The sequence below is a fragment of the Hylobates moloch genome, unplaced genomic scaffold (genome assembly GCF_009828535.3).
Source record: "Hylobates moloch isolate HMO894 unplaced genomic scaffold, HMol_V3 SCAFFOLD_12, whole genome shotgun sequence".
In the NCBI taxonomy this organism is placed as follows: Eukaryota; Metazoa; Chordata; class Mammalia; order Primates; family Hylobatidae; genus Hylobates; species Hylobates moloch.
Genome location: NW_026652287.1, coordinates 68,322,336 through 68,394,424, shown reverse-complemented (window position 1 = coordinate 68,394,424; position 72,089 = coordinate 68,322,336). Strand labels below are relative to the sequence as shown.

The window sequence follows — 72,089 nt, the reverse complement described above, 5'->3', positions numbered from 1 at the left end:
GTGAAATGATGATCCATTTACTGAGATGGGAAACAATGAGACGGAAGCAGGTGTCGGTGTGTGTGAGGGGGAGGAGACAGTAATGGAAATCAAAAGTTCCATTTTGGATATAAGAAGGCCAACTAAGAATTTCACACCTGAACGAGGATTTCTAGTCGGGAGCTTAGGGGAAGAGGACAGGCAGGGAGATTTTATCTGGCGGATTATCAGCATAGAGAGGATGTAGAGGAGATGGTCTCAGGAGTGACATGTAGATGGCCAGGAGGTCTGAGGACAGAGGTTGAGCCCTCCAATATGGATTGGTTGGGAAGAGGAGAAGGATGCAATATGGGAGAATAAAGTAGCAGCCAGTGGACTAGGAAGAAAACTAGGAAAGAATGCAGTGATTGGAAGCCAAGGGCAGAGGGTAGTTCAAGAGAAAGGAAGTGCTCTTTCTCTCTGTGTACACAGAAACACTCACATGCATATATACATACGCACACACATATTTTTATGTGAGACTATGTCCATTTTTATATAAATGTAGGGCTTTTCATTTATTATGGTGACTTTTTTATCCCCTTAAAAACCTTCCAAAAGATTATTATGAATGGCTTTAAAGTAGTCTATACTTGTAGATGTAACCTTAGAAGGAACAACCTTGTATATACATTTTATGTTTCTTTAAATTCTTGAAGTGGAATTACTGTGGATATGAAAACCTTTAAGGCTTTTGATATCTGTTGTCAAATTGCCTTTCAGAGAGGTTGTACCAAGGTTGTACACTCCACCAGCAGTCAACTGAAACCAAGCATTTGGCAAGCATTATTAGCATTAAAATTATATATATGTGTGTGTGTGTGTATATATATATATAAAATTTTTAAATATATGTATAAAGATAATTGCACACACACATATACACATATATATGGATATATATGTGTCTATATATGCCTGTGTATGTATATGTGTGTGTGCAATGCTATCTAGTTTTCTCCACTTGCATGACTTGATTACTGGAGGTTGAACAAGTTTCAACATAAGGCTTCTTGTGTGCGGTCTGAGTGGTGAGCAAGTTGATCTGGCACCCACACCCCCTTAAGTATGAAAAAAAATGAGTGTAAACATCCCCCAAGTCAGCCATTCAGGGCATGAGGGCTGCGGAGGAGGAGGAAAGCTGGTTCTGAGCTAGTTTCTCAGTGGGGGTGGAGTAGATCTTTGTCAGCAGTGAAGGAGCCGGTGTGGTTCCCACAGCTCGCAGTGCCTCCTCCCTTCCCGGCCCGACTTCCTGTGGGCCCAGCCTGGGAAAGGGCGTGGTCACCGAGAGGCTGAAGCAGCCCTCCTCACTGCCCCAGCCCCGATGTGATAGGTGGTGAAGTCTCTATTGCCCTGTGAACCGCAGCCCACATTGCCCAACTCAGCAACAAACACGAGCCATGGGGCCCAGGCCGACTGCCCCACATACAGTGTCCTTTCCTGCCTGGGTGGAGCCTTCTCGGTCTGAGAGGCTGGGCCTCTGCAGACAGACCTTCGGAATCCTCCCTACGGCCTGGCTGGGCCTCTGTCCAGCTGAAGCGGAAAGACCCGGTGTGCTGTGAAACTGCAGCAGGGCAGCATCCTTCTGTTGGTCTGCGGCGTCGCAAGGGGCGATTGCACCACGTTGTTAGGCTGTGGATGTGGAAATCGACAATACTGAGGCGATAGAAATCTTAAAAGAATGTATGGGACATAAAGATAGGCCAAAAATGGGGATTGTGGCAATCTTGTATGTAATATTTCTCATTTCATAACTGTGCCAGTTGCAATGTAACTCAAAGGAAAAAAGAAAGCACCACAACCCTTTGCTTTCTGGGTAGCACAGACACCTGTAATATTTTCTGTGGGCGCCAAGGACGAATTCCTGAGAGAGTGCAATTAGCACAGGCCCAGAGGCCTCAAGTCCAAAGGAAAGGATTCTGTGAGAAGTTAAAACTGCAAGAAGAAAATTTTTCAAAAGAAATGGCGCTGATAATTGAGTTTCTTCAGATGTTTTTCTTTTTGTATTTATAAATATTTCCATTGTAAAGCATTCAATTAGTGAAGAATGGTGTAAAGTAAAAGCTAGTCTTCTCTCACTCCCTCAAACCTCACTCCCACTTGCTAACAGTTTGGTATGTGTTTTCCAGTGCTTTTATTATGCAATTATGAACATTTATATAACAGTATAGTACGTAGCCCATGTATAGTCTGTTTATCAAGCTGCTAGCATACAGTTAGTGTTCAATAATATATACCCACACATATAATTTGAAAACTGAAAATGAGATTAAACTATGCAAATTCTGCAACTTGTTTTAAGTTTTATTTAAATGTAATTTCTCTTTGTCTTTTTGGCAGGCAGTTTAGTTTCATCTTTGCTTTATAAAGACAAAAAATCAAAAACTTTTTCCAGCCAAGGACTACCAGGTAGATGAATTTATTCGACTGTTATTTGTTGCATGCCAATGATGCATCAGGCATTGCTCAAGGAGCTGGGAATGAATGAAATAACAGTCCTCACCCTCATGGAACTGACATTTTGGTGGAGGGAAGCAGGCAATAAACATGTTTAATAAGTAGATTGTCAGATGTTGATAGCAGAGCAGATAACAGAGCATGTTGGGGATGGTTAGGGAAGGTCTCCCTGAAAAAGTGACACTTGAGCCAAGGTCTGGAGACGGAAAGGGTAATGCCACATGGATATCTGAGGAAGGGCGTGTCAGGGAAAACAAACAGAATGTACAAGAGCCCTGAGGAGGGAGGTGCCTTCCTCAGAAACAGTAAAGAGGCAATGTGGCTGGGTAATGGTGAGAGAAGGGAGGACAGATGGGGTGGTTGGAAAGGACTGGTGGGGCCTTGCAGGCGATTTGGAGGTCCTGGGCTTTTACTCTGAGGGGGATAGCCTGTTCCTGGGGGCCTCATGATGTGACGCGTGTTGTCACATGAGCACCCCGGCTGCTGTGGAGAGTAGACTCTCTCAGGCAAGGGCAGAGGTAAGGATGCCAACTGGGAGGCCACGGTGGCAATGAAACAGGGGAGTGACGGTGAACATTGGGCTGGGGTGTTGGCAGTACAGGTGGGGACGCTGTTGGATTCTGGGTACACTTACAAGGTAGAGACAATAGGATTTGCTGATGGATCAGATGTGGGATATGAGACAAAGTGCAAAGTCAAAGATGACTGTGAGGACCTAGCAACGCATGGAGTGTTCCTGATGAGAGCTTTATTCATTAGTCAGTGCAAGAAACAAACAACACGAGAGTATGGATGACAACAGACATCAGAACATGGAGATCTGGAGGGCCATTGTAGACCCTCTTTTCCTCTCCTCTTGCCTCCACAATATCATGCGCTATGCCACATGTGTGTCTCCTCCATACCAGCACCTCTCAGTCCTGACCCTTAGAAACCCCCAATGGGAGAGGAGTACAAACTAGGAATCCCAGCTGTCTGGGCCAGAGCTCATGGGGCGCATTACAAGCATGGCACTACATTAATACCTTGTACTAACAAAATCCATGTTAATGCCAGATTCTACTCCAAAACATCTATATGTTCATTTTAATATATTCATTACCTATAATTAAGTAAAATTGTTGGTCTTGTATGATGGGCCACTGACATACACCAAGAATCCCTGAGAAGATATAAGGCTTGGAGATGTTTGGCCCATGCCTTTCCTATTGTATGCCCAGGAATACTGCCTCCCAAGAAAAGCCCACTTATTCATGGGTTGGCTGGTCCCTGAAGCACCTCTGCACTTCCAGGACCATGCTGTATACCTGTGCTGAGATGAGCAGGTAACCAGATCAGGCACAACACCAAATGGCCGTCTCACCAGCTTGGGCTCTTCCATCTCTGCACTGTAATACAGGCACTTTCTTACAAATGGAAATAGATTTTTCTTCCTTCCTTTTACCTTATAACATTCTACTCATCCTTGGGTTTTTAACCCGTTAAAAGCTTTTCTCAAATTTCACATCCTGTTCATGATGCCTTATGTTACCACTCAAAGTGATAACTTGTTTCAATTAATCCTTAGAGCACTTATTTTCTATGAGGAGCGTGGTATATATTGGGAAGACAAAGCTTGATTCAAAAGAGCAGGGCCTTGGAATCAGACTTACTTTAGTTTAAATGCAGGCCCTGCCATGATCATCTGTGTGATTTTAGGCAAATTTCTTCACCTCCAAGTCTATAAAATGGAGTTCAAAGTGGAACTGGAAGGATGATTAAGTGAAATGGACATGTGAAGCACCTAGCACAGTGCACAGCCATTTGATAAATATTATTGCCTCTTCCTCCCTAACCTCTTAATTTGGTATTTTTAGTATTCTACTTGTATGTTTCCGTGTTTTGAATGTTTATGTGTTTTAGTTCTCTAGACAATAAACTCTTAGAGTTTAGAAACCACATTTTATATTTCTTGACATCCCTGAAACATCCATCACAGTACCTTGAATGTGGGAGATGATTTATAAATGTTTGCTGATTGATTTATGGATTTTTTTTGACAAGTTTAAACCTGAAGGACATACTACTCTCTGGAGTTGAGAACATAGCAGTGAGCCTCAAAGAAGAAAATGAGCCTCAGTGTTCACGGAGGAAGGTCATTGCTTAGCACCTTGGGGAGACATGCAGCTGATGGATGAGGAGGATGCTGGATGGCTATGCTGAGTTGGCTTTAGACTCTGCTCACCAGCTTTGGAAATGGTTATCCAGACAGATGACAATATCCTGATAACCCCTCCACGACCAAATTCTTTAGCAAAGCAGTTCAACAGGCCATCACCGTGGCATGTGGACTGACGGGTTCCACAGCTGTTATTATGTGCTTACAAGGGAAATTAGGAGTAATTAATGGACTGGGATCAATAACAGTATTATATAGAAGTGAATGATTTAATCTTCTAAGTGAAGAGGTAAGCACAAAGATTTCACATCATTAAAATAGATGTGAATCAGCATAGCAGGTTTGAAGAAACTACTCCATTTTTTGTTGTATATAAAAGTTTAAATTTTTAACTTCTATTTACTTGTTGAAAAGGTAATGCATGCATAAGGTAACTTGAACAGTTCAAAGTAGTATTAAATAATTGCTCCCCAGAGACAATCACTATTGCTAGTGTATTGAGTGTTCTTCCAGAGGTGCCCTATGTATTTGTGTGTGTGTATGTGTGTGTGTCCCTTAACTGGAAGTAGTTTCGAGAATCCAAGAACTTCCTGTTGGTCTGCTATATCTGTTTGGTTCATCCATATATGTCTGGTTGTTACCCCAGAGGCCAGCCCATACAGCCCAAAATTTATGGTCAATAATTATATATTGATTGAGTAGATCTATTTTAGTCAGTGACTGATCTAACCTGTTTTAGCAGTTTTTAGAAAATGATTGGCATTTGCTTGATACATCTTTATTGTGAATTAACAAGACATACAATTTGACATGTCTAGATAATAGAGCATCTTAATGAATTCTAATGTATTGGTACAATAATTTTAAACCACTGGTGCAGAAGCTGCCTCTCTGAGTATTCTTCACTGACTGGAGGGAGGTCTTTGGAAAATATGTGCCATCTGAGTTTAAATAAGAATGGGTTAAGAAACAAAAAAAGAAGATTAAAAATATGTCAGAATACACATGCAAATTGGTGCAGTTATTGAAATTGGCTAGTTGGGAGGCTATATGTTTTAAAAATTGCCTCCTTAAGTTTACAAGCCACATATTACTGTGGCTGCTGCCACTTCTACTATTATTGCTGTTGCCACCACTAACATTATTACTATTTATTTGGCATCCGCCCCTATACAGTACTGTGTATACTTACTTACCATGTATACTTACAGTACCATGTAAGTATTTTATATGCATTATGTCATTTAATCTCATAGCAACATTATCAGGTAGGTATTATTATCATCTGCATTTTATGGATGAGAGAACCAAGGCAAATAATGATTTCATAACTTGCTTATGTTCACAGAGCTAATAAAATGGGGGAAGAGGGATTGTGGCCCAGTGTGATACTACAGCACATACTTCTGAGTCATGTTTCATTTCTGACCAAAAATGGAAAATTCTTATTGATCATCCTTTCTGTTTGCCAAATTTAGCTCCAAATGACTTTTTCAAAATTTTGTATTTTTTATTGAGATGGGGTCCCGCTATATTGCCCAGGCTGGTGTTGAACTTCTGGCTTCAAGCAATCCTTCCACTTCAGCCTCCCAAAGTGCTGGGATTATAGGTGTAAGCCACTGCGCTAGGCCAGTGACTTTTTTTTTTTTTTTTCGTGGAGATAGGGTCTCGCTATGTTGCCAAGGCTGATCTTGAACTCCTGGCTCCAAGCAATCTCCTGCCTTTACCTCCCATAGTGTTGGGATTAAAGGGGTGAGCCACTACACCCAGCCAACTTTTGACTCTTTCAACAAATGAAATCCACTTTCAAAAAGAATGCTGTTGTGTTAGCACTGGCTTTTCAAAAGATATGTGTCAATTTTAAAAGAGGAGTTTCCAAAATGGTTTGCATTATTAAAATGGGTGAATACTTTGAAAGGGATAACAGCTCATTTGTGTGTCTATACGTGTGTGTTTGCTTAAAAAAAATCTGCCCTTGTATTTATTGTCACATCTCATATATTTAATTTATTTAAATATAGGAGAATACAGGGAATTTCCTGTTAGAGTTACATAGTTGGAAAATACCAAATTGTCTGTATTTCTTCACATTTCATCACTAGGCATCCAGATGGTCCTAGGCAAATCGATGAATTATGCAAAATGTGTCTTGCCACATCCCTTTCTTTCGACACTTCCCTTTAATTATTTCTCCATCTACACTCTCCTCTCCTCATTCAAAAATGCCAGGAGCTTGGTGACCCTCTGCAGCCATATGCAGAGTCCTCAAGTTCAAGGCCCTACCCTGTCCTGTCCTTTCTGGGTACTCCTTTCATGTGCTCTAAAATCATTCCTCTCTTTAGCCATTCAACTAAAATTTTGTTCTTGCAGAATAACCAATAACATGTAACGTTCCGGAGAAAAGACAGCAGAGAAAACTAATCCACATTAAGGTGCAAATGACTAACAGCTCTAGCTTAATATAGAGATCCTGACAGTAGCACTGATATTTAGAAAGAGAAGATTATTAGGTCAAAAGGAGCATATTCTTTCTGGCCTGGGTCCCATTCTTGTCCTTTCTCGACCATAATAGATCCTGTGTGGGGAATTTCTTGTCCTATTTCAGCTCATGCAAATCTTGTATCTATGGTTGTACATTATTCTTTGATGACCTACTTCTGCTTTTAGGATATGATAGGGGGCACTTGTTTATTTTGGTTGGGAAAGGAGGAGATTGTTATAGGCACTGATAGGGGCATGGGGGCCGTGTTTCCCAAGGGGATTTCAGGATGTGTCCATGAGAAACACGTTTAATATATTACTTGGGAAAGGAGTGTTTGTTATTGTTACAGTGGTTTTGCTTGATGATTTTTGTTTTTAACAGTGAGAAACTGAAAATCTTCTATGATCATCTCGTTGCCTCTAACAGTGCTTTTGACTTATAGAGTGTGTGTGATTCCCTGATATACCAACTTTTCTGCCAGTTTCAAAGTTTAATAGTATTTGGGGCATGCCACCTAGTGGTGATAGCTTTTGGTTTATTGCTCATTGGAGGAGAATAAATCAAAACCCTAGTAAATCAGTCTCCTAGACTTGAAAGCCACATGGGAGGCCATCTAGGTCATCCGTTAGCTTTTGCGTAAGCAGGCAAGTAAATCACCCTTTCTGTGGATCTGAGACAGAAAAAAGCAGGGCATCTAAAGCCTCCTGGGCTCAGAAATCCTCCGGCTCCCGGTTCCCCCAGTGAACTTTGAATGTTTGTGGTCTGCAGGGCTGAGACGCGACCCTGTATCTCCGTAGGCATTTTGGCAATCCCAGCAACAAACGCTTGGAAGACAAGGCTCCTCTGACTCTGAGCCCTGACTTACCTCGTCCTCGCTCTGACCTCTTTTCTCCCTCTCCCTTCCCCCACTCTTGGCTTCTCCTTACCCTCTCCACACTCCCCGCTGCTTTTAGTGCCTTCCTTGCATTGTCACGCTTGATGGACCTACCATACAATACTTTTTTTTTTTTTTTGCCATCGCTCCTTTTAAAATTTCTATTTTAATTTTCTGTCCCTAAATAGAAAAGGATAAATGCTTAGTACAGAAAAGTTTGGTAAAAACCCTTTGTGTGTGTGTGTGTGTGTGTGTGTGTGTGTGTGTGTATGTATGTGTTGAGTGTTTTTTAAAAAACAAAAATAATATAAAATACTATTCACTTAGTAATATAGATCATGAGCATTTTCCCCATGTTAATAATGTTCTTCTACTCTAGGATTTTAGTAACTGCATCACAGGATATACCAGAATTTACTTAATTACTGTTAAATTCTAGGAAAGTGAGAATGATAGGAAATATTTTTAATTCACAGTCACGTTCAGTTCACACTTTATTGAACATCGATTGTGTGTTATGCTCCTGTATAAGCCATTTTTACATTCATAAGTACTTTTAACTTTCATAAGATCTCTATAAAGGCCAGGAGCAGTGGCTCACTGCTCATTACTCCCAAAGTAATCCCAAAGTGCTTTGGGAGGCCAAGGCAGGCGGATCACCTGAGGTTGGGAGTTCAAGACCAGCCTGACTAACATGGAAAAACCCCCGTCTCTACTAAAAATACAAAATTAGCCAAGTGTGTTGGCGCATGCCTGTAATTCCGGCTACTTGGGAGGCTGAGGCAGGAGAATCGCTTGAACCTGGGAGGCAGAGGTTGCGGTGAGCTGAAATCGTGCCATTGCACTGCAGCCTGGCCAATGAGTGAAACTCGTCTCAAAAAAAAAATTTTTTTTCTATGAGGTGGGCATTGTGATGCCATTTTACAGAAGAAACTTGAAGATCTGAGAAGCAGCTTACCCAAGATCACATGGTTTGGAAGGAGGAAACACAATAAAATTTTGTTCTCTGGATTTATAGTCCCTCAGCCACTTCCTGAGGTCCCAATAGATACTGAATGTGAACATAGCTTTTCTGAGCATTCTTGCTCTTTGTCTTCAAGATGGGAACAGAGAGAGACCCCTGAAAGGAGATTAGTATTAAAAGGCTTTAGAGTCAAGTTGGGGATTGCAAAATAGGGTGTGAGAAAGTGGAAGGAGAGCTACCTAGATAGGGACGCCTGCGTTTTCATAGCCTCAGGAATAACTCTTGCTAAATCCTCTGTATACATTATCCAATTTTGTCCTCACAGCAACCCTGGGAAATACATACAAATATAATTTTACTTTATAGATGGAGAAAACTAGATCAGAGAAGTAGTTGGTCTAAGGTCACTTTGCTGGCAGGTGGCAGAGGCAGGATTAGAACCCAGCTTGTCCGATTCCAAAACTTCTTCAACTGTAATATGAATTTCCTCTCCAGGTTAATGAGTGTCCTTATCATTCTAAGAATGAGTAGTAATAAGAATTTTATAGTGATATAGTCATAGGCCCCACCCCTTGTTTTGAGGGTGTGTTTGAAGGGGGGTTATGGAGCAGATGAATGAAGTAGGGGGAAGGGAGAGGGAAGAAGAGTAAAGTGAAACAAAGCCCAGAAAAAAAATTAAAAAGCCTGAAAGAATGCCAGTTGCAATAAAAGCAACCCATGGGGAAGACAGACAGGTGATCTTTGATGCAAAACATTTGGAAAACAATGCTCAGCTGTTGAAAAGGTTGAAATTTCTGTTTTCTCATGTTTTATAAGTAAAGAAGAAATCTAAGAACACTTGTTAGAAAGTTTTTTTCTCCAGTGGTCCAATGTACATTTCCCAAAAATGGTTAGCTCAAAAAACTCATCATATTACTTAGCATAAGCACCAGTGAAATAGTCTTTATGTCAATTATCCCACAAGTTTATAGTGCAGGGTGAGAGATTAGCAGCAATATACTTTTTCAGGCATTGCGGCCATTTCAATTGCTTCTGATTTTTTGATCTCTAAAATAGGTAATACTCCCTAATTCATAGGTGTTGTGAAAATTAATGAGTAAATACTAAGAGCTTTGAGAGGGATTTAAAAGGGAGATGTTAGTGTATGCTATTATTATATCCTCATTTCTATTCTGGAGTCGTAATGCTGTGATAGTGACACTGTCATCATCACCATGGAAACCCATGATATATGTCACTTTTTTATCTGGGGCCTTTCTCCATCAACCAGGCAGTTCCAGATGCTGCCACAAAAATGCTTAGCTCCCTTTTCTGATCATCTTTAAGTTCCCTCACTGGTTTGTAAATGCCTTTACTACTAAGCTTTTCCTTGAATATGTCCCTGTCCGTTCACCTACATCTTTCTTCTCTTTTATTGTCCTGTACTCATTCCTGTGATTCTGGACACATAGCTTTCCATTCATTTGTTCTTTTTTACCTTGCTCTTCCTTTCCTCCTGTGTGTGGGAATAATCTTTGTTGATTCAACAAGTTGTTCTTTATCCCTATTAATGTCTACATGGAGAAGCCAAGGCAACTTAATGTTATCAACTTTATTACTGAAGTTTCAACATCTATGTAGTGTTTTGCTTCAGTTATTAAGAAGTTGGCTGGACACAGTGGCTCCCACCTATAATCCCAACACTTTGGGAGGCCTAGGCAGGAGGACCACTTGAGGCCAGGAGCTCAAGACCAGCCTGGGCAACATAGCAACACCCTGTCTCACAATTTTTTTTTTTTTTTTAAATCAGCTGGGCAAGGCAGTGCATGCCTGTAGTCCTAGCTACTTGAGAGGCTCAAGTGGGAGGGTCACTTGAGCTCATGATTTTGAGGATACAGTGAGCTATGATTGTCACTGCACTCCAGCCTGGGTGACAGAGGAAGACTGTCAAAAAAGAAAGAAAGAAGAAAGAAAGAAAGAAAGAAAGAGAAAAGCAAGCAAGCAAGAAGCCACCATAAGTAGATTGCTCTAATCCCTGAGGATGAGTGAAATCAAATCAATAACACTAGTTACCCATCTACGGGGCATCAAGTGGATATTATACCAGGTTGTTTCTGGTAGTTAACAGTTTGTAAATGAATTCGATCAGATTTTTAAAACTCTGATATTCTTCATTCTTTTGAGAGATATTTGGCACATAAAGACAAGATATCTTTATTACAACACTTAATCTGAAGAAATGAAGCATATTAATTCTCTAATGAAAATTTTTAATAAGTTTTCCATGTTACCAAGTAGTGTTCAGTTATCAAAAGAACATAATGAGATCTGACGCTGTGTAACAGAAAGCAGTACTAACTTGCCTAGAAGAGAACATTCAGACATTTGCTTACAGCTGTCAGTGGTCATTTCTGCAGTGTTGAATTGTCTCTCCCTTTTCCTCCCCTACTTTTGAGTCACTTAAAATGAAAAATGGGAAAAAAAAGCATGCTCTGATTTAATGGTTTCCCCATCCTTCAAATGCTCTCCTTTTAAACATTTTCTCTGACGTTAGTTTCTGTTTCCTAGCAGGAGGCTAAGTGTTTAAGCTCCTGACATATTCCCGCCGAGTGGCTGTGAGTGTGAGAAGCAGTACTGTAGGAGTGACTGGTTAAGCCTCTTGGATAGGGAGAAAGAACTGGGACCGTGGCTGTGAAGTGGGTACCCTGGGTACAAGTATCCCTGTCTTTAGAATCTGCGTACCTAGTGTGGCTCTAACTCCAGTTAAGAGCCCAGTTAAAGTGGGCCTGGATGTCTCACGAAGTCCTGGATGGCCCCCAGTTCATAGGGCCCAGTACTCAAGGTGCCAGCTTTACTTAGCTTCTGATCTGGGCTGGATGTGAAGGTCCCTGGGCTGATTTCTGACTCTGGCTCACCTCCCGATGCTTATATGCCCCTCCCTGCCCTTGCCAAATGATCTGCCTCTCCCTGCAAGTTCTCACACCAAATACAAACCTGAAGATGAAATAAGCCATTGCTGTGCTCTGTTGAACCCCAGACTATGCAGGCGGCAGATGACTGATGCCAGCCAAGCTAAAGCCTCACTTCATTCTTGTGATTTTGTGGGCACAAAGGAACTTGAATGAGTTGAATCTAAAGTTAAAACTAAACCAGAGGACAGTAAGCCATTTGCTCAGCAGTCTCTATAGCAATCGCTCTTATAGAATAAGGGACAGGGGAATGACAGTGGCCCCCATGGCTCCCAGTGGCTCATGCTTCTTCAGCATTTCCTACATTTCCCTTCCATCTTCCTCACTGGAATGACACTTGCAACCCTCCAAGCCAGGCACTATATTAAGTGCTGTACATACAGTACTTCACTGCATACATACAGTAATACTATTATTATTGTGTTATTATTATTATTGTGTTTTTGCAGATGATGAAACAGAGGTCCTAAAAGCATTTTGTAGCTCTGGTGCTCAGCTCAGGACTTAATGTATATCAAGGGCTTGATAGTGTTTATTAAACTGGAATTTGACCAATTCTAAGGAGTTAGTCTTACTGTGATAAAAACTCTGGACCTGGGGACAAGGCAAGTGCTTTTTTTTTTGAGACGAAGTCTTGCTCTGTTGCCCAGACTGGAGAGCAGTGGCATGATCTCAGCTCACTTCAACTTCCGCCTCCCAGGTTCAAGCCATTCTCCTGTCTCAGCCTCCCGAGTAGCTGGGACTACAGGTGCATGCCACCACATCTGGCTAATTTTTGTATTTTTTTTGTTTTTTGTTTTTTTTTTTGAGATGGAGTCTCTCTCTGTCACCCAGGCTGGAGTGCAGTGGCACAGTCTTGGCTCACTGCAACCTCCACCTTCTGGGTTCAAGCAATTCTTCTGCTTCAGCCTCCCGAGAAGCTGGGACTACAGGCATGCGCCACCCTGCCTGGCTAACTTCTGTATTTTTAGTAGAGACGGAGTTTCACCATACTGGCCAGGCTGGTCTCAAACTCTTGACCTCAGGTGATCCACCTGCCTTAGCCTCCCAAAGTGCTGGGATTACAGGTGCAAACCACTGCGCCTGGCCAGCAAGTGTCTTCTTTAAGAATATGGAGATATTGACTTATCATCATTAGTCTCTAGGATTTCTGTGGGGGCTACTTTTCTGTCTTTGATTCCACAATTGGGTCAGTCTTCCTGGTTGACTATATAGCTGCTTGACTATAAAGCGGTTGAAAAAATTCCCTGTGATTACTTGATTATGCTCAGATTTGTTAGATTCTATTTTAGTAGAATATGTTGATATGAATTTGCCAACATGTTGATAGGTATAACTTGTAAAGAGGGCTGTCTGGTCCAATATTGGCTTAAAGCAGGGAAGAGGGTTTCTTTACTGCAGGGCTTCCTTGCACCTTTAATATGTTAATATGCATCTCTTAAAGGGGGAATAAATATTTCATCAATTCTAAGTAGCACTTCCCTCTGTACTTTATTATCTCTGAAGTAGGATGCTTCTTACAGTCAGTGGTATCTTATAGCAGTTGTTGGTCAGGCAGCAGTTTTGCCGTGGTTGTCATTGCCTGGGTACATGCGATGTTGGCCATAGCTATTTCTGTTGTCACATCAACTGAGTTAAGTATATTCCTAGCACAGCATACAATGATGTTTCATTGCTCTTTAAAGTATCTTCATAAAGATCACATCATGAATTGGTATTGAAATGAAAAGTTACCAAATATGTCAAAAGGTATGGAAACAGAGCAGTCGGGTGTATATAAGATGTTAGAGCAGTGGAAGCTCATCATTGTAGGTTAACTACATGTTTTAGTCTATTTGAGCTGCCATAACAAAATGCCACAGACCGAGTAGCTTACAAGCAACAGAAATTTATTTCTCGGAGTTCTGGAGGCTAGAATATCCAGGGTGAAGGCACTGGCAGATTCAGAGTCTGGTAAGGGGACACACTTTCTGGTTCATGGATGGTGATTTCTCACCATGTCTTCTCATGGTGGAAGCGTCAATGAGATTCTTTCAGGCCTTTTTGCTGTTGTCGTTAAAGTGAAAGCAAGTTTATCAGGAAAGTAAAGAAACAAAAGAATGGCTACTCTATAGGCAGAGTAGCCACATGGGCTGCTTATAGTTATTTCTCGATTATATGCTAAACAAAGGGTGGGTTATCATGAGTTTCCTAGGAAAAGGGTGGGCAATTCCCTGAACTGAGAGTTCCTGTTCCTCCCCTTTTTAGGCCATACAGGGTAACTTCCTGACATTGCCATGGCATTTGTAAACTGTCATGGCACTGGTGGAGTGTCTTTCAGCTTGCTAATGCATTATAATTAGCATATAATGAGCAGTGAGGATGACTAGGGGTCACTTCCATCCCCATCTTGGTTTCAGTGGATTTTGGCCAGCTTCTTTTCCTCATCCTGTTTTATCAGCAGGGTCTTTGTGACCTGTATCTTGTGCCAACCTCCCATCTCATCCTGTGACTAAGAATGTCTAATCTCCTGGGAATGGAGCCAAGTCGGTCTCATCCTTATTTTACCCAGCTCCTATTCAAGATGGAGTTGCTCTGGTTCAAATGCCTCTGACATATTTTCCCCTCCCTTTTTACAAGGGGACCCTTAATCCTAACGGTTACAGAGGGATGAAGAGTCACCTTCTGTAACTTCTTCAGGCTGAATAGGGGCTGAATACTCCGGTCTCAGGCATTTTTTTAAGGGCACTAATCCCACTCATAAGGGCTCTGTCCTCAGGACCTAATCACCTCCCAAAGGCCCCACCTCCTATTACCATCACCTTGGGGGTTAGGATTTCAATGTGTGAATTTTAGGAGGACACAAACATTTAGCCCACAGCACTACAGTTCCTTACTTCTTGCAAAGCAATAACCAAATGCTTGATAGAACTTAAGAAAGGAAGATACCCAGTAGCTAGAGCTATATTTTGTTACCAAGGTAGGTGCACAAGGAGTGGCTACCACTCACCAAGGGAGAAACACAACTGAAACCAGGAAAATCGCCAAATCCCTGGGGAAAGCATTGTGTCCTAGTTTAATTGGCATTGCTTTTTCTTTCCTAGTGGTATGCAATCAATAACTTTGTAGATTTGATGACATATGTTAGTGTAAGCATTTTCAATCTTACTTGACCACAGGCTCTTGCTTCCCTAGAAACATCTCTTGAAACTACTGTTCTGTAGAATTGAATAATGATAATATTTAATACTTACAATTAGCCAGTCACTATTTACATTTTTCACCTATATTAACTAAATTAATTCTCACTACCATCTCATGAAATAGGCACTATTGGCTGGGCGCAGTGGTTCACGCCTGTAATCCCAGCACTTTGGGAGACTGAGGCAGGTGGATCACCTGAGGTCGGGAGTTCGAGACCAGCCTGACCAACATGGAGAAACCCCATCTCTACTAAAAATACAAAAAAAAAATTAGCCAGGCATGGTGGTGCATGCCTGTAATCTCAGCTACTCGGGAGGCTGAGGCAGGAGAATTGCTTGAACCTGGGAGGCAGAGGTTGTGGTGAGCCGAGATTGTGCCATTGCACTCCAGCCTGGGCAACAAGATGGAGCGAAACTCCATCTCAAAAAGACAAAAACAAAAACAAAAAACAAACAAAAAGAAATAGGCACTATTATTTTCCTCATGTTGCAGATGAGGAAACTGAGGCACATGGACATTAAGTAACTTGCCTAAACTCACACAGCTAGTGTAGTAAAGTGAGGATTCAAACCCAGGCAGATTGTGTGTTCTTTAGCAGTAGGGCCCATAGTTTGGAAAACGCTATTCTAGCCACAGACTAGGGAGGAGAATGCTGCAAATCCAACTCATAGTTAAAAAATGAATAAGTGGCACAACCACCACTGCTTCTTAAAATAGTCAGCAGGAATCTACAGGGAAATAAAAAGATTGTCGTGCTCTTTGTTTATATTGTGAATGTGTTGTTACCTTTTGTATATGCCTTGTTCATTCCCTCCAGGTTGTGAACATTAAGAAAGAAAGTCACTGTCAGTGCGACACTGAAGTAGTACAAGTTTAACCTGAAGAAAATACCAGGATAAGCCGGATAAATATCAGCACCAATGTAGGCCAGATCTGAATGCCCTGAAACGATCCATTACCTTACAGGTTGCTGCTGCAGTGAAAGGGAAGCTGTTGCTCTTTTTTGCCCCCGCAAAGTTGGGGGGGAGCACTTATAGAAACTAGACCACTTTGTGCCACTCTTCCCATCTTTCGAATTGCTACTGTTTGTGAGATAAATTTCAATGAACCAGATGGACTTGCTGAGAGAGGTACCAATCTTCTATTAGCTCAGTCCCTAGGGAAGAGGCAGGTGACAGAAGGAGTTAGGCAGAAAAATAAACCAGAGAACAAAAGATGGTGTCATTGCTTGGAGCCGTGGTGATGTTCAGGTGCCAGGGGCTCAAGTTTCCCGGGCAGCTGAGCTGGGAAGAAGATTTTGCTTACTCCATCTTAAGAGGTTTCAAACTCTGCAGCATGGTGTCTCCACATGCGGGTTGCTTCTGAAGATTTGTTTGGTCTCCCTGAGATATGTCTGGCCCTGTACAAGCTGCTAATGAAAACAACACTAGTGCCTAATGGTAATTTAAGGAAATTATACTCTTCTGGAGACAAAATGCTGTTCAGTTGCTATGTATCTGTGCCAACTGGGTAAGAAAGGACCGGTGAAATGCTTCATTACACCTTGGTTCCAGGCTGTTTTTTGGGGCAAATGCTTTGGCATTTGTGGATTCCAGAAGGATTGTAATGATTAGACATAGACCAAGGTTTAACTTGAATATTAACTTTATTTTTTTATTTAAATTTTAAAACCTGCACCAAGCTGAATTGGGTATTAACTTTTAGGAGAGAGAACACACAGGTGTTAGACCAGTTGTATAGGATCTTTCATGTTCTTCACCCAAGGTGGATAAAAGATATGGATTTAACCTTAATACATGAACTGTAGCCCCAAATGAATCAGATGGAGATGGCTATCTTCATGGCAGCTGGCTAAATGGCAGCTATTGAAATAAAAACAAAAGCAAAATGGCTATTCCAGGGCTGAGAGACAGTTAACAAATGGAAAGTTCCAGTGTGTTGAAATAAGTCATCTTTGTATACAATAGCCACTCCAAACATATATTATGGTACAAGCCAAGTGGTAATACAATTCTGACAAGGTTCATTACACTTAGTTTATAAATTAAGCTTCTGGGCTTAAGCCTCAGAGACACTCTTTGTTCTGGGAAGCTGCAAACTATGAGGCACTTGATAAGAAACCGCTAGAAGGAATCCAGCTGTTAGCCATTATCATGTTTCTTTTGAGCATACTGTACATGGTATGCATAGGTACAGAGAGAGTATCTGAGGAGATTAAAAACCATGGTTACATTAATGCACATCTATCTCAGGGGAACTGCACTGACTTTTCTCTCACAATGTAGGGATGCTTCCTGCAGTTTCTCTTCTTAATCTGGCAGGCTGCCTTTGGAATCTGTAGCGCCTTGAGTCACTTTCAGCGGGCTTGGAGGATAGAAGCCACTAAAGCAGAATAGATGCTAGGGCAAGACAGCTAATAATCCACTTAAATGTCAGTCAAGGTTGTGTGCGACAGCTGAAACATCCTCTCACGCAAATATTTTGCTGGATGTAGGATGACATGTAGGTAACTCCCTGTTCAGAGTCCTGTTAATTATCTTTGATACAATTAAAATCTGAAGTCTTTCACCCATATGGAAATCATCTGAGCTTAGGAAAAAAATATATTTGAATACCAATGAGGTGGTATAAAACATTCATTATATAACAAGTTTTCTTAATTCCTTTTCATTTTAAAAATGCCTACTACTGTAGGCAAGCATAACCATTTTAATAATTTTTTAGTCAGATTTGCAAAATCTCCATGTGGCAATCAGAGCAGAAGAGCTGGTCTCTCACCGGGTAGAGTTTTCTGAGGTAACAGGCCACTGGTTTTCTCTTCTCAAACTAAAAGCCAAGAGGTACAACTTCCTAATTAGGTCAGAGGAAAATGACTGATCAGTCCAACTCTATGACTTGCCACCTCAGTCTGGAGATGGGCTGTAGTCTTTCCTTCACACAAGGGAGGTGACGAGTGTTGGGGCAAGAGCCCAGCATTTGGGGCTGTTGCCTTGAGTGTTAGGGTGTTGGCTGCTCAGCCAGACATCAAGGGATCACCCAGACCCTTCGCACTCCCTTCTGAGGAGGGACAGGACCTGGAGCTCAGGTAGGTGAAGACTAGCTGCTGTTTTGGGGGATATTTGACTGACTTCAAACAGATGCAAGCTAATATAGCACTACATTATTTGTGAACAGCCAGAACTGTTCCTTTGTAACAAGGCAAAGAAAGTGCGGCTTTCAGAGCACACCACATAACACTTGTCCCTTTTCGGGATAGGGCAGTTAGGTAGTTGCCAATTTACAGGGATACTTATTTCATAACGGACTGATGGTTGGGCCTGAGTGAGCTCTCAAAGCAGTCCTATTGACCTCACCTAAAAATGGGGACGGGGGACCAGTTCTTTTTAGGTTTCTTCAGTGATTCATTTAGAATCAGATAAATAAAAAATGACAAACTGCATCTTAAAAAATGTGACTCCTGGCTGGGCGTGGTGGCTCACCCCTGTAATCCCAGCACTTTGGGAGGTTGAGGTGGGCAGACGACTTAAGGCCAGGAGTTCAAGACCAGCCTGGCCAATATAGCGAAACCCCATCTCTACTAAAAACACAAAATTAGCTGGGCATGGTGGTGGGCACCTGTAATCCTAGCTACTTGGGCATCTGAGGCATGAGAATCATCGACCCAGGAGGCAGAGGTTGCAGTGAGCTGAGATTGTGCCACTGCACTCCAGCCTGGGCAGCAGAGTGAGACTATCTCAGAAAGATTAAAAAAAAAAAAAAAGTGACTCCTACTTATTCCTTCCCTTCACAACTCAGAAGTACTGAAATTTTGTATTACTGAAGTGAGGGTGAGGTTTTGGATTTCTCTTCCTTGGGTCTTCAGTGTATTTTTTACAGTATAATCTTCTTAGATTGTATTTTTGCATTCCTTTACATATCTCCATATGTGAAGATTACACTGAGTCAGTGATCAATCATGGGCAAGTTACTTAGCCTCTCTGTGTCTCAGTTTTCTCAGTTGTAAAATGAGGATAATAATATTTCTACTATTTCTAATACAGAATTATTGTAAGGATTAAACAAATGAATATATGTAAAGCCCCTTGGCATATAGTATAGTGTGTATTATTAGCAGTATTTTTATATTTTATCAATTTATGAGTCTTTTCTATGGATTCATGGCTTTTCCAGGTGTGGAGTAGGGAAGGGTGGGGCAGGGACACTGAACTTTAGAAAACAGATTTTATAATCTAATACATGCAAAAAATGACTTACATTTTGAAACTATATGGAATAATATGCCACAATGTGTCATCGGTGTCCAATGTTGGTATCAGGTGCTATAGTAATAGGAAGAATGAGGTCAAGTAATAGAAGAATGTGCATCTCAGTGAGGAAGCTGAGATTGAGCCGGGCTGAATAACAAGTAGATTGAGATTGGTAGAGAAGAGTGAGGAGGGTAATTTAGGTGAGAACAAAATGCAAGAAGCAGAGACCAGAAACAATGTGACGTGGTCTTGGTGCAGTAGGGAGACAGGGCAGGCAAAGTGGAAGGAAATAAGGTTGTACAGAGTGGAGCCATATTGTGGAAGTTCTAGAAAGTGCTCTCTAGCTGAAGGATTCTGCAATTGATGGGAATGGAAACTGGGAATACTGAACATTTCTGAGTGAAGAAAAGAACAATATTTGGGATCTAAAGAAGATTTCCATTATTGGGGCTGAAGAGCTGAGTCCACGGAGACTCACAAAGAGGCTGTAGCTCTGGCTGCCTTGGTGTGAGGAGCTGGGGCTGTACTGAGGCATAGCAGAGGGCAAAATAGGAAAGCAAAAGATTTAAGTGACACATCAAAGGCAAAATTAGTAAGAAAATTAGCAAGACCTGGCCAGGCACGGTGGCTCATGCCTGTAATCCCAGGAGGCTGCAGCGGGTGGATCATGAGGTCAGGAGTTTGAGACCAGCCTGGCCAATGTGGTGAAACCCTGTCTCTACTAAAGATACAAAAAATTAGCTGGGCGTGGTGGTGTGCACCTGTAATCCCAGCTACTCGGGAGGCTGAGGCAGGAGAATTGTGCCATTGCACTAGCCTGGGTGACAGGGTGAGACTCCATCTCAAAAAAACAAAAAAATAAAAAAAAAAAAGGAAAATTAGCAAGATCTGCCTGTTAACTGACTGAATAAAGAAACTGAAGTAAAAGGCAAGTCAGAGATTATTACAAATGTTCAATGATGTGGATCTGAGAAATACAGACACCATGGAGAAACAGGAGGACAATTGATTAAAGGGAGAGAGAAACAAATGAGGAGTGTGGTGTTGTATAAATTGAGTTGGTGGTGAAAGTGTGATGTCCAATAATGACAACTAACCTTTATTATTTACTATGTGCCAGACACTGGGTGTTTTACACAGGTAAATGTATTTTATCCTTTATTTTATCCTCAAGGAAACTGTTTGAGACAGATACTCTTATTATCTCAATTTTATGAAGGATGAGAAGTTAAAGATGACCCCAAGTTTATACAGTTAAATTGGGATTTAAACCCAAGCCATCTGAATCCTGTGCTTATTCTAGACCATCACTTTGCTTAACTACCTCTCAGGAAGTCCAAGCTCTGACAGGAAGTCAAGACTGAACATTATGGTTGAGAGTCATCAGTGCAGAGGTGTTCACTGCAGTTATGGGGATGGATGAGCTTTCTGAGGGAGGAAGCACGCAGACAGGACAGCAGGTGACCAAGGATGAATCCCAGGGGAGGCCTACAATGAGAAGTCAACACAGGGAAGGGTGCAGAGGCCCACAGAGTGTGAAGGACACTGGAGAACAGCCCAAAGGCTTGGCCTTCAAAGGACTGGTTTGGTGATGGGTTTGAAGATGGAAGTCAGGGTTAAGAAGTGAAAGCTCAGGCTGGGCGTGGTGGCTCATGCCTATAATCCCAGCACTTTGGGAGGCCGAGGGAGGCAGATCACTTGAGGTCAGGAGTTCAAGACCAGCCTGGCCACATACAGAAACCTTGTCTTCACTAAAAATAAAAACAATTAGCCAGGTGTGGTGGCATGTGCCTGTAATCCCAGCTACTCGGGAGGCTGAGGTGGGAGAATTGCCTGAACCTAGGAGGCAGAGGTTGCCGTGAGCTGAGTTAGCACCACTGCATTCCAGCCTGGGCAACAGAGTGAGACTCCGTCTCAATATTTAAAAAAAAACAACAAAAAAAGTGAAAGCTCTATCCATGATTGGAGGGGGAAGCGACAAAGTTTAGTCAGGGAAATGAAGAAGAAAGAGCAGAATGGCCAAATGAAGGGTTTGCTTGTCTTCCCTTTACCTCCCCTGCAACACACACAAAATAAGAGGGACCTATGCCCCAAGAATATAGAGGAAAGAGGGAGGATGTAATGTGGAAAAGGAAGGGTGCACACGTGAAAGAAAAAATCCTGCAGGCGCCGTAAAAGGAGAGAATCGACAGCTTTTACTCTAGCTGTGAGAAAAGGACTACTGCATTGTTAATGTTGGAAATGAGCCTTAAAATCAGGTCACTCGTGTGGCCCTTGAGATAGATACACTATATTGAGGAGGATAAACCTGAATATGCAATTTCTCCGCCAATTTATTTATTTAGCAAAGAAATACATGTGGCATCTCCACTTGTCATTTAGGCATCTCAAAATCAATAAATCCAAAATAACCCTTAACTTCTCACCTTGCAACTGGTTCCTCTGTTTCCCCCTCCATCCTCCTAGTTGTTTAGGTTAACTTTTATCTTTCTCTCACGCATAATATTTAATTAATCAGCAAGACTTCTCTACTCTGCTTTAAGATCTATCAATAATAGGATCACTTCTTCACTGATACTACCTTACTCTTAGCCACTGGTAATATTTGCCTGGACTGGGAGGGTCTACCTGCTCCCATCCTTGTCCTGTTGCTATCTATTTTCTTCACAGATGCAAGGGCAGTTATTTTAACAATGTAAATTGTACTGTGACACTATGATGTTCAGAACTTTGCAATGGATTTCCGTGTCTCGGAATAAAATCCAAAGTTCTAGCCACAGCCTCCAAGGTCATCACCTACAATTACCCCCAGAGCTTCCTCTGCTCCAGCCACATTAACTTTCTTGTTCTTGTCTCAGGATTTTTGCATGTGCTGTTCCTTATACAACAGCATATGGAACAGATTCATTCATTCAACAAATGTTTGTTGAGTACCAAGTATGCTCCAGGTCGTTGGGATACGTCAGTAAACAAGGTGGACAAAGAACCTTGCCCTTGCTGGGCTTACATTCCTAGCATACTTGCATCTCTTACCCCCTCTGCTCAGATGTCACTTATCAGAGAGGTCTTTAACTGTACGCTTTCAAACAGTGATTCCTGCCCCACACCCCCTCAACACATATTCCTTTATGCAGGTTTATTTTACTTAATAATTCCTATCATCATCTGACACATGATATAATTCTTTCTTTCTTTCTTACCTGTCTCCCTCCAGTAGAATGCAAGCTCCATAGCAGGGACTTTCCTGTTTTAGTGTCTGCCATAGTTCTAGAACTGCATCTAGCACATAAAAGGTGCATTCACATATTTACAGAATGAATTAATGCATGTGCAGGGTGGGCACTTTTAATTTGGAAACTCATGTCAACAATTCTGGGAAGATTTCTTGCATTGTTTCTTTAGTAATTTCCTTCTCTTCATTTTTTTTTTTCTGGTTTTCTCTTTTCTCAAACAGAGGTGTTATGATGTCATATTCTGGGTCTTCCTGATGACTGTTGACTTTTATTGTCTTTTAATTGATTGTTTTCTTTTTGTTCTAGTTTCCAAGAGATTTCCTCAGCTTTATTTTCTAACTCTTACACACCATTTAAAAATTCTCCTATAATATTTTTAGTTTCTAAGAGTCCTTTTATGTTCTCTCATTGTTTCTATTACATTGGTATGATCATTTTATTTACAAGCTGGACTGAATAGGGGAAAGAGTTTATTATTTCCCATTTCTCCCTGCTAAATCTCATTCCTGGATGCAATCTCGTCTAGGTTCCAAACTTCTTCAGTTACTCCTAGTTAGGAAATAAAAAAATCCTTAGGTTACTTTTAGTCACAAGAACAGCCTCCTTTTCATGATTTTTAAAGTTCTCATGAAGCATAAAACTCTGATCTGGTTCCCTTTTCCCTTCTTCCTGTCTTCCTACCTTCCCAACCATGTGCCTAGTTAGGGCTTGGATATCCGTGTTTGGTGAGATGCGTAATTGACATTTCTACTTCTCTGCTTCTCCTTCTACTACTCTCTGCTTTCTAGATGCTATTTCTGACATTTTCAGAGCTAGGCTCCGAAGAACAGAGGATTAATGAAAAAAGGCCTTTTGTGGCTTGTGCAGTTTGTAATCCGATGATTTCCTCTGAGGTGGCAGGTGCACAATTGCTGGCTCTTTCCCTTGAGGGATGTGTTTGGAGGCCTACCCAGTGAGGACCTCTGACTGCAGCTCCCTTTTTGTGGGCAGGGCTGCACTTCAGGGACAACACTGATCTCACTCGCAACGCCTGAACTTCTGGCAATCCACGGTTGGGTCACATTTCCCCTTCAGGGAATACTGTTAGGTAGGATGAACATGACTCCAGGTTGGTCCTCTCCATCTGTCTAGCTTGGCCCATGAGAGCGCATACATTCTTGCCCTGTTATGCATATTGCTCCTAATGCACCCTCCTGTCTTCATTCTGCTGTTAAACCAACTCCAGCTGCAAACTTTCCCCATTGCATTTCCCCCAATTAGATAATAGCCACTCCATCTCACAAAGTCTAGGGAGCACATAAGAAGTTCTCCAAATAGTCCCCTTAAAGCTCTTTACATTCAATTTGAAGTTTAAGAACGCATACCCTTTCCTCCCTCCAAAAGTACATTCAAGGAAGCATTGTGTAGGGCACAGTACTTGGAAGAGACTGGAGAATGGAGGACTGTAGATATTAATTTTTCTTCGACCAGAGGAGGAAAAAGGACTTTCTAATAATGCAGCCATGTAAGCTGCCTAACAGTTCACCTGCTACTGAGGGCAGCAGAAATGTCCCAGCTCTGGCTCCAGAGTAGGAATGCATCCCTGACATGTTGCTTTACTCCCAAGATCTATATCTCTTATCCACAATGTTCTAGAATAGTCAAAATATATGCCTCTGGTAGTCACAGAGACAGGGACATAATATTAGAAGAAATATTGTGACAATTAATAGTACTTATATAGATTTTGAAGGACTGTTAGAGAAGAGTTGTTAAGGTAGGATCATGAGCATCAGACCGACCTGGGTTTGACTTTTAGCTCTGTCACTGATTAGCATGTGACCTCAGGCAAGTTATTAAACATCTCAGAATTTTATCTGCCAAAAAATATTAACAGTAACACCTACATCCTACATAGTAGAGTTGTCCATATGCCAGACAGCCTGTTGGTCACTCCACACCATCAGTGCCATGCCTGTCCAAGGCTGGGAACTACCTTTCCCAGAATCTCCTTTCTTACGTAATTCTGGGTTGGAGGTAGTCAATGAGACTTTGAGTTTGCGACTTGTGCAAGACTTGGTAGGCAGAAGTGAGGGGAGACCATTGTTTTCAGGGTAAATCTTGCTGAGGTTTATCAGACAGGGTCACCAGATGTGGGAGTCCATAGTCCTTTCTATGAGCTCTCGCTCTGTAGTGATGGCAGGATTCTCAGTCTTCACCCATCAGCTCCCTACCCATACTCCAGGCTTTAGGCTGAAGTCATCAGCAACTTCTTTATCCAGTCTTTGGGCTGTCACTGTCTCGACTTTCACTACTTTACCTTTTCTCACATCTGGGCAAGCTTGCATTTCTATATGAAGCCCCTTATGCCTGTACAACCTATAGTGGCTCTGATTTCCTGACTGAAACATTATGGTACAGCACGGACAATCTAAAGACATGTAGCAAGGACTTAATCAATCGTAGCCAATACTAATAATAATCAGAAAAAGTATTGTTTAGAATAATTTGAGACTAAGAGATGACTGAAGTGAAACTATGTGAGTTCCATTGTTTAGGAACAGCAAAGATGAGGAAGGATACAAAAGGAGACATTCTTCATAGCCCAATGACAAGAACTGCTCCCATTTCTGTAACACTTTTCAATTCACAAAGTGTTTGCACATTGGCTTTCCCTGTAGTTGCAGAGTTTAGCTTTCCAGTCAATGAATTGATCACATGCTGTATGACACGTACGGTTGTTACTGTGCTGCATGGTAATTAGGCATAAGTGGTAGTAGCTGGTTGATAAATGACTGCAATTGGAATTAATTTTAGGGAGCCAAATTTTTTTTTTTTGGTTCACAAATACGGACAATTTTCCTTCATATCGTGTTTTATAGTCTCATAGATAAAAAGACAAGTCTGCACAGCTCCTCAGATCCAGTTCCTTTTTTCTTGCTCTCTTCTAGGGCTGGGGTTTCTCTATACCCAATTCCCATCCTTCCTTTGGCTATGGATGTCATAAGCAGATGTCCTGTTGGCTCCTGGATCTGGCTTTCCTCATTGTTTGAATGGCACCAATGTTACCAGAATGTCTGGAAGCACAGGGCTGTGGATGATCCGCCCCAGGAGCAAAGCATAACCACTTTGCCACAAAGCAAGGAAGGGGAGACCAGTCTAGGGAAGGGAAAGGAGGAGATGCAGATCCAGTGTTTTGTCTCTGAGAGTTTTGAACCAGAAGTAGGCTGGAAAGCTTATGAAAAAGATGAAGGATTCTTTTTAGGATCCTGGCAGTAGGAGGAGTCAGTTCTTTGCTAAGGCAGGAACTGGACAGGATAAGGCAATGTTCCATCTGGGACTCTACACTGTGGCAAAAGGAACTCATGCTGACAGGTACTCTCCTTCACTCCTGAAGGTTTGAAGACTAAGAGTCTAACAGCTGCATTGAAACTAGCTCCCAATAGGACCAGAGTTTTTTTTTGTGTGTAAGCCTTCAAGTATGTGCTGCTTGTGAGGTACACTGACTGCCTCAACAGTAACATGCTTTCAGTGATGCACTGTCCATATTCCACTTCAAAGAAGGATGTGTTGCCGCTCCTACTCGGAGTGCTTTCTGCTGTCAGCCCCTTTAGAGGTTGCCTCCACGGCAGACAGCCACCTTTTCCAAGGTTACAGCCTTCCTAAGGAGGCTCATTTTGGCCCAAGGCAGGACACCTCTGACAAATCATTTTAGTTCATGATTTCTCATGAGGCTGGCTGAGGCTGTCAGGCCTGCCTTGCAGTTTGACTTCTCCTTCTACCCAGTTCTACTCTGTTGGCCTCCCTTCCACAGGTGTTGATCTCAGGAACACTCACTAATAGACATTCAGCACGTTAAACTTCATCTCCGAGTCTATTCCAGAGAACCCCGTCTGCAACAGACTACTCTCCATAACTTCAATATTTGTTAATATTTCTATTTTACAGTTGTCCCCTCTGCCATTCTCTTTGACCTCACTGGTTTATAACTGTTATACCTGTTTTATTCATTTACTGTCATTTCATGAAGTTTTTTTTTTTTTTTTTTTTTGAGACAGAGTCTCGCTCTGTCGCCCAGGCTGGAGTGCAGTGGCACGACCTCAGCTCACGGCAAGCTCTGCCTCCTGGGTTCACGCCATTCTCCTGCCTCAGCCTCCCGAGTAGCTGGGACTACAGGAGCCCGCCACCTCGCTCGGCTAATTTTTTTGTATTTTTACTAGAGACGGGGTTTCACCGTGTTAGCCAGGATGGTCTCGATCTCGTGACCTCGTGATCCACCCACCTCAGCCTCCCAAAGAGCTGGGATTACAGGTGTGAGCCACCATGCCCGGCCCATTTCATGAAGTTTTAAGAGGAAATTGAGATGAATGCATGTGTTTGCCCTGGCATTCAGTTACTGTCATTTTACCTAGTTTTAAGAGGGAATCAAGATGCACGCATGTGTCTGACCTGGCATTGTATCGGTCAGAGTTAAATTGCAGATAATATAATTTATTCTAGCTATTCAAAACAGAAAGGGTATTTTCAGGGTATTCAGTAGTGAGGAAGACCTATTGCAATACTAGTCTACCAGTTCTTCATTCTTCCTTTACAACATGACTCTGCCACTCCTTCCATGAAGGGGTTGAGTCTATTTCCCTAGCCCTTGAATCTGGGATGGCCTTTTAATCTGCTTTGGCTAACAGAATGTGGTAGAGGTGATGGTACGCTGTTTCGAAGCCAAGTCCTCAAGAGGCTTCACATACTTTGGAATCCTTTGGAATCCTCCTTACTTTGGATCCCTTTTGGAATCTTTCCTTTTCCATGAGAACAATCCAGGCTAGCCTGCTATAAGATGAGAGCCCACGTGGAACGATGAGGAGTTGTCCTAGCTGAAGCCGTTTGAGACCAGCCAATTTCTAGCTAACCCATCAGCTGGCCACAAATCCACAAGCAGGCTTAGTAGGATTAGCCAAGCTCAACCTACATCAGCAGAACTGGCCAACTGACCCAGAGATTCATAAGCAATAATAAATGGTTATTATTTTAAGTTGCTGCATTTGAGAGTGTTTGTTATACAGCATTATTGTGGCAACCGACAATTGATACAAGTGGCTTAAAGAATCATTACGAGAGCTGAAGAAGTAGACTCTAGGGCCACATCACAGAACAGACTCACTAAAGGAGCCTACAGTCAGGAAGTCATGGAACCAAGAGTCTGCCTGCTAAGTTGAGACGCCTTTGCCACAAGCTCCGACTTCACCTCTGCTATGACCAGGAAGCTGCTGGTAGAGCTGCCAACTCCAGAACCATGCTGCTGTTGCTGCTACTATCATGATTTACACCAATGCAAACCTGTGCTCTGCTTTTTTCCCATCTAACTCAGTTTATGCAAGTGCTTCTGATCAGCAGAATGTAAATTATACCCACACTTCAGTTGCAAAGGGGTCTAAGGTCAAAGGGATTTTTAGTTTTCCAGCTTCTGCAGTAGGAGAAGGAGGTTGGCATGAATTTGGAATGAGTCAGTCTCAGCATCATCACAGCTTGATTAACTAACATACGTATGATTCCTGAAACTTATTTCATAGATAGTGCTTAATGATACTAAAACAACATATTTATATGTGCAGTATTTTACATTTGGACATATCATGCTACACTGTGAACCATCATTCATTCAATTAATAGAAGTTGAGAGGTTGAAGGATGAATTGAATAACATGATACTAAGATTTTATGAACTAATTGCTACAGCAAAATACATGTAAAAATCTTTTTTTTTTTAATTTGAGATGGGGTCTCGCTCTGTTGTCGAGGCTGGAGTGCAGTGGTGCAATCTCAGCTCACTGCAATCTCCACCTCCCGGGTTTAAGCAATTCTCCTGCCTCAGCCTCCTGAGTAGCTGGGATTATGGGTGTGCGCCACCACACCCAGATAATTTTTGTATTTTTAGTAGAGATGGGGTTTCATCATGTTGGCCAGGCTGGTCTACAACTCCTGACCTCGTGATCTGCCTGCTTCGGCCTCCCAAAGTGCTGGGATTACAGGCATGAGCCACCGTGCCAGGCCATAAAAATCTCTTAAGGGAATCAACAATTATAAGCCACAAAGGAGAGGAAACTGACTTTATGTTCTGAAAAATTTTTGGTCCCTTATTGATACTTCAGATACCATTATCAGTAGAAAGACTGACGATTTCAGAAAGAATAATAGTAGCAATCTGGACTTAATCTGCAGTTATTTTAATTATTTATTTATTTATTTGAGATGGAGTCTTGCTCTGTCACCCAGGCTGGAGTACAGTGGTGCAATCTTGGCACACTGCAACCTCTGCCTCCTGGGTTCAAGCGGTTCTTCTGCCTCAGCCTCCTGAGTAGCTGAAACTTACAGGCGTGTGCCACCATGCCCGGCTAATTTTTGTATTTTTAATACAGAAGGGGTTTCACCATATTGGCCAGGCTGGTCTCAAACTCCTGACCTTGTGATCCGCCTGCCTCAGCCTCCCAAAGTGCTGGGATTACAGGTGCGTATACATTATCCGTGATAAAAGAAATACTTCAAAATTTATTTTGGCATAAAGGTAGAGATTTACAAGATTCTTAGAAAGGCTGATCTGACTTTAAGACACAGAATCCGATTTGATGAGATGACAGAATTCATGCTTTCAATTCAGCAATTAGCAGTTCTAGAAAATACCTGCATCCCTGTGAGGACTTTTCAAAGAGATTGTGATTTAGGACAATAAATAATCAATGAAGAAAAGGTAAGGAAATTCTTAGAACAGAATCATACAGCGAAGGTATTAAAATGAAAGAAATTTTGTGCCCCAAATGTATTCCCTGGACCTTGTTCAGCTGCAGTACAACATGATTATTATGACATGTGAGGCTTGCCAGTGGTTTATGCCTTACTGAGAATTACTTCACTCAGCCGTGGCCTTGTATGGTGAGGAGTCCTTTTGGCTCACCAAAAAGAGGAAAAAAAAAAAAGTCCTGTTGTCAAGAGAACCTGGAGTCCCTCCAGAAGGTGCCCCACTGATTCAAAAGCCAGACACTCCCTTGTCAACAAAGGCATCTCATGGCTAAAAGTCTGGAGGGCAAATTGCACTTGGCTCATTGCTCAGTCTTAATCATAGACCCTATTTATTTGATTCTTACTGACATTAATGTGAAGTATCAGCAATTTTGCTTCTCAGACAGAATCCATGGATTTAATTTTGTCATTTTTTTTTAGTTGTGCAATCAGAAATTCATTCATAGGAGGAACAATCAGTTAATACCTATGGAAAAATGCAAAATAAAGCGGTTGTCAGACTGATTGCTTTTTGGCAAAGGCTGAGCTCAAGATTTACCAATGAAAGCCCAATTAAGTGTGACCTGTGAGAATGTTAACAGAGCTAAAGAGCATTACTAAGCCCAAAGACTGGCATTTCAGTTACCTGGTAAGGTATTTCAGAGAAAATTACATATATGTAAACACAAGGCTGTGTATCACTATATTGATAAAACAGTAGCTTCTAAAACAGCTTTACTGATTTCTGAAGCAAGAAGAAAAAAAAAAAAGACAACAGAAAGCAAGTAATTTACCTCTTTGGGAACCGATCTTGAGCAATGTTAGTTGAATCTTCTCAAGGAACATCTGGCTTGGATTCAGCTACCCAGGGCAGAACAAAAAAAGTGAAAGGCCTCTAGATCAGGTGTTTCCCAGGATGGAATTTAAATTCAGCTCCTTTATCCTGCCTGCTCTTTAATCGTCTATCTTAGATCAAACTTTCTGGCTCCAGGTTTAAAAGCATCTTTAGAATACCAAGGTGCTCACATTTAGCCCCTTTCTCACTTTCTCCTTTCTTTTTATTTTCTGTGTTCTTTGTCTACGTATTGATCCCCCATTAGAAGATTATAATTATATTTCAAGACAGGGGCTATGCCTTATTCATCTTTGTACCATCCTTCTTCAACCCTCATCTGATGTGTTTGCTTATATACACTTTTCTTTTGTTAAATAAAAATAAATACAGTTAGAGGCAAATACAAATTCTCCACTGTTTCAACTGCTACTGAGAAAATGATAGGAGATTATTAATTTGTGAAGTGGTCAACTTCCTTTTTTAATAGAATGAGTAGTAGATGAGGATATTTTATATTTCAAGTGCAAATAAAATTTGCTTCAAAGGATTTTGATACGTTTTTGTCTCTAAAAGGAGCGACAGCCTCATCGTGATGTATATGTCAAGATAAATCTAGAAAGGGCCAACGCAAAGAGTTATTTTATTTAAGGAGAATAGCCTCAGTGGTAACTATCAATACCTTAAAGTTTCCATATCTTACCAGTAAACTGAATAAAATGCTCTTTTCTTTACAGCTGCCGCTAATGGAGTTGGACTCATGAGTGAGGGAGAAAGTGCCTGTGAATGACATCATTATACGACATCACAGGACAGTTTTTTCTTTCTTTTATTCACTTGTCTTTCTTTTATCTCAACTGATGGTATACCATAAACAGTCTTCTAAGCCTTGCTTTTTTTTCTTTGAGAGTCTTCTATGTTAGCTCATAAAGAGGTGCTTCTTGCTTGTTAGGGGTTGCATGGAAGTGTGCAAGTTAATAAGCTGTTGCATGTCAGTTCCAGTCTCACCCTTCAGACTCTGCAAATCACATGGCCAGCTCCCTGTTACGTTTGCCAAGAAAGGAGGCTAGGGGAAGACTGGGATGCTCTGTTTTGCTTGCTGTTCCTCCCCACAGCACCTGAACAGTGATCTTCTTCCCCACAGTGGCAGTTCATTGCAGTCTCCAGCTTTCCTCTTTTCCAGGCGTTCCCAGAAGCAGTCTCGTTTTGTCCCCTCAGAGGCACCCCACCAGTGGGGCAGTGGCCCTTTCTCAGTGGTCTGACCAACTCAGGAGGCCTCTCCTGCGAACCTCCACATTCTAGTAACCTCAACATTTTCCTTTTGTTCTCTCAGCCTTACAGTATGAGCTGCTTCCTGGAGTTCCTCTTCTTTATCCTTTTGGCTTTAAGTTCTCCAATAGCTAATGAACCAATAGCTTATATTAAGTTCTCTTTGTTGAAATGCCTAGTGTAGGGTCTGTTTTCCTAGCTGGACCTAACATATCCATGCAGGATCAGAAGGCCCAAAGGAGCAGAACAGCCTGCGCTACTCTTTGGATTTGGATGAACCATAATGTATTTGACTAGTTCTCTCTAAATGGACATTTAGGTTGTTTTCAACCTTTTGTAACTAGAAACAGTACATTAAACAACCTTAAATGAATATTTTTTCACATATGTGTGAGTCTGTCTATAAGATACATTTATAGAAGGGGAACTACTGGATCAAATTGCCTAAATGCCCTTCATAGAGGTTGTGCTCACGGGCAATACACAGAAATCTATTCCTATGAGAAACAGAGAAATCAACAAAGGGAAGAGTGAGCCAGGTGTGATACCACTGTCCCAGTAAGAGGGCCTTAGCTAGTGGAAGAGAGAAGCACAGCATGAGATCTGTCACTTGAGGAATTACTTTTTGGCTTAGACTCCATGGTCTTCATTTTGAGCCCTTTGGCGATGAGAAAGGCCAAAATACAAATGAAAAGAAGGCTCTCTAAGACATAGTGTTACTCATTTCAAAGGGGGTAACGCAAAAAGGAGAGGTGCTTTGCCATAGATTACCACCAATGCCAGTCAGTTTGAGGAGTGGCTGTGCCCAGTTGCTGTGCCCAGTGGAGACTCAGTACCAAGCTAAAGTGGCTATAATAGCCAGCAGCAAGAGTGACACCTACAGATGCATGGCTATTGGAACAAGCGGCAGTGCTGCCCGGCATATGCTATGTGGTTGCTGTGAGCACATGTGAAATACCTCCTAGGGACTTCTCAAAACATGGGTGGAACTTTGTAGGGTACTGGGTACTATTTCCTGCAGTAGCAGAGAAGATAAGAGCTGGTAAAACACAGGCTACAAAACTCATTTACTAAGGTAGTCACTTTTTTTTTTTCCATTTCTATATCTTTGCCTCTTAAACTTGGGTAGGCTTTTGTTTAACAATAGCAAAGTAAAATCTTCTTCCTTAAGTCTTTATGATACTTCTTTAGCAAGCCTGGGATGTGACTGTGTTATTTTTACCATCTGCTGTTTGGTTTTCCTGTCATTTACTCCCTGCTCAGCAGAGCTCTTCTGCAGTGATCATTGCCCTTGTTTAGCAGGCAGGCTCCATTCTACACACTTGCTTTTGCTGATTTCACCTTAGCATTTTGTGGTAACAAAGCTGTGTGCGCAACCAAAGTTGTGCCTTTCTTACTCTGTAAGATGGACTGCCTTCCTGCAGATGACTTTTGTTTTATGTTCCACTCCGTCTTGTTTGTGCCATTCTTAATTTACACGACAGAGATGCTGTCATCACCAATTAACATTAATCAAGGGCCCCCTGGATGCATGGCTGCATTGGGACTAATTTAATATGCTCTTTGTTCCAGATATCAGGTGGCTTCTTCAAATGAATTTTTAAGTATCTCAGTGATGATGAAGAAGAACAGACACATTAATCAGGATTCAGGAAGACAGCTTTTGCGGAAAATGCTTAAAGGGAAGCATCAAGGATTGGTGTTGATATTTGAAAGTTTAAGAGAGGTATACTTTTATTCAGTCAACACATGACAAATGTAAAAGGCACTCATTTGTTGTTCCTGAAAGAAGCTTGGCAGCATTCCATTCAGACATCTGCCCTTTCATCGTCCCACTTTTTACTTATTGCAGTCCTTTCAGTCTGAATATTTCCTCCTGAGGCATTTTCTGCCCTCAGAAATGACTCCCTCTTCCCAGATCCTGTAGCCCTTTTTATTGACGCCTTTCATTTAGAAATTTAGCACATGTCACATTACACCATTATTGAATAAATAGATGTATGTCCTTCCCAAGTACATCAGAGAACCAACCGGACAATTTCTTTCTTTCCCAATTCGCAGAATCAGCAGTATTCTGTCAAGAAACATTTATCGACGATGATGGCAATAGTCGATTAAAATCAGATGAAGTTTTATTTTTAAAAAAAGGTTGAGAGGAGAGACAAGGCTGAAGGTTTGGAAGTTGAGACTCAAAACCATCTTTAATAAACGTTTACTCATCTAAGGGCTGTACGTACATCATTTTGGGGAGGGTAGAGATTGAGGGAGGAAGAACATCACTGGAGGAAGAGACAGCAGTTTGTCTTTCGAGTTTCAATAAAGTTTCAAAAATCCTGCCTAAGTTATATTTTTTTTTTGGCCTTTCCCTTCTGATGTGACAATAAACTGTAATGCGGCTGTCGTTTGTGCGAACCGATATTCAGCAGAATAGATCTGAGCACTTTCAGAAAAAGAAGCGTTCGGTTCTGTCATAGATTTCAGAATGAAGAACACGCTTTCACCTTTGATGCTGTCAAGCACCTGGGCCAGCGAGGCTGGCGGCTGGCGAATTCACCAGCAAGCAGACGCATTGCTGCGCAGGACCCCGCGAACCAGGGTCCGCTCCACCCAACCCAGGAAGGCACCCCGGGGTCCCGCCCAGCCCGCTTCCGGGAGCCTTATTGGCCGGCCTTCCGCCCGCCATCTCTACCAGCCCCAGGGATTTGGCACGGGAGGTAGGTGGCTCCCTTTCGGCCACTCATTGGTCAAATCCTAATGGAGGTACGGCACTCTGCGAGTCTCTATTGGTCCCTAGGCTCCAAAATGGGCGGGGAAAAAACAGACCGACAGGGCTCTAGGAGGGAAGCGCGGAGTGCGCCGGCGCGTAGTCGGGGACGCCGGGCCGAGGCTTTGCTAGGGAACTGACTGTTATCGCCCCGCCCCGTCGGAGCTTTTTGTTCTGTTAACTGTCGGAGTGGCGGGGGTTCTGGCGCCGGGCGACATGCCGGTGCGCTTCAAGGTGAGGCTGGGGTCCCCGGGCCGGAATGTGGCTGGGGAGAGCCACGGCGGGGGAGATGTGGAGCGCCGAGGTCAAGCTGCTTTTCTGCGCTGCAGCCCTCTGCTCGGCGGAAGCTGCCAGCCCCAGGGCCTGCTCGAGGGGCCCCCAGAATCTGCCCGCCGCCTGTTAACCTAGTTCCCTCTCCGCTCACTCACATTTGCAGGTTGCCGTGTGTCGAAGAGTCAGATGGTGCGAGACAGATTTACTTAGGGGGACTCGAGGAGTGGAGATGGGAGGAGGTCCCTTTGCGAAGAGAACTAAAGGCGACTTCAGATGGGGACAACTGTGGCCCATTTAGCTTAGCATTTAACCCCCCATTACCTTTAACACTTTAGTGTATGTGGCTTTTAAAGGCTTGAGAAATGGGTTCTTAGTAAAGACAGCGTATAAAGAAATACACATTTTTCATCATTGTGCATTCTTAGGGTATGTTAAAAGTTCCAGGTAGCTGGTAGCTGTCAGGGACTAGCACCCTGCAATTTAACAGGTGGCCACAGCGTCCCACATCTCCTGACTCATTTATCTTAAAGGCGTGTATTCAGAATGGAAGGGGAGTTTGCCTTTTGTTGACTTTATCAAATAGCAAAAGGTCCTAGGCATAGTACATAATATTGTGTACTCGGTGAAAACCTGGGATAAATCTAGAATGATGAGAATTTAGATTGTCGCGAGTTATCCGACAAGAACTCATGCTTTGGAATCAGATAATCAGTGAAAGGGTAACCTCTGAGCCTGGAATTCCTGGTAGCATCTGCCTCAAGTGGTGTTGTGGATTAAAGGATATAACACGTGTGAACTGCCTAGCACAGGGCTGGGTGAATATTAGCTCTTATTAAGGAGCTCGTCTGTGTTTAATTTTCAGTCTTAAGTCTCTTTTGAGAGGTTCAGAAATTATTTTTCACTGATGTCTGCTTTAAAACATCATTCATTAATTGGACTGTACTCAAAGTGTACTTTGCATTACAGGGGCTGAGTGAATACCAGAGGAACTTCCTGTGGAAAAAGTCTTATTTGTCAGAGTCTTGTAATTCCTCTGTGGGGCGAAAGTACCCATGGGCTGGACTTAGATCAGATCAATTAGGTAAGTTGAGCAGGCTAATAGCCGTTCTAACCTGAGCTAAGTTTATAACTTGGGCCAAGCCGTTATAACTTGGGCTAAGTAAACCTTGGGCTAAGTTTACCAAATGATACATTAAAAGTTCAGTTGGCCTGGTTGATTTATTCATTTATTAATCAAATATTTATTGAAGGTTTACTATGAGCCAGGACTATTCCCAGCACCTAGTGTGGCAGTCCAGGTTTCACTAATGGAGGCCTCCATCACAACTGTTTCGGTACTGACTGAGTGGTTAAGTTAAATATTAAAAGCTGAAAAAAGCCAGTGCCCTTACACAAAGGCTAGGATGTCACAAAAGCCCATCAAGAGTATTGCCTAGGCCTTTCCTGGGCCGTAAAGCATGACAAAATAAGGAATTCTTAACAGGATCCATTTAGGATTAAACAGGTTTTACTGGGGGTCTGCAGAAACTCCCCAGGCCTCCACAAACAAATTTATTGGTGGTCTGAAGGAACTCCTCAAACCTCCGTGATTCAACAGGAGACAAGATAAGGGTAATCAGCCCAGCACCTAGACCCATTTAGATTAAGTAAATTTACTGATGCTCCAGAAGAAGGTCTTCAGGACTCAGACCTTATAGATTAAAAGAAGTTAATCACTTATATCCTTAGATGAATGCACACTTACACGTAGACATATAGCTTAGAAGGTATATAAGCTCTGAAAAACTTTGTAATTTGGGGTTCGTCTGGCGATAATTTGCAGGCCTTCTCCCCGTAACTGGTTATAGAAATAAAAACTCTCTTTCTCCCTAGTTCATCTGCATCTCGTTACTGGCCGAGAGAAATAGCAGCCCGACCCTCAGTTTGGTCTGGGAACACTAGGGATATAGCCCTGAACCAAAGTCCCTTAACTGTGGAGAGAAACAGTAAGCAATTCACTCAATAATTAAGGGAATTTCAGGTTTTTATATAAAATTGTAGGGAAGTGTGATAACATGCGGGAGGGGTGGATTGGAGGGAAAATGATTTAGATTAGATGGTTGGGAAAGGCTCTTTTTGAGGAGGTGATATTTGAGCTGAGACCTGAAAGCTGAGGGGACAGTGCTGGGGAAGAGTGCTCCCAAGGTCTTGAGAAATGGAAGCTTAGGGAGATGAGGTCGCTGCCCCAGCTTTACAGCTAGTAAGTGGCAGAACCATGATTTGAAATCAAGTCTGTTTTGTGCAAAGCATGTAATTTCAGAGGTCATGTTCTTGTTATCACACATGCCTCCTCCCTGTGTCCCAGGGAAGTCAGAGTCCTGGGCCAGAGTTTCCCAGAGGGTGATAGAACAGAAGGGAGACAGACTGACCTCATTATACCTGCTTGTTTAATTCTTCCTTACTAGTATATTAGATCTCTGAGAGTAGGGCTCTGTCTTATTCACCACCTTGTTCCTACCCGGTACCTAACACAGGCCTTGGAACATTCTATTGCTTCTTGAAACTAATTTTTGAATGAATGAATAAGCCTAAATTTGAATCCACAATAGCTGTGCGATGTTGGGCAAATTGAGCTTGTTTCACCAAGTGAGATTTTAGGAAGCCTGTTGCATAGGATTGCTGGGAGGGTTTAAATGAGATATTGCCTATTAAGGGCCTGGTTTGAGTACACAGATCAGTGCTTAGTGCCCCACATATGATGTGTGGGAGTATGGCATGTAAGTCACATAAATGTTAGATGTTTGAAGCCAGGAAAAGACTTATGGGTAGGGTACCAAGCCTGGGAAGTTAGTAAGACGAGGAGGTATTTTAAGAATTAGGTTTAGAGAACAAAGGGAAGAGTGGGCAAGAGTGAGTGTCTCTTTTAGGGTTCCTCTGAAGCATCATGATCTGACCCAGCGCCAGACTTCAGAGACTGGGTGTCCCTGCTTCTCTGGCAGGGTGCTAGGAAAATCCCTCTGCTGATAATCCTCTTTTTACAAATGACCAGAAATTCCACATGTTTGAGCCTCCATTAGATTAAGAATCCAAATAAATCTCTGTTTAAGCACAGATATCCCACCCTGCTGAGCGCCTACAGGGCTATTATGACACTGGAAAATTCATTAAACTGGGTAGTTGTCCAATAACATTTCAGCTTAGATCAGCTGCATTTGAGGGGAAGGTGATGAAATGAGACCATGAGAGCAAAGCCACCTTAGAGCATGGTGTATAATGAAGGAAGTAATGGACTAGGGGAGGAAGTTAGTGGGGAATTTTAGGTCATGGGGAGGGACTGAGCAAGAATTCCAGAATGCTCAGAATGGGAGGTGGGAGGTTAGCAAAAAACAACAGCAGTGTTACCCAGGATGGCTGTCCCTTCTTTTAGAGTAGTGTATTTTTACCTTGGGGATTTGCTGGTGCTGGGAGACAACGGCAGATCACTTGAGAATCTTCTTTATTTTGCTCTTCTACCAAAAACCTGCCTCTGTGTTAAAGCAGAGAGGAGTGTAATTGGTGATCTTCAAGCTTTTTTGCTTTTATACTTCCTAGAAAAATTTAGAAAAACATTGTGCCTCGTCACACATTTCTAAATTGCTATTTTTATAATAAATTTTTATGAATAGTTTTGAATGATAGAATTTCTGGTATATTGCATAGTGCTTATATATTTTACATATATTTTGTAAAAACTCTGGAACTGCCAATTTAGCCCATTCAATTTATGGAAAATGTTTATCATACAATTGGCAAAGTCAGTATTCATTGGCAAACCAACGGGCCAAATTAGAATTATTTTCTGTGAGAAAAAGTCTGTTTATTTTTAATTAAGGTGAATGTGTTATATGCATATGTACATTTCACATGACATCCCTCTCATATCTGAATTTTAATTCTAAGAAGGTGGATGGAAAATCCATGGAGCTATATGAAATAAGATGCTGTTGCTTTGTTATTTCTAATCTCTGCCTGCTTTGCTTTGCTGTCAAATATTATCCCTCAGGGATATGCTTTCTTGAATTGTCCCTTTGTTTGGCTCCCTACCCCTGAGGTTTTGTTCTACCTTGGGGGGATGCACTGGAGTAAGTTTCAGGCTGGTTAAGAGGTGTGTCTTTCTTCTGTAAAGTGGGAAAAGGGAGATTATGAAAGGGGCGGTGGGAAATGGAACTGCAGATGGCAGATGCAGCTCTCAGGCAGATAGATCAGCATCAGGCAAGAGAGCACATACGGAGTTGAGGATCTGGAAAATGATTCCCTTAAGCTGTCCACTTCTGTTTACCCTCCTGAAACATCTTTGTGTGCCTCCAGACAGATATCCATCCAGTGTGAAGACCTGTGGTCTAGGGAAGCCTTTTAAAAGGATAAGGATCCGGGGTGACATGGCCAAGACATCTACAACAGAGGCTAAGGAGCCCTGGGTTTTACCTCATGCCCAATTTTCTTTCCACCTTCCCTTTCCATTCTGGTCTTAATCTCCCTTCTCCACCCTGCAACCGTCTTAAAGAATGGCCCTAAACTAGGGCAGTCTCTCAGTGGCTGTCATTCTGCAGAGCTGCTCTTACCTCCATAGAAGGTTAAGTTTTTGGACATTTGCTTTCCATACAGAAATATAGAGAAATTGTATCTTAGCTGTTGTTAAAAGGGTTTATTCTTTTTTAATTCTCAGGAAATCAAGGCAGATGTAGAACCAAGATCCAGCACAGTGACATCTCATCCCTTCTCATCTTGGTCTGCTCCACATAAGAGAAGCTTTGTGAAAAGTTCCAAATTTTGACAGTACCAGGGCCCATTGTTCTGTTAAGTAGCACAGGAAAGTAATTAGAAACGAGGCAGCATGTACTACTGCCTGGCCTGCCAGGTCTATCACGTTGCAATTCTAGTGACTTTTGTTAGGATAACTGGAACATTTTGTGACCCCACCCCCCGATTTTTAATTGTTTGTTATGGTCAAATTTTTAATGCTTTTCAAAGCAAAATTAAATATTTTATGTTGAAAAGCTGTACTTTTAAAATCCTATAATCTGAAGGATATTGTGTGTATATATAGGTACATATATCTGAACTAAAGTTTAAATTTCATTTCTCCTCCACAAGTGTTCTTAAAAGTTGTCTTTGTAACTTTTTGCTTTAGTAGCTACTATTTTTGTGTACTGTGTTTTGTAGGGATCACAAAAGAGCCAAGTTTTATTTCAAAAAGAAGAGTCCCTTACCATGACCCACAGATTTCAAAATCTCTGGAGTGGAATGGAGCTATCTCAGAGAGCAATGTGGTTGGGTCACCAGAACCAGAAGCCCTGGAAACACCAAAATCACAAGAAGCAGAACAAAAGGATGTTACTCAAGAAAGAGTTCACTCACTAGAAGCTTCCAGGGTTCCCAAAAGAACCAGATCTCACTCTGCAGACTCCAGAGCTGAAGGGGCTTCAGATGTGGAAAATAATGAGGGTGTAACAAACCATACACCAGTTAATGAAAATGTGGAACTGGAACATTCTACCAAGGTTCTTTCAGAAAATGTAGATAATGGGGTAGGCATATTCACTGCATTTCTTTTCAAAAGCATAGAATTCTTTGTTGGTTTCGTCGTCATTTCTGTAATATTACTTTTTGTGTTTCAGAATTTTCCATTGTTGTTTTCTTGTCTAATGTGTATAAGAATAGTTGATAACAGGCTGTTGACTTTAGTTATTGTGAATTAGTTCTATTCTGACTACTCGCTATTTTGTAGTAGTTACATATGATATCTGTTTATTAGATGGACCTCCTGCGTCTGGATTTTATTCATCATATATTAGCACCTGAGTCCTAAGGGAGAGATCAAGTTGAGACAGAGAAGGGAGGTAGGCCCTTACTTCTGGCAGGGTGCTGAGCTGACTTCTACCTAGCCCCTTTTCAGTTTCTTATCGTGTACAAGAAGACAAACAGAAACTCAATTGATGAAATGCAAAAGGAAGGAGAGCTCTGACTGTCTCTCAGAGATCTTGCATTTCTGCTCTCTTATGTCACAGCTGGCCTGCAGCAGGTCCCTGTGAGCACATAAGCAGAGGCTGCAGGAACTTGCGTGGGGATCTCAATGCCTTCCACATTTCTTTCTCCATTCTCTTCCACTGCTCTGCTCTGGTTCATGTCCACCACTGACTGGGACCCTGAAGAGGCATTTCAGAGTGTTGGAGAAGAATCTGTAGCTTGTTGAAAAAGCTGGGAGTGAAAGGGAGCAGGGAAGGTGATGTGTGAGTCTGGCAGGCAGGAGAAGGGGTGTTCATAGAAGCAGTGTGCAGATGAGGCAAAGTGCTGGGACTTTTTGGTAATAGATTTAATTATGAATGATTAGTAGGAAAGGACTGAGAGTATTTTATTTTTCCTAGGATGCCTAATAGTCCTTTGATAGAAAGGAATTCTAAATAGTTTGACAGTTGAAAAAAGATACTATTTGTAAGTTGAAGAAAGTTTGTTGTACCACAATGCGCATGTAGTTAATTTTGTACTGTAGATTTAACATTTTGTTAAGAGGATAGATTTTGTGTTATGCATTTTTTACCACAATTTTTAAAAAGTTTGAATAGAAATTTTTAATGTCTTTGAGTGGATTTTTTTTTTTGAACAGTTGGATAGACTTCTGCGTAAGAAAGCTGGATTGACTGTTGTTCCTTCATATAATGCCTTGAGAAATTCTGAATATCAAAGGCAGTTTGTTTGGAAGACTTCTAAAGAAACTGCTCCAGCTTTTGCAGCCAATCAGGTAGTTTAATGGATGTAATACATTTCTGAGTACCATTATCTTACCTAGTAATGTAGATTTACATAGAATTAAGAGTTGAAAGAAATTAAGTACTTAAGTAGCCTGGAGGTAGGTTCTAGAAAACCAAAATGAGAGTTTTGCTAAAATCATCCTTTTACTTATGATTTATGGTAGTAATATTATACTGTCCTAGGCTTCTGATGATCATTGTTGCCAGATGCAGCACATATACTAAATATGAGACAGGGTAATGAAAACTTGGGGAACTGGTAAGTTTTTGCATGCTACAAGATTTTTTTACTTATTAAAAAATTATTAAATTGATTTTATTCTAAAATGTTGTATTTTGTTGACTAATATATTGCATGTTTCCTGTATTCTAAGAAAGGCATAACTGCTTTGAGTATTTAATAAATACAAAATATGTTGACAGTAACACAAGATACATAATTTGGTCCTTGTATCAGACATATAGTAATAGGCATTGTCAGTATAACTATATTTGTAAAATTCAAAAGCTGTAATGATGTGGTATTAGATTTCATTATACGCCTGCACAATTTTAGTATTGAGATACCATTACTAATAGATAGTCTGTTGTTTTACTACCTTCACCCTTTAGGCAGTTCTTAGGCTTTAAACTCTCATTTATGTTCTTAACAGTACTTCTAGGCATAGACAGGAAATACCTCCACTTGGAATATCCCCAGAGACCTGTAATGGCTTAGTCTGTTTTTTCTTCTGGTCTTTGTGTTTTTCTTTATACATACACACACTTTCACACACCCTCACATTCATTTTCTCTTGTACGTCAACATTCACTTGCGTATAGCCCTAAGAACTGACAGGATAGTTAGATTCAGCAAGACAATGACATCCAGTCATCTTACGTTAAGATAAAAAAACACCAGTGATCCTATAAATTGTGGCAGCTTTGGGCTTAATTATTATTCAATTTTTAAAATACCTTTGAAATTTATATGACATTTTAAGAACCTGTGAAGTAACAAAGTGATAAATACCCTTTATTAGCCTAGTAAATAGGATCAGTACTTCTTTTGCTTGCCTACAGGTTTTTTTGGAGATTAAGCGTACCTAAAACATTACTTACAACCTGAAAATTGTAATTATTCAGTTTTTTATAGAGTATTTGACCTTTAAAATAGAGCTGATTCAAATCAAAGCCCTATCATGAAATAGGGCTTTTACATGTCAGTGAAAGCGTTGTGTAGAAACATTACTTTTATAAGAGAAATCACTAGCAATATATTCACCAGTAGTTTTACTGCTTTCTTTAATAAGTGTTTCACATACTTTTTTTAGAAGGAAATGCTCATGGTTAGTTCAAAGCATATTGAATTCAGAGTCTATGGATTGAAGAGCTTTGAGGCAGCTTTCAATGCTTGTTGATAGGAAACCTCTAAAAAGGTTGTTCATTTCTATTTTATCAGACACCTGCTTTCTGAAAGGATGTCTTATATTAATATGTAAAGGAGTCAGAACAGTTTTTGGCAGGAAAGTCCTTGAGGTTATATTGTACTAAAAAAGATAAACTGTTTAGATCTGATCTGTATGAAGATGTACTATTCAGCATTACAAAGCAGTGATATAACTTGTTTGAGTTCCCTATCTTTTCCATTTGCTTTCCTTGTCATCAGTGGTAATATGTCGTGAAATAGAAACCATATTATGAAGTAGTAAGGATAAAAGGAAATATTTAACGATAGAAGTGTAGTAATTGCTCAGAACATTTTCTTTGCCTTAATAAAATAAAGCTGAAAATAAGCCAAGGGAAGAAAAGCTAAACAGATTGAATATATTGGGTATTCAAAACTGTCAAGAATTTTCTATTAAGGCAGGAAGAAAAAAAATCATGTCAGGGAGGAAGAAAAAAACCTGTAGAACTGACAACAGAGTTGCCTTAAAGCTAATGTCTATGTCATATGAAAATATGCCAATGTTTATTTTGGTTATAAGCTGTATTTTGGTTACAAAACTATTATTCAAAACATAGTAATGAGTATATAAAGTTGACCTTTGGATGTTAATAATATATATGAAATGAAATTAAAATTATATATAACTTTGCTATTTTTTTGTCCTGCAATTCAACTTTATGGTTTGTTAAGTAGTTGAAGACCAAAGTTCTGCATATTTAGTCAACAAAACTAAACTAAAATAATTTTTGTTTTAAGGTTTTCCACAATAAAAGCCAGTTTGTTCCACCATTCAAAGGTAACACAATCATCCATGAAACTGAATACAAAAGAAATTTCAAGGGTTTATCTCCAGTGAAAGAACCAAAATTAAGAAATGATTTGAGAGAAAACAGAAATCTTGAAACAGTATCTCCTGAAAAGAAGGTATTCATCAACTTTTAACCTTACAAAACAAAATCCCCATTATTTTAGATTCTCCACATTTTCATTTACTTACTACCACCTGGGAGTTTTTGGTTTTCACTACTTCATTAATTCATTTGTTCATCAAATGTTCATTGAGCCAGCTACTAGGAGCAGACACGGGTTGGTACTGAGAATACAAGGCTGGCAAATAGCCCCAAGCAGCTCTTGGGCTAGTGGGGAGACAGACATAAAATGATACAGCATGATGAGTACTTAACAATATAGGAGGTAAGTCTAATAAGTTTAATATCAAAGTCAAGTAAGTTTAATATCAAATGATGATTTACAGTAACCTCCAAGGGTAACAGTAGTGATAGAAATACTTACTTTAAGTTATGGAAATGAAACACATACATACTCACATGTATTTTATTTTTATTTATTTTTTCCGAGACAGAGTCTCGGTCTGTCGCCCAGGCTGGAGTGCAGTGGCATGATCTCGGCTCACTGCAACCTCTGCCTCTGGGTTCAAGCAATTCTCCTGCCTCAGCCTCCTGAGTAGCTGGGACTACAGGTGCATGCCACCATGCCTGGCTAATTTTTGTATTTTTAGTAGAGACGGGGTTTCACTATGTTGGCCAGGCTGGTCTCAAACTACTAGCCTCAGGTGATCCGCCCACCTTGGCCTCCCAAAGTGCTGGGATTACAGGCATGAGCCACCACACCCGGCCATCACATGTATTTTAAACCAAAGCTTTAGCATGCCAAATTATAGCCCGTATAATTCACATGATTTACCTCAGAATATACAAACAACTGCTTCTGTGTGATGTTACAGCCATTTAATTTGCAGAATCAGGCTAACATGATTATAAATTACAGGTAATTGGGGTATAAATACTATTTTTGAATCTCCTGGAATGTTGATACCTGATACTTTATGGGTCCTAAAAATAGTATGTAACTACAAGTAAATATGACTAAAAGTAAAATGATTTATACACACACACATATATTAGGCCTGTGATATTATTGGAGAAAAAAAGGATTGTTATTCAGTAAAGCGATTTGGTAATTAATTCATCAGGATCTTATGTTTAATTACTGTAACGCAATTGTAAATTTAGAATATCAAATTCAGTATGTGATAACATTATTTAAATATGTGTTCGTTAACTTAAAAATTTTCTTCCTTAGCCAGAGATCTAGAATCTTTATTGTTAGAAAATGAAACTATATCCTCAGCTAAACTTCAAAAATAACTAACCAAATATACTAAAAACTTCAAAACTTCTTTGTTGATTTCTTATGATTTTTGTTTTCTTTAGTATCTAAAGCTTCTAAAAATAGAAATGTCATTAAATATTCAAGTCTAACTTTATAACATGCATGTTGTCACTTTAATGTGTAACATCTTAAGCATAAAAAGCTTAAATTATTTCCATTTCAGAGTAATAAAATAGACGATTCTTTAAAATTGGAAGCAGAGATGGAATTAAAAGACTTACACCAGCCTAAAAAGAAGCTTACTCCTTGGAAACATCAAAGGCTTGGGTATGTATTTTAATAGGAAAATATGGTATTTCAATGATTACCATGGTGAAATATTTACTTTCATTTCATTTCTATTAGGAAGGTGAATTCCGAATATAGAGCAAAATTTCTGAGCCCAGCTCAGTATTTATATAAAGCTGGGGCTTGGACACATGTGAAGGGAAACATGCCAAATCAGGTGAGTGTACGTGAGCTCAATAAGCCTACATGTTCTTTCAGCCTCTGTTAACACTTTAATTTCACAATGAGTTCCTTTTGGTAATAGAGACCACAATTTAAAGAAGTATGATACAAATAGCACTAATAGTACCAGGAACTTATGTGTTAGGATGTAAATTGTCATTTTTTTTTGTTAATGCCACTGGCTCTTCAGAAATTAATATTTATTGAGGTCTTTTAAGTTAAAGCTTTTTACCATCAAACATTTGATTGTGTTAGTAGATTCAATTGATAGAATTGTATCATTATAGATTTGATTATTTCATAACCTCCAGACCTCCATTCTCTCAACTGAAGATTAATTTTCAAGATTAAATAATTTATCTGATAGTGATGCCTATTGTCAATGTGTGCTATTACAGTTTGTAGGCAAAAGAAAGGTGAAGTTTGTGTTGTTAGAGGTGTGAGCTACAGTTTTTGGGTACTCTAACATGGGAGAAACTCTGGGGATCTGAAGATAGGTTTGAAGGGAAGGGTAATTCTAGAGTTGAGAATTGTTACTTTAGTACTAGCTTCTTATACTCAAAGGATAGAGAATGGAACCTTTTTGTTATTGTATTAATTAGCATCTTTCAAATCATATCTAGACTTTTTTTTGCCTTTTCTGTGAGAACAAGCTAAATTGAAATGTTTCTGTTTAGACATTAGTAAACATCCCACTTCCCCCTGTCATTGTAAACAGAAGGATAATTTGGATGGGGAATGAGTCTTTTATTTAGCTCATTACTTAAAACCATGGCCCACAGTTATATGTAATCAGCCTCTGGGGGAAGGGGCTGGTGCTCAGTGCTCTGAGTTGCTGGTTCTTTGAGCTGCAGCTCCCAGACGTATGTCCTGGCGACTGTCATGCTGTCTGCATATTGTTTCAGGAGGTCACTTGATTCCTTCCACCGTGGCCACTCTTTTGCTTTCTACTTCTCTATTTGAGCATAGCTTGAAGACAGCACAGGCAAAGTAAAAGACAAAGCTCAAAGCCGTCCCAGGTGTTATCTGGGGCAATGTTCATATATTCACCTTAGTGAAATCAAGTTAAAACTAGGAGCATCGAAAGCACCCATGATGGAAGAAAGGCAGTGAGTCAGCTAAACTCTTGAGCAGTTTATGACCATCCCAAGTCTTGGCAAAGATCTCCCTGACTGAGGAGTCTGATAGTGGGAGTGAGGAAAAGCAGGACAGAGGCAGAACAGTGTGTGGCCGGTAAATTGATGTCAGCCGCTGGCCTGTTGTGTTTAGGCATGACACTAGGTTGAGGTTATGAGAAACTCTTTGTTTTGGAAGACTGTGTTTTCTCTGAGATTTCTACACTTGATCTTAGCCAAAAGGCCGAGCAGTGATTTCTTTAAACTAAGATGAGTTTAGGCATCAGAACTAAACATCTAATTAGGAAGATTGTTAAAACTGAAGTCATAGTAAGATGAGATTCCTTATCCTGCCTTGATGGAAGAGAACATTGTTGTTGTCAATTTAAGATAGACTTTTCAAGGTTTCCTATTATGATATCTTGGTAATGCTGCTTTTTTTGCTTATTAAATACTATAATGGTGGTCGTAAATATTTAAATTAGTGGTATAGTTTGCCTTAATTTCTTTGAGAAAAATAATTCAAAAAGTAAATTGAAGTTGGAAAAGAATAAGAATTTTTAGCTAAGAAGTCAGTGATCATTGATGATAACAGTTTTAGTTGACCAGGTTATAGACATTTAATATGGGCCATGTTTTACTTATATTTCTTGGAAGTCATTTACTATAGGCATCTGATTATGAGGTTCCTAAATATAAGGTACAGTACTCCTTCATTTTCCCACTCCTAACATTTCAGGAAGGAGTGTATTCACACTCCTCAAATGCACTCAGACATAAGTGACTTTGTTGTTGGAATATTAACTCACTTTTTGAGTCACATTAGTTTTCGAGTCCATATATCATCTTCATTTCTTTCTATGTTTGAGATACACTTTTTGAATCTGTTTATAGTCTAGTCACTGGAAATTCTATGCTAAGTCCCAGTTACCTCTCATAGAGCATTAGGGTGGTTGGTTTTATTTGCCCAGTTGTTGTATATTTGTCATCTCTATTATAATAACCACTTGACTATTGCTTTCTAAAATGCTCACTTAAGGGATTGTTTCTTAATAGTCAGCAATTAGAATTTTTTAGGTTCTATCCTCAGAATAACTACTTAATCTATGTTAAACTTCTTTTTTTCTTAATTGTTAGGTAATCTTTTCATCATCGATTGGTTGAGGTGATTTTATTCTAATGTGTCTTCCACAAATAGGACTGTGTTTCAAGATAAAGTCCTGCCTTTGAGAGATGTCCTATAATTTGACAGACATTGTAAAGACTAGGTATAAAGTGACCCCTCATTTTGGGGGGTTGGTTTTTGGGTAAAAAGGGTTTTTATCCCCAGTTTCTTGAGTTTGAATTTTCTGCATATGTTTTAAATAATTTAGTTGAACTCTTAATTTGGACAAAGAAATTCAGAAAAGGAAACATTCTACTTATAATTATATCATAATATATAATATGATAACATTACTTGACCCAGAAAGGTGTGTGTATGTTGTTTTGAGTTGGGAATGGTTTATTTCTATCCTTTTTAGTGGCTCTGGTAGTTGGCTGTAGGGATTGTTCTATTTAACATTGAGTTCATGCTATTGATTTTTTTCCTCCTCTTTTTAGTAGAACATACTACTTTGGAAAATGTCAGCCTTCTAATTTTTCATCTTAGTTTAGGGCTATAGATATTTAAAATCATATTTGTAAAATATTAGCACTAAGATTAATAAAGATTGTTGATATAGTAAATTTAAAGCACTTAGTTTTAAATGTCAGTAACAAATAGAACTGAATAAATCAAAGTCTTCAGAATTTTTGTGAAATATAGTCTCCGCCTCCTTTCTAAATAAAGTTGACGTCAAATAAAACTGGATGACTGTGTACATAGAGGGTATTCATCCATCCTTTCATTCATCATGCATGGATAGATGCAGCTGCCTCTGCTGTCCCCTCCACCCCCACAGCCCTGCCACTCTACCCAACACAGTGCAGGACTGATTGGTCCCCCTTTTGAACTACTCCTTCAATTTACATTTCATTTCATTTGTTTATTATGGCATAGACCCCCATCAATATTATGATAATTTGTGTACAGGTTGGCCTCCTGTCTCAGACTGTGAGCTCACTGAGTGCAGGGAGTTTCTTACTTATCTTTGGCTGCCATGTTTAGCTCAAGCATACCACTTAGTCTGCACTCAGGACAGGTTGTGGACTCAGTGCTTAAGTGCTACATTTTCCCTCACCTCAAGAAGTTCATAGGTTGTTGGAGGAGAAGGACATGTGCAATTAATTCCAGGAAAATTGAATATGTATTAATGGGGATGTGCACAAAGAACTCTGAGAACACAGAGGAGGAAGTGATGCTAAGGCACGTAGGTGATGGAGTGGCCATGAAACATTTGAAACATGGGGGCACTTATTGGCAATAAAATCGAGTATATTGAGGCACTTTATAACAAAGTTCCTGTGCATTCAGAGTACCCTGGTTAGAAGTTCAGTAGAGTTAATTCATGTACCTCACTTCTACCTGTTAAATGCAAAAGCCGCTGCTAGAAATTTTCTTTAAAGTTATAGGAGTTGATAGAAATGATAAATGAACATAGCTTTTTTTTTTTTTTTTTTAGCAGTGAAGAAAATATTTCAAATTATCCTTTAGGAATTTTTTCAGGTATGGTTCATTAGAGTAGGACTCTGTTGGAATTATGTGGTTTCTTATGCTATATAGGTGCTGTCTTTTGCTTTGGCCAATTCCCTAGAGATGTAACACTTTCATCTTTGCATTCAAAGTCGTACCATGTTAAGGAGCTGAGAATATGTTTCTACAATTGTTTTTACATTGCCGTTTCATTTTTTGCTTTTTTTTTGCCCTGAAAGAAAAGCAATTCTAGAATAAAGATTTTATGTCTTGATGATAAAAAAATTAGTGTTTTTCGAGAATAAATAAAGGTATTGAACAGAATTTTAAGGGTAAAACTTCAACTTAATTTTTTTACATTGTGGAATTGTACTTGGAGAAGCCAGCAGGTGGCAGTATAATGTATGAAGTGAAAGGTTTCAAATGGATATAAAGGCTCCTTTTCATCAGAAAATGTTACTTGCATATTAAATAATTCATATCACTTTATTATTCATCAGAACTTTTTTAATCCTGTCCCTTTGCTGAGCATATTGCAATTATGATTTTATGGGCTATTATTTTAAATTGTATATTTAGTACTTTTTTTTTTTTTAAAGTTGAGATTTTGCTGATTCCAAGGGAATATTGAGGGATTTGGAGAAGGAAGCCTCATAACCTCATAACTCTCCCAGTGAGGGCTTCTGTAGCAGTAGTAGCTGTATATAAAGCCATGAAATACAGCTGGGTTAGGGATTTCTGGCGTGTAAGTACTCTTCCAGAGGTGGGGAAATAGGAATAATAGTTAGATTGCCTAATTTGTCTATCATCAGCAGCACCCTAGCCATGCAAGAATGTGGCTGGCTTTCAAGATAATAATAAGGTATCTTGGTTACTGAGCTAATTACTAAAAATCCCAAGAAATATTGATTGACAAGTTTGGTAGATATTTAGAAGGGAGAATAATGTGTTTCATTGATTCCCATTAATATTCAATTATGGCATTAACCTATCATTAAGTGTGTTTCTGTATTCCTTCTCTAGGGTTCTCTAAATGCCATGTGGTATGCCGAGGTTGGTTGCTTTTGAGTTTTTAAAAACTATAATAATGCATAGATTACTTGTGTAATTTCAGTTGGAATAAAAAGTAGGTGTCAATATTTTTCTTAGCTGCTATGAATTTCTCCCTGCCTGCTGGTCTGAAATAAAATAACTGCATCATGCTTTAGCTTGATTGTTTTAGTTTTTGCTTAAATGCACAAAGTCTGATGACTGTATGTGGCTAGTTTTGTCTTTGGTCCCTGGCTGTATTTATGCAATGTCTTTGATATGCTACTTGGTGCTATTTGTAAAGAAGCATTTACAATAGTATATGGTGTCTGAATTCTCCTGCATAGGTTAAAGAACTCCGAGAAAAGGCTGAGTTTTATAGGAAGCGAGTTCAGGGGACGCATTTTTCTCGGGACCATCTGAATCAGATTCTATCTGATAGCAACTGCTGTTGGGATGTCTCGTCAACCACAAGCTCAGAAGGAACCGTTAGTAGCAACATCAGAGCATTAGATCTTGCTGGGTGAGATATTCTTTGTGGATGGCAAAAAAAGTTTGTTGAAGCTTATGTAGATCATAGAATGACATAGGAAAATGACCTGACTACTCAAAATTTGTCTCCTAGTCAAATGGAAATGTGGCAGCCATTTATTTCATTTTTATTCTCAGTGAAAAATAAAGCAATATAGATTGCTTTATTTGTGTACAAATAACACATAATGTAAATCTGGAAGGCTAGATTTTTATAATTTTTTTTGTTGGCAATTAATAGTGGAGTAGGGATGATTACATGGTAGATGTAAAAAGACCTTTAGAAGGTAAAAAGAAAGTCAACAACAATAAAAAAATAGAGACTGTAAGCTATTAATACATACCTATTATTCATTAGTAGATTTTGTGGCTAATTCAGAACTTGGCTGCTGATTTTATGGAAGAACGCTCTGCTGTTTTGGGTTAAAATGAACATGATTTAATTATTTGTAAGCGAAAGTAATTGAAGAACTTAGACCATGGGGTCCTAGTTTATGTGTTTAAATGCCAGTTTAGGGCTAGATATCACTTGTGTCAGCAGATGTACACAAACATGTGAAGGTAGGAGTAAAAGAACATAAATACATTTTGGAATATTTTAATAGAAACTCCAGATTATGACTTTCATTTATTTCGCTATAAAACAAACTAGATTTCCTTCTTCAATACCTGAGTAAGGCAATATCTATGGAAAACATGTAGTTGTGAACAGTAGAAGGAAATGATGGACTCACTAAAATTGATATAGATTAGAAAAGTGCAAACTATTCACATTTAAAATAAAACTGATTTTGTTATGCAGAGATCCTATAAACCATAAGACTTTGCAGAAATGTCCTTCTACAGAACCAGAAGAAAAAGGAAATATCGTGGAAGAACAGCCCCAGAAAAATAACATGGAGAAATTGGGTGTGTCAGCTCCCACCATACCTGTTAGAAGGCGTCTGGCTTGGGATACAGAGAACACAAGTGAAGACGTACAGAAACAGCCCAGGGAGAAAGAGGAGGAGGACGATGAAGAGGAAAGGGACAGGAAAACGGGCAAGCAGGCTTTTATGGGAGAGCAAGAGAAGTTGGATGTACATGAGAAATCTAAGGCAGATAAGATGAAAGAAGGGTGAGAGTTTTAAATTACTCAGTATAGAGAAGCGTTATTTACATAGTTGATACGTATTTTGTTTTGTCACTAAATATAGTGGTTTACACTTTTGATCTTATGACTAATAAATTGCAGATTTTATTTCAACATCACAAAGGAGGCACTGCTGTATGGTGAATAATTTGATTCACTCAGGTATTTAAGTCACTAGTGATTGGTAATTGAATACTTGAATTCTGGGCTACTTTGGGAGGAAGTAGTTAGGATTATTTTCATTTATGTCCTATAATTTATGGTGTGCCGGATTTGCAAATGTGTCTGGAAGAATGACTTTAAAGAAAAAAACTGGTGTTCTTTAATATCAGATGATTCTACCAAAAAAGATAATGTTTTATAATATTTTTTAAAAAGTGATTTCTGAAAATAGCTAATTCCTGTTGTTTTATGTGTAAATTGCTTTGGGGAGTGGCTCTTCTCCACCTATGATAATAGTGCCTTTTGTCTATAATCTAAATCCCTTATTCATTCGTGGATGTTATGGAACTTGAGCCTTGATAAGAGGAAGGATTCTCTGCTGTGCTGGTGCTGACTTGCAGTGATTTTCCCCCTTTTCCAGTATTCAGTCACTTTTTTCTTTGTGGATTGTTTTTCTTCTATTGATATAGTTGGTATAGCTTATAGTATTTTTTCAGTGTTCTGTTTATTTTTGATCTTGTGCTTAGTTCTATTCATTATTGAAAATTTCAGTCACTTTTAACTGCATGTGGATTTGGTGGTTATTTTTTTCAGAAACAAAATGGCCTTCTCTTACAAGTTTGTTTATTCAGCCTTCCCCGCCTCAGCCTCCCAAGTAGTGGGATACAGGTCCCCACCCCGGTAATTTTTTTTTGTTTTTTAGTAGAGTGGGATGGTCTCGATCTCCTGATCCGCCAGCCTCGGCCTCCCAAACTGCTGGGATTACAGGCGTGAGCCACCGTGCCTGGCCTCTTACAAGTTTTATACTTTATTATTGCACAATGATGGCAAAGTATTTTTTATCATATTTTCTGGAGGAAATGCTGTATAGATTAATAGATTGTTTCAATTTATAGGTCAGATTCTTCTGTATCCTCAGAAAAAGGAGGCCGGCTTCCTACTCCCAAGCTGACAGAACTTGGTGGAATCCAGAGAACTCATCATGATCTCACTACTCCAGCTGTTGGTAATCGGCAAACACCGTGCAGTTCTTATTTAACCTGCTTTTTCTACATGTTAATTTAGTGTAATTGAAACTGTCATCTTTATTTTTCCAGGTGGTGCTGTTTTAGTGTCTCCATCTAAGATGAAGCCTCCAGCCCCAGAACTGAGGAAAAGAATGACCTCTCAGGATTGTTTAGAAACTTCAAAGAATGATTTTACTAAGGTAAATATATTTTGGGGAAAAAAGCATCTCATCTAGGACTAATTACTGTAGACACATGTAATAAATGAGTGATAGGTTAAGATTTTAGAGAATTGTGGCTATCATATGAGGAGATGATACTGTTAACCTGCTTTTAGTAAGGCAAAAGGCTTGACTTTTTTTCTGTGAGAAGCATTACGTTTTTGTTGATACACTTTCAACTTCGTCAGTAGTGACTCAATAGGAAGAGAAAGAAAGCAATACTTTTATTGAGCATCTACTGTGTGACAGTTGTATTCCAGCTATGTTCCAGGCATTGTTTTAAGTGCTGGGGATATAGCAGAGAACAAACAGACAAAAATCATGGCCGTCATTGAACTTACATTCTAGTGGAGGAGGGAGACAATAAACAAAATAACCAGGTAAAATACGTAGTATTTTAGATATTGATTAGTACTCAGGAGAAAAATAAAGCCACTGAAGTGAAGAGGAAGTGGTCAGGGATGTCCTCGGTGCGAGAGTGGCATTTAAGCAGGATCTGAAAAAGGTAAGGGATTGACCTGTGTATGGATCTGGGAAGGTCTAGGTGACAAGAACAGTAAGTGCAGATCCCTCAGGTGAAGGGGGTACCTGCCTCCTTGAGGAATGGCTAGGAGGTCACTGTAGCTGGGAGAGAGAGAGAGAGAGAGAGAGAGAGAATGAGAGGGAGAGTAGTGTTGATAATGGGTTCAGAGACATAATGGGGTGCTAAATTGTGTAGGGCTTTGTAAATCATAGCAAAGATTTTGAATTTTTTTCTGTATGAAGTGGCAAGCTATTGGAAAGGCAGCGGAGTGACATGATTTTATTTAGTTTTTTTCCAAGGTCTTTCTGGCTGCTGTGTTGAGAATAGATAGTAGTAGAGCAAGAGCTGGGGCATAAAAACAGTTGGGAGTCACTTACTCTATCCAGGCAAGAGGTGATGGTTGTTTGGACCTTGGTGGTGGCAGTGAAGGTCATCTAAGTTCAATTCTGGATACACATGGAAGATACAGCCAACAAGATTTGCTGATGGATAAGATCTGGGGTGGGAGAAAGAGAAAAATCAAAGGTGACTCAAGATTTTTGGCCTTAGCAATAAGGATGGAGTCGCCATTTAACTGAGTTGGAGAAGATGAAGAATTACATTCTGGACATTCTAAATTTGAGAAGCTTATTAAACATACAAGTAGACATGTTGAATAGGGAACTGACTATATAGGTTTGGAGTGTAAAGGAGAAGTTGGGCTATAGGTACAGATTTGAGGCTCTTTATAGCTTAGGTGGGTCAGGTTTCTAAAGTATTGAGACTGGAGGAAATCATCAGGGGAGTGGGTGTAGATAGAGAAGAATAGTTGCAGATAGATCTAAGCCCCAGTTTTTTGATATTGGGAAATTGAGGACTAGTCAGCAAAGGAGACTGAAGGAGAGCAGCCAGTGAGGTGGTGACAAACAAGAGACTGGTATCCTGGAGGTGTCAAGGAGGAGGGAGAGTCAGTGCTACAGGATAGGTGAGTAAGATAGGACAATTGCTTATTGGATTTAGCAACCTGGAGTTCTTTGGTGACCTTGATAAAGGGCATTTTTGGTGGAAGGAAGGGACAAAAGCCTAAGTGCAAGTGAATTCAAGAGAAAAGAGAAGAATTGGAGAAATCTGCCACAGATAATTCTTTGAAGTTTCTTTTCCAAGAAGGGAAGCAGAGTAATGCAGGAGTAGTTGAGGGAAGTGAGATCAAGGTGGAAGACATAACAGCATGTTTGTATGTTGACAAGAATAATTTTGGAGAGAGAAAAGTTGATGATGCAGGAGTGAGGGGATAGTTGTTGGAAAGATGCTGTTGAGTTGGAGAAAGGGCTTAGGATCTGGTGGAGATATGGAAGGGTTGGCTTTAGACACTGATTGTTTCTTTATTGTTACAAGAGGGAAAGCAGAATTCATGGGCACTGCTGATGAATGTAGGAAGATGTGATGGCAGCTTTTGGAAAACCTCTCCTTATTGCTTCTTGGTGACATGTGAGGAAAGGTCCTTGCTGAGAATAAGGCTGGGGAAGATGTTGGAGATTTGAGGAAAGTGAAGGCATAGAGTAGTCTTCTCAGAGAGTGGGAGAGTGAGTGAGCCAGGGGAATGTGGGATATTTTAGGCCAATGTTAAGGGGCCATTTAAAGTTGGTGGTCACAAAGTTGGTGGCAGACCAGTCAGGAAGGGTTGTGTGCCTTTCTCCAGTAATGTTTGGCTGCAGAAGTGTAAGATACTTTTATCAGATAGAGTTGGATTTACCTAGGGTTTTGAACTTGTCATGAGAATAAGACAAAGTGAGAAAAAGGGGAATGGAGTTGAGGTATATATGAAGAAGGGATTATAGTGAGTTGGTGAGGGAAGGACACTGGGACTTGAGAACAGTGCAGAGGGGGATAGGATCGGTGGATGGATGGTCTAGGTAAAATAAAAGACTTGTTGGAATTAGGGCACCCGTGGGGATTAGTTTTAAAGTTAGGAAATGGTGATCAGAAATTTAGGTTATGGAGAGGTTGCAGTTATCAGTAATGACATGGCTTAACATATAATCATGGGTGTAAGTGGTTGGAGTAGAATAGAGAACATTCAGAGAAAAGGTTGAAAATCTATAGGGAATTTTGCTGATGGCTGTTTGTGAATTTGAGTACAAAGTGGGAGTTTTCAGGGATTGGGAACAGGTGGGAGATGGGATCAGAGCACCCTCTACCTCTCGATCCCCAGTGCTTAGAACAGAGCCCAGCTCATAGCACGTAACAGATTGAATGAATGTTATTGGAGTGACAGAATATCTAAACTATTTCCTGTAGCTTATGTATACATTGGTTTATTAAAGGAAATGTGAAATTAGGAATACAGTCAGAGGACTCATGAGAATCAGATCTTAGTGGACTGTTCTACTCCTCCTTAGAAATCCAGGCTGCCATCTGGAAGGTGTGAGCTTTTAGGCAACTGTATACACACAGCTGATTCAGCCAAAACGCGTGACTAATCCATATTTGCGGCTGGATTTATATGTATTATTTTCACTTACTGTGGAATTAATTTATTGAATAATCTAAATAGAGTAATATCATCCCTCAGAATGTTAATGCCAATCTCTGTCTCACTGTGAGTACTATACACTTTTAACATTTTAATTACCAGCTCCTCTAAAATAAGTTTCTGGCCTGGCGCGGTAGCTTATGTTTGTAATCCCAGCACTTTGGGAGGCCGAGGTGGGTGGATCACATGAAGCCAGGAGTTCAAGACCAGCCTGGCCAACATGGGGATATCTTGTCCCTACTAAAAATACAAAAATTAGCTGGGCGTGGTGGCAGATGCCTGTAATCCCAGCCATTTAGGAGACTGAGGAACAAGAATTGCTTCAACCCAGGAGGCGGAGGTTGGAGTGAGCTGAGGTCAGATGCCACTGCACTCCAGCCTGGGAGACAGAGCAAGACTGTCTCCAAACCAATAAATACATACATATGTACATATGTATACAAGTTTATTATTGACATCTTGATTGGATATCCTTCCATGTGAATTTTCTGCGACCAGCACTACCAGGGACTATACCAGGAGCTAGCTAGATTTGGTTATTTCCCAGTGTCTACCCCTTGGTTACTGGTAGGCAGAGGAGTCACTAAACTTTGATATACACCATCAGTTTTTCCCCTTATATTCTCTTATAAAAGCATTGATAAGAAATTACGTTATTATTGTGTATAAAACCCATAGGTCATTCAATTTCCAATAAATTATCAGTATGTCCCAAAACTTTAGGGTAGAATTCTCATATTGGTTTGATCATCAGGAAGCATTTTCAAGTCTTAAAATTATATTAAAAACCCAAGTGTGGATTTGCTCACTTCATTCATTTAGCAGATTTACCCACATGCTGTGGCAATGATAATGGATAGAAACAGACATGGTACATAAACTTATGAAACCTGCAGTCTGGTAAGGGAGATACATGTTAATCACACCAAAAAAGAAATGAAATTAAAACTATTAAAAGTTTAAAAATAAAAGTACTTAGTGCTATTCTGGAAGGAATTGGTCTAATCAGGGAAATCAGAAACCTTCTTGGAAGTCAATGATGCTTCTTTGAAAAAGTCATAATTGAGCTAAGATAAAGGAGAAGAGGAAGCATTGACCAGGAAAAAAGGATGGGGAGAAGGAGCATAGCATATGCCAAGATCTTATGGAGAGAAACATTGTAGAGTTTGAGGAAACAAAGACCAATACAATGTGTGGCAGGGAGCCTGGTACAACATGAGGCTGGAAAACATGGCAACATTGGGATTTCTTTCGTTGTCTCAAGAGTAATGGTAAGCCATTGAAATATTTTAAGTATGGGAATTGTGATGGATATATGTTTTGCAAGATCTGTCCGGCTGCCATAGGAGGCAAGAGTGGGCTGTGAATGCCCTTAAAAGGCCATTGCAGTAGTCCACGTAGGAGGTGTTGGTAGCTTGGATGAAGGAGGGTAGGAATAGACAGAAGTGGATGAAACTGCACAATTGTGTAAGGGGAACAGTGTTAAGGTTGATGCTGGGTTGGATAATGGGGGATGAGAGACAGGGATGCCTGCTAAGTTTCTGGCTTGCCCAACAAGATTGATGGAGGTCCCATGCACTGAGCAAGAGAACTCTGGACAAAGAGCCTCTTTGGAGGGTAGTTTTATTTTCATTCATTCAATTCGGTATTTAATAGGCTCTTACCAAGTGCCAGGCACTGTTCTAGGATCTGGGGATTTATTGATAGTCAAGTTAAAATCCCTGCCTTCATGAAGCTTACATTTTCATTGGGAGGAATAGACAATTTTTTTAAGAAAATAATTTCACATAGTAGTAAGCTCTGTGAATTAAAACTACAGATCTCTAAGGGATGGGTAAGACAGCTTTAATTTGGACCATCAGGACAGGCACCTCTAAGGAGATGACATTTTAGCTGAGACCTGACTGATGAGGAAGGTGCCCATGCAGAGATCTGGGGCAGAGATTGTTTTCCAGTTAGAAAGAACAGGGGCTGGGTGCAGTGGCTCACGCCTGTAATCCCAGCACTTTGGGAGGCCAAGGCAGGTGGATCACTTGAGGTCAGGAGTTCAACATCAGCCTGGCCAACACAGTGAAACCCTGTCTCTACTAAAATTACAAAAATTAGCTGGACGTGGTGGCACACACCTATAGTCCCAGCTACTTGGGAGGCTGAGGCATGAGAATTGCCTGAATCCAGGAGGCAGAGGTTGCAGTGAGCCGAGATCGCACCGCTGCACTCCAGCCTGGGCGACAGAGTGAGACTCCATCTCAAAAAAAAAAAAAAGAAAGAACAACAAGTGCAAGTGTTCTTCCCTAGGGCAAGAACCCAGAGAGATTAAGAGTGTGGCTGGAGCCTGGAGAGGGAAGGGGAGAGGGCAGGAAATGAGATTAGAAAGGGAGGCCAAGTAAGGATCTTAGATGTTATTCTTTTTTTTTTTTTAATTTAATTTTATATTCACTTTTTTTTTTTTTTTTGTGGGTCTCGATCTGTTGCCCCGGCTGGAGTATAGTGGTGCAATCTTGGCTCACTGTAACCTCTGCCTTCCAGGCTCAAGGAGTTCTCATGCCTCAGCCTCCCAAATAGCTGGGACTACAGGCACCTGCCACCACATCTGGCTAATTTTTGTATTTTTGCATTTTGCCATGTTGGCCAGCTGGTCTTGAACTCCTGGCCTCAAGTGATCCACTTGCATCGGCCTCCTAAAGTGCTGGGATTACAGGTTACAGCCACCACATCTGGCCCATTTTTTGCTTTTTGAGACAAGGTCTTGCTCTGTTGCCTAGGCCGGAGTGCAGTTGTGTAATCATGGCTCATTGTAGCCCCAACCTCCTGGGCTTAGGCAATCCTCCCACCTCAGCCTCCTGAGTAGCCGGGACCACAGATATGTGCCACCATGCCTGCTAATTTAAAAAAAATTTTTTTTTGTAGAGTTGGGGTCTCACTGTGTTGCCAGGCTGTTCTCAAACTCCTGGGTTCAAGCAGTCCTCTCTTCTTGGCCTCCCAAAGTGGTAGGATGATTACAGGCTTGAGCCACTGTGCCCAGCCTGAATTTTATTTTAGATTCAGAGGGTTCATGTGCAAGTTTGTTACATTGATATATTGTGTAATGCTGGGATTTGGGCTTCTATTGAACCCATCACCCAAATAGTGAACATTTTACCCAATACGTAGGTTTTCAACCCTTGCACCCCTCCCTCTCTTCCCCCTTTTGTAGTTGCTAGTGTCTGTTTCCATCTTTATGTTGTGTGTACCTCTTGTTTAGCTCCCACTTAGAAATGAGAATATGCAGTATTTGACTTTATGTTTCTGTGTTAATTCACCTAGAATAATGGCCTCCAGCTGCATCCATGTTGTTGGCAGTGGACATGATTTCATTCTTTTTTATGGCTGCGCAGTATTCTATGGTGTGTATATGTACTACATTGTCTTCATCTAATCCACTATTGATGGGCACCTAGGCTGATTCCATGAGTTTGCTAATGTGAATTGTGCTGGAATAAACCTATAAGCGCAGGTCTTTTTCATAGAATGATTTCCTTTGGGTAGATACCCAGTAGTGAGATTGCTGGGTGGAATGGTAGTTCTAATTTTAGTTGTTTGAGAAATTTTCATATTGCTTTCTGCAGGGGTTGCGTTTCCTTTTCTCTGCATCCTTGCCAACATCTGTTATTTTTTGACTTTTTGATAATAGTCATTCTGACTGGTGTGAGATGATATCTCATTATGGTTTTGATTTACATCTCTCTGGTGATTAGTGATGTTGAGCATTTTTTCATGTTCGTTGGCTGCTTTGTCTTCTTTTAAGAAGTGTCTGTTCATGTCCTTCGCCCACTTTTTAATGGAGTTGTTTTTTTCTTGTTAAGTTCCTTATAGATTCTGGATATTAGTCCTTTGTCAGATATGTAGTTTGCAAATATTTTCTCCCATTCTGTAAGATGTCTGTTTACTCTGTTGATAGTTTCTTTTGCTGTGCAAATGCTCTGTAGTTTAAGTCCCAATTGTCAATTTGTTTTTGTTACATTTGTTTTTGAGTACTTAGTCATAAATTCCTTGCCTTAGCCAATGTCCAGAAGAGTTTTTTCTAGGGTTTCTTCTAGGATTTTTGTACTTTGAGGTCTTACATTTAAGTCTTTAATCCATCTTGAGTTAATTTTTGTATATGGTGAGAGATAGGGGTCCAATTTCATTCTTCTACATATGGCCAGCCAGTTTTCCCAGCAACATTTATTGAATAGGGTGTCCTTTTTCCATTGTTCATTTTTTTTGTCATCTTTGTTAAAGATCAGATAGCTGTAGGTGTATGGCTTTATTTCTGAGTTCTCTTTTCTGTTCCATTAGTCTATGTGTCTGTTTGTTTACCAGTACCATGATGTTTTGGTAACTGTAACCTTATAGTATAGTTTGAAATCAAGTAATGTAATGCCTCCAGCTTTGTTCTTTTCTTTTTTTTCTTTTTTTGCTTAGGATTGCTTTGGGCCCTTTTTGTTTTGCTTCCATATGAATTTTAGAACTGCTTTTTCTAATTCTGTGAAAAATGACATTGGTAATTTGATAGGAATTGCATTGAATCTGTAAGTTACTTTGGACAGTATGGCAATTTTAACAGTATCGATTCTTCCAATCCATGAGCATGGAATGCTTTTCCATTTGTTTATGTCATCTATAATTTCGTTCAGCAGTGTTTTGTAGTTCATGTGGAGATCTTTCACTTCCTTGGTTAGCTGTGTTCCTAGGTACTTTATTTTTGGGGGACCATTGTAACAGGACTGTATCCTTGATTTGGTTCTCAGCTTGAATTATTGGTGTGTAGAAATGCTACTGATTTTTGCACGTTAATTTTTGTATCCTGAAACTTTATACGAAAGTCATTTATCAGGTCTTTTGGAGGGATTGTTAGGGTTTTTTTTAGGTTTAGAATGATATTGTGAGTGAACAGAGATAATTTGATTTCCTCTTTTTCTATTTAGATGCCATTTGTTTCTTTTTCTTGCCCAGTTGCTCTGAGTAGGACTTTCAGTACTATGTCAAATAGAGTTGGTGAGAGTGGGCATCCTTGTCTTGTTCTTAGTGGGGATGCTTCCAGCTTTTGCCCATTCAGTATGATATTGGCTGTGGGTTTGTCATAGATGGCTCTTATTATTTTGAGAGGTATGTTCCTTCATTGCCTAGTTTGTTGAGGATTTTTATCATGAAGGGATATTGGACTTTATCAAATGCTTTTTCTTCATGTATTGAGTTGATCATATGGTTTTTGTTTTTAATTCTGTTTATGTGCTAAAGCTATTCCCTAAAATCAAGGAGAAAGGATTTCTCCTTAACACATTCTATGAAACCAGTATCATCCTGATACCAAAATCTGGCAAGGACACAACAACAACAAAAAAGAAAACTGTAGACCAATGTTCCTGATGAACATAGACACAAAAATCCTCAACAAAATACTATCAAACTGAATCCAGCAGCACATCAAAAAGATAATTCATTATAATCAAGCGGGTTTATTCTCTTGGATGTTGTTCTAATGTCACTGGGAAACTTCTGGAATATCAGAAGCAATAAAGCAAATAGGATATGATTCACAGGGTAAATCAAGTCACTGTGACTCCTCAGTGGAGAACTGCTGTACACAGGGCTGAGTAGAGCAGTGAGGCCTATTGGCCTTTTGAGGCTTTAGGCTCAAAAACAGATCACAGAATCAGTTATGTTAAACCTGGGAACCCCATGTCTTTTATTTTACAGGTTTCTTTCTGATGTTTTCAGCAATTGTAAAACCAATTTTACAAAGATCACAAATTTTGTTCATATATATAGAAAAAGGAAAGAAAGAGAACAGTTTCTCTTTGGAATTATGTGTATTGTACTAAGTGATACTTGTTTAAAAAGGAAAGCAAGTGGAAGATTTGTGGTTTTATCCTACATATTGATTTGAAGTATGTTTATTGGTTGAGACCAACAGCCCTAGGCCACTTTGAAGCAATAAGCTCTGCAACCACAGAAAATGATATCTAAGTTTAGAAAGTAATGTTTTGAATGTTACATTGATAGAATCAAAGATAATAAGTGAAGGCAACAATTACAAGAAATCAGGAAAGTTTGGAACTGTGTTTGATTTTGCTGGTTTGCCTTGTTTTGTTTTTAATTTAATTTAAATTTTTTTTTAATAAACAGAGATGGGGTCTTGCTATGTTGACCAGGCTGGTCAAACTCCTGGCCTAAAGTGATCCTCCTATCTCGGCCTCCCAAAGTGCTAGGATTACAGGCATGAGCCACTGCACCTGGACTATTTTTATTTTTATTTTTTGAGACAGTCTCTCTCTGTTTCCTGGCTGGAGTGCAGTGATGCAATCATGGCTCACTGCAATCTCTGCCTCCCCAGCTCGAGCAATTCTTGTGCCTTGGCCACCCAAGTATCCGGGATTACACGTGTGTGCCACCACACCCAGCTAATTTTTGTATTTTTATTAGAGATGGGTTTCAGCCTGTTGGCCAGGCTGATCTTGAACTCCTGGCCTGAAATGATCCTCCCGTCTTGGCCTCCCAAATTGCTAGGATTACAGGCATGAGCCACTGTGTGCAGCTAGCTGCCTTCTTTTAAAAAGTAAAATTGTTAGTGACTTTTAGGACAGTGATACGTAGTCATTGTGGAAAACAGCAAATACTGACCAAACTAAAAAAGGTAAATATCTCACATGTACTGTTCAGGGACATCCACTGTTAAATTTTTGAGGTATTTAGGTATATATGTGTTAGTATATTTGGTTATTTGTTTATCATACTGTAGAAAGGTTTTATAATCTGTTTTTAGCACTGTTAACATATTTTCACATCATGAAATATTCGTAATCTTATTTTTATGGAGACATGTGCAATCTATAGTAACACCATAGTTTTTTAAAACCAGATGCTTATTGTTAAAATCTAATTTTTATTCAGGTTTCTATTGTTATTTTTTAATCTGTTTTGAAGAAATACTGTAAAGAAATCCATCCGTAGCTACATTTTTGTTTATATTATTTTGTGTTTGTAACTACTCCCCACGTATTATTGTGTAGTCAAAGAAGTCAAAGAACACTAAATTTTAAGGCTTCTGCTATGTTTTGCCAGCCTCTCGGAAAGATTGTACTCCCAATAGCAGTCTATGATATTGCCAGTTTCCTATATCCTTGCCAGCTCTGGTATCATTGTTCTTTTAAAAATTAATTTTTGAAATTTGGTATGTGAAAAATTAATATCTCAGTGCTTTCATTTTATAATTATTTGATCATTAGTAAGGTAGAATACGTTTGCTGTTTGTGATTTGTGTGTACATTATATGAATTGCTTATTCATACCCTTTTTCTACTTTTTAATTAGATTTATAGTTTTCTTACTGCTTTTAAAGAAATACTTATGTAGCAATGATAATTCATTGTCAGTCATAAAAGTTGTATATTTTTTCCAAGTTCTGCATTTTTCTTTTAATTTTTAAAATGTCTACATATTTTGTTTATATAGCCAAGTCTGTTTGTCTATATCATATCTTCCCCACATAGAGGTTGCATAAATTCTCTCATATTTCTCCTTCTGCATTTTGGTTATGTTTTTAGCATTTAAATGTTTGGCTTATTTATTTACATATCTACACATAGGCATCTTTTTTTTTTTTTTTTTTTTTGTCATTTAGAAAGAAAGTCGTGCTGTATCCCTACTGACTTCTCCAGCTGCTGGTATAAAAACAGTTGATCCTCTGCCCTTGCGGGAAGATTCTGAAGACAGTATCCCCAAATTTGCTGAGGCAACTCTTCCAGTTTCAAAAATTCCAGAATACCCAACAAATCCCCCTGGAAAGTCGACTTCTCCACCCCATGTTCCATCCTACTGGCATCCCTCTCGTCGAATTCAGGGCTCTCTTAGAGATCCAGAGTTTCAGCACAATGGTAATTATTTTGGTTTTAATTTTTTATCTTTTAAAATAAAGTGTTATACTGATAGGTACAAAGGCTAAGAATGCACTTTATGTTAATAAATCAGTTATTTAGTATTTTTGGTTAATGTATTAATAAGATTTCTTTAAATAGGAAAAATCCCTCCTTGGGACCAATTGTGCTGCACCTAAGTTCACTTTTTGCTGTTATGTATGTGTGAGATGTCTCTCAAGTTCTTATTCATACACATACAGGGAATCCACTAGATAGATGCCAGTAGCACCTCTTCTCTGGATGTGACAACCAAAAATGTCTCCAGACATTGCCAAATGTTGCCTGGGTGTAGAATTCACGGTCAGAAATGACTTTCCTTTAGTGTTAGTAGGCATTGCTCAGCTCTTTTCTAGCTTCCATCGTTAATGTTAAGAAGTCAGATGCTCCTTTTATTCCAGATCTTCTATATGTGGTGTTTTCTTTCTGGCAGCTTTTGGGATCTTCTCTTCATATCTAATGTTCTGAAATTTTATGATGTGCCTCTGAGAGAGTATTTTTTTTTTTATTCATTTTGCTAGTACTCCATAGACCTTTCAGTCTGGAAAATTCTCACTTCTGGAACATTTTCTTGAATTATTCGTCAAAAATTTCCTCTCCTGGCCGGGCACAGTGGCTCATGTTTGTAATCCCAGCACTTTGGGAGGCCAAGGCGGGCAGATCACTTGAGGCCAGGAATTTGAGACCAGCCTGGGTCACATGATGAAACCCTGTCTCTACTACAAAAAAATTAGCTGGGTGTGTTAGTGCACGCCTGTAATTCCAGCTACTTGGGAGGCTGAGGCATGAGAATTGCTTACGTTTGGGACGAAAAAAAAAATTCTCTCCTTTCTCTGTTTCCTCTTTCTAGGGCTCCTATTCAGATATTGGACATGATTTTATTTTTTATCTTACCTCTCCTGTTTTCCATCTGTGTCTTTAAATTTGAAAGGGTTACTAATTTTTATCTTCTGTCTTTTCTGTTATTAAAAATTTTTATTTCAATAGCTTTTGGGGTACAGGTAGTTTTCGTTACATGGATGTATTCTATAGTGGTGAATTCTGGATTTTAATCCACCTGTTACCCAAGCAGTGTACACTGTACCCAACATGTAGACTTTTATCCCTTCCCCCACCCCAAGTCCCCACAGTCTATCATATCATATCTGTATGTATTTGCGTCCTCATAGCTTAGCTCCCACTTATAAGTGAGAACATGCAGTATTTGATTTTTCATTCCTGAGTTACTTCATTTAGAATAATGACCTCCACCTCCATCTTAGTTGCTGCAAAAGACATTATTTCATTCCTTTTAATGGCGGATTAGTATTCCGTGGTGTTCCTATTTCTCTAGTTCCTTGAGGTGTGATACTAGGTTGTCAGTTTGTGCTCTTTCAGACTTTTTAAGATAGGCATTTAATGCTATAAACTTTTCTCTCAGCATTGCTTTTGCTGTATCCCAGAGGTTTTGATAACTTGTGTCACTGTTACTCATTTCAAAGAATTTTTGAAGTTCCATCTTGATTTCATTGTTAACCCCAAAATCATTCAAGAGATTATTTAATTTCTATGTATTTGTATAGTTTTGAGGGTTCCTTTTGGAGTTGATTTCTAGTTTTATTCCACTGTGGTCTGAGAAGATAATTGGCATGATTTTCTTAAATTTATTGAGACTTGTTTTGTGGCCTGTCATGTGGTCTATTTTGGAAAATGTTCCATGTGAAATGATGAGAAGAATGTATATTCTACAATTGTTGGGTAGAATGTCTTGTAAATATCTGTTAAGTCCATTTGATCTAGAGTATTGTTTAAAGTCCATTGTTTCTTTGTTGACTTTCTGTCTTAATGATCTGTCTAGTGCTGTCAGTGGAGTATTGAAGTCCCTCGCTATTATTATGTTGCTGTCTACTTCATTTCTTAGGTCTAGCAGTAATTGTTTTATGAATGTAGGAACTCCAGTGTTAGGTGCATATAAATTTAGGACTGACTGTAATATCTTCTTGTTGGATTGACCTTTCTATCATTATATGATGACCTTTGTCTTTTTTTAAATAGTTGTTGCTTTAAAATCTGTTTTGCCTGATATAAGACTCCTGCTTGCTTTTGGTTTCCATTTGCATGGAATATCTTTTCCTACCCCTTTACCTTGAGTTTATATGAATCTTTGCATGTTAGATATTTGGTTTGTGGTTTTTAATCATTCTGCCATTCCGTATCTTTTAAGTGGAGCATTTAGGCCATTTACGTTCAATGTTAATATTGAGATGTGAGGTACTGTTGTATTGACTGTGTTAGTTGTTACTTAGATACTTTGTTTTTTCTGTTGTGTTGTTTTATAGGCCCTGTGAGCTTTAAGCTTTCAGGAGGTTCTGTTTTGTTGCATATCAAGCTTTTGTTTCAAAATTTAGAACTCCTACTTAGCATTTCTTGTAGTGCTGGTCTGGTAGTGACAAATTCATCAGCATTTGTTTGTCTGAAAAAGACTTTATTTCTCCTTCATTTATGAAACTTAGTCTTGCTAAACTAACAGAATTCTTGGCTGATAGGTATTCTGTTTAAGGAGGCTAAAGATAGGACCCCAATGCCTTCTGCTTTGTAAGGTTTCTGCTAGGAAGTCTGTTGTTAGTCTGATAGTTTTTCTTTTGTAAGTTACCTGATGCTTTTTGCCTCACAACTGTTACAATTCTTTCCTTCATCTTGACTTTAGATAACCTGATGACTATGTGCCTTGGTGGTGATCTTTATGATATCTATCTCTCTGGGAAATTTTTCATTCATATCCTGTTTTTTTTTTTTAAATTTCCTTATGTTGGTTTTCACCTTTCTCTGGTAGCTCCTTGAGTAGCTTAATAATCAGCCTTCTGAATTTGTTATCTAGTATTTCAAAGATCATCTTGGTTTGGATCAATTATTGGAGAGCGAGTGTGATCTTTTGAGGGTATTATAGAATCCTGTTTTGTCATATTACTAGAATTACTTTCTGGTTCCTTCTTTTTTGGGTAGACTATTCTAATTGTTCTCAAATTTATTTTTGATTTGATTATGTGTGGTTTTAAAAAAATTTTTTCCCCTCTTAAGAATGTGACTTTAATGATTATAATTTGTTATAGTTTAATTTGGTTCTTGGTGCTTTTAGGGGTGAAGAGTCTTTATAAGTTCTTTGGTTATAGAGAGTCTTTGTATGATGGCTTCCTCAGATGCTGGTTGTAGTAGCTGTGTACTCAGTGTCTGGGCAAGTTCACTGTCTCCTGTGGGGTTGGAATGGCAGAGGTCTCTTGAAGCTTATCTCATTCCCCTGTGGTGTGTACTTTTTTATTTATTTAATTTTTCTCCAGTATTTTGTTTACTGATTGATAGTTCAGGCTTCAGGCCATTAGCGGAGGTATCCCTGGGCAGGAACTTACTGTGGCTAAGGCAGGTGGGTGAATGCAATACCCACTGGTGGGCACAGGTCCCAGCCTTGATGAAGGTGGCTGGGGGAGCTCTCAGTTAGATGCAATGAGGTCTTATCAGGGTGAAGGGTGAGAGCCACCTCAGCTCCCCTGCCAGGCCAGCAGGAAAGCTATCCACCTCCCAGCCTCACTCATGTCCCAGTATCCCAGCTATTCAGATCAGACAGACACCTCTTTTTGTCTGTAGGAATGTTGACATTCCAAGTAGATAGAAATTGTGACTCTGCCTCTCGTGCAAGCCTGCATCTGGGGAGTGCTCCTCCTGTGGGGAAGCAGTCACCCTGAAGTGTTCCAGGAAGGCTGTCTATAGGCACACCCGTACCGAGTCCTGTGGGAGAAGTTCCAGCTGTGTCTGCAGTGGTGGAAAAAAGACCCCTTCTCCAAGACCCTTCGTGAGCACTAAGGCTGCCTGACTGTTGGGATGATGGGGTAGACTCCCTGCTGAGCCTAGCGCTGCAATTGTGTCTCTGCCGAAAGAAACTTCCCACCAGTGGAAAGATCCGGGACTCCTGAGATTCCTTGGTTGTAGATAGTCTTAGGGGGCTGGCTTTCTTGCATGTTGGTTATAATAGTAGTGAACTTGTAGACAGATTCAGGACCACTGGTCAGCTAGAGTGTTGCAGGCAGTGGTGATAGCTGAGGTCAGGCACTGGTTTTCTCCATTCTAGGCACAGCGTTATTCTACCTAGAGATGATATAATGGACTGTGTCAGTTGGCCTCTAATCAGGAGGTGCTGCTTGCAAAAGAGCACCAGCTGCAGTAGTAGCAGTGGTATTTGAGCTTGCCCTGTGTTGCCCAGGGTAGGAAGTATTCTGGCTTCTCACACCTGGGCAGGGTTATAAAACTCCCAAAAGTTTATGTCCTTTTTGTTAAGCCGTGGTGGGGCACAGCCAGGGAGGGGCTGGGTTAGGTGAGTCTGCTCTTTGACTCTTCACATGCTGTTAGTTTTTTAAAAAGATTTTTGCTCTTTTTAATTTCTAAGAATTTTTTAAACATTGCGTATTTCTTTTATACAGCATCCCATTCTTATTTCATGAATGGAATGTTTTATCTCTTTGAAGAGGTAAATGATACATATAATGCCTCTGTTTTGAATACAGTACCCCTGCCCACAGTTGAACCTGGTATCCTTCAGTCAAAGTAGCTTTGGTAAACTTTTAGAGATGAAACTTCCATGTCTCTTTTGGGAAAGAGGGAACTACCCAGCTGTGCAAATTTAAAGGAGGACCTGGCATATTAACTATTTTTGTAAAAAGATATTTAGCCAGCTTCCTAGTTCAGTCTTCCCTTCACTCCAACTTTCAGTGGTACTCAGTACGCCCAAACCCAGAGCCATCAGGGGAACAAGTTGGTTGTTTCTTGGTTTCACTCTTCTGCTAGCTTAAAATTCCACTTACTTGGGTATAGTTACATACTCAGTGCCCTTCCATTTGCTTTCCATGTTCCAAAAAGTTTCTTGCTGTCTTATTTGCTCCCATTCGCTTTGTCCTATGAGTTTGTTGTTCTTGTAAATGTGTGTATTTAATTTACCATCTCTAATCAGAAGCCTACTACATTTCTTTAAAGTTAGAATAGATCAATATTATCATTGGAAAGAATATTAGGAAGTTATCCATAGTTTGTTTACATGCTTGCTAAGTGCATTATAAATTATGAGTGGCCCTTTTATGGCAATTTCTATTAAGATATAAAATTAATAAAATCTTTTTTATTTCTTAAACCTTTACTCACATGTAAGTTTGATAATTAATAAAATTTGTGACAGCCTTTTACTAACAGTTTAGTATATAATTGAGATAAGCTGTTCAGTGGCTTTTGAAGGATAATTTCTTCTGCCTTTTTTTTTAAAGTGGGAAAAGCAAGGATGAACAATTTGCAGTTACCTCAGCATGAAGCCTTTAATGATGAAGGTATTTCAGTAGTCACGTAACATAAAAGTTTGAGTTCTAGTCTATGATAGTATAATGGCTTTACATTTGATTAGCATTTTGTAGCTTATGAAGTACTTCCACAGATTTTTCATTAGATCCTTGAAACCCTGTGAGGGGGAGTGAAATTACCCCCATTTACAAATGAGTAAGCTGGGAGTAAAGTGGTAAAAAACTGTTCTAGGGCAAACATATAATAAGAGATTGTGCCTAACGTCACAGCTGAGGTCAGTGTTCTTTCTCTTTTTCCACCTTGTCTAGCTGGGGGCTCAGGAATTTGGCCTAGTGTTACATCCATCTTTTAAAAAAATGCCTATATATTTTTGTCAATTTTCCATGGTCAAATACATGATTAGAGAAAATTGACATTATTCTTTTTTGTTGTTTTGTTTTGTTTTGTTTTGTTTTTGAGACGGAGTCTTGCTCTGTCACCAGGCTGGAGTGCAGTGGCGCGATCTCGGCTCACTGCAACCTCTGCCTCCCGGGTTCAAGCGATTCTCCTGCCTCAGCCTCCCAAGTAGCTGAGATTACAGGTACCCGCTACCACACCCGGCTAATTTTTGTATTTTTAGTAGAGATGGGGTTTCACCATGTTGGCCAGAATGGTCTCAAACTCCTGACCTTGTGATCCGCCCCCCTCGGCCTTCCAAAGTGCTGGGATTATAGGCGTGAGCCACCACGCCCAGCCTTTTGTAGTTTTTATTCTGACATTTATTTGCTTATAATAGTGGCAGGAGGAACTTGAATTCAATATGAATCCTAAGAAGTATGGAATTACTGAACTTATAAATTTTGAATTGGAAGTAAATTTAAATTTCATACTCTGTATCATACATTAAAGACTTTCTTTCCGTTTAGCAGGTTTAGGACTTTTTGTTATAATTCATTGAGCTAGAAATCAAGTTGTATGTTTTGAAATGCAAATGTCTGGCAACTTTGAATCCAGTCCTGTTTTCTTTCTAATGGAAGAATAGTGTCTATAAATAATCTTATAAAAGATTTGCTTACTCAGAATGAGGAATTTCAGTACTAATGACGGGTAGCATATTAAAGTCAAACATTATTTCTACATTTAGTGAGATTATTTTAGAAATGTGATGTAAATACCATGTTAAGGTATGGCATTTTGTTTTTAAAAAGTTTAGAAAAGCTTTTTGCTCAGAATAGCTGTGCTTTTTAAAGTAGAATAAAACAGTATTATGATGAATTATTTTCAAGTAATACCGAAATCATAGGCCATGTGCTCTGTTAATGACAGGGGATTTCAGGAAGGAAAAAAATTTAATGTTAAATTTTAACATTAAAAGGTTTGATTTCTATGTATGATACACCTGGAAAACTACTGTGAGGTATCACGAGAATGTTAATATCTTACATTTCAGTAGATTACTTTTTTTCCTGACTAACTTGACATTGATACACAGTTTGATGCTTTTAATTTTCTGTTATATAAAACATAATATTTAATAGATATTTTTGGCACTGAATATAATCTTGGGATTTTTTCATTGCAGATGAGGACAGATTGTCTGAGATTTCTGCTCGCTCTGCAGCTTCTAGTCTCCGGGCTTTTCAAACTCTGGCACGAGCTAAGAAAAGGAAGGAGAATTTCTGGGGTAAAACGTAAACCTAGTTGAGTTGCCTTTATCTAAGGAAACATTGGCATAACTTTTCTTTATTGCGTACTGTGTTAAAATTTTTTGAGTGTTTGAATTTTTTCCTAACATTTTCTACTTTGAAATATTTAATTTCCAATAGAACAGTTTACTTGGAAATTTTTAACATAGGCTTATACAAATTTAACTTTTAAAGAATTCTTTTTACGTCTATCCCAGAGTACAAAGACCTAGACTATTGAATTCTTCACATGTTGTAACTTTTGTAATAGGTGTCATGGATAGATTTTCACCTATCCAGAGAATATTCTAAAAAGATGAAGTGAAGTAAAAGTTAAGATCCCAGTGTGAAGTATATATTCCCCTAAGATTTGATATATGTATCTTTATAATTGGTGATGTTGTAAAATGAATTTGTTGTTCCTTTAACCTTTGCTGTAGTGTTTCTTTTTATTTTAGTTCCTTCTATACGTGTTTGCAGTGTTAAGATAATTGTACTTTGAAAACACCAGCTGTATATATTTTTCTTATTTATGTAACAAAGTTTGCTGAAAGATATGTATATTTTTGATCTTTGAGTGTATTCTATTTATATAAGGACTTTGGCTTACATTTGAATAATGTCTAGATTTTGAAAAATTACCTGTATAATGGAGAATTAAAACTTTGTAGACATTTTGAAATAAAAATTGATCAAGTGTGTTTGGCTTCTGCAGAAGGTTATTACATGGAACAAATAATTATCTTGTAGAAGAATTCTACTCCTAACAGGTTAATGAAAAGTTATACTTGTTTTGCAGCTGTCAGAATGGAATGGAGCCAAGTCTATGATATTTTCACACAAATGGGAGACAGAGAATTTCCAAGGCAGACTCATTTACAGAAATTTAACACAAAACTTTTTAAATACATTTCTTCACTCACAGGACATATTCTGTTGTCATACTGTTTATCTTACAAATTATGATAAATTTAAGTTTCTAAAAAATATGGATTTTACAACTATATTACATAAAATCTTTACAGTAATACATAGAAA

At 39.7% G+C, this 72,089-nt stretch overlaps 1 protein-coding gene across 7 annotated transcripts; it reads left to right on the top strand.

Annotated features, from left to right (window-relative positions):
- The first annotated feature begins 34,272 nt into the window (after window positions 1–34,272).
- MDM1 (Mdm1 nuclear protein) lies at window positions 34,273–71,752 on the top strand. 7 transcript variants are annotated; one of them, XM_032170679.2, is made up of 15 exons: window positions 34,277–34,413; window positions 35,419–35,533; window positions 39,634–39,998; window positions 41,075–41,209; window positions 43,405–43,572; window positions 45,005–45,108; window positions 45,187–45,286; window positions 50,044–50,073; window positions 50,397–50,572; window positions 51,383–51,697; window positions 52,771–52,880; window positions 52,972–53,081; window positions 63,783–64,035; window positions 69,357–69,416; window positions 70,949–71,752. In XM_032170679.2, exons 1-15 carry the CDS (start codon window positions 34,396–34,398, stop codon window positions 71,059–71,061), a joined length of 2,172 nt encoding a protein of 723 aa, XP_032026570.1. In that variant the 5' UTR covers window positions 34,277–34,395; the 3' UTR covers window positions 71,062–71,752. The 7 variants fall into 7 exon arrangements, 6 of the variants coding, with proteins under 6 accessions (XP_032026572.1, XP_032026570.1, XP_032026573.1 ...); XM_032170681.2 differs by lacking the exon at window positions 69,357–69,416 and having other exon boundaries at window positions 34,273–34,413; XM_032170682.2 differs by lacking the exon at window positions 41,075–41,209.
- The last annotated feature ends 337 nt before the right edge of the window (window positions 71,753–72,089 follow it).

What these genes read in the sequence shown, in the direction of transcription:
- MDM1 (XM_032170679.2), top strand. An exon ending in CAGCTTTTGCAGCCAATCAG is followed by an intron (nt 41,210 to 43,404) that starts GTAGTTTAATGG and finishes TTTTGTTTTAAG; the next exon opens with GTTTTCCACAATAAAAGCCA. An exon ending in CAGTATCTCCTGAAAAGAAG is followed by an intron (nt 43,573 to 45,004) that starts GTATTCATCAAC and finishes TTTCCATTTCAG; the next exon opens with AGTAATAAAATAGACGATTC.